General features: G+C 54.3%; 2 protein-coding genes across 3 annotated transcripts; both read right to left on the bottom strand.

The window, feature by feature from the left end:
* Window positions 1–36,006: 36,006 nt before the first annotated feature.
* Window positions 36,007–50,098, bottom strand: RPS6KA4 (ribosomal protein S6 kinase A4). Of its 2 annotated transcripts, none has more exons than XM_043452008.1 (17): window positions 49,949–50,098; window positions 49,773–49,844; window positions 48,865–49,083; window positions 48,672–48,787; window positions 47,780–47,887; window positions 47,481–47,561; window positions 47,304–47,407; window positions 47,060–47,210; window positions 44,126–44,290; window positions 40,991–41,119; window positions 40,713–40,846; window positions 40,524–40,617; window positions 38,282–38,455; window positions 38,007–38,201; window positions 37,550–37,709; window positions 37,202–37,365; window positions 36,007–36,953 (listed from the first exon to the last, which is right to left on the bottom strand). In XM_043452008.1, exons 1-17 carry the CDS (start codon window positions 50,001–50,003, stop codon window positions 36,759–36,761), a joined length of 2,316 nt encoding a protein of 771 aa, XP_043307943.1. In that variant the 5' UTR covers window positions 50,004–50,098; the 3' UTR covers window positions 36,007–36,758. The 2 variants fall into 2 exon arrangements, with proteins under 2 accessions (XP_043307943.1, XP_043307944.1); XM_043452009.1 differs by having other exon boundaries at window positions 49,819–49,844; window positions 49,949–50,081.
* A 1,876-nt stretch (window positions 50,099–51,974) lies between these two features.
* CCDC88B (coiled-coil domain containing 88B) lies at window positions 51,975–67,802 on the bottom strand. The gene is made up of 27 exons (XM_043452007.1): window positions 66,976–67,802; window positions 66,499–66,644; window positions 66,218–66,329; window positions 66,064–66,133; window positions 65,920–65,978; window positions 65,737–65,820; window positions 65,521–65,664; window positions 65,177–65,322; window positions 64,974–65,055; window positions 64,662–64,820; window positions 63,952–64,098; window positions 63,550–63,658; window positions 63,013–63,149; window positions 61,583–62,701; window positions 58,132–58,259; window positions 57,937–58,054; window positions 57,329–57,424; window positions 57,087–57,227; window positions 56,511–56,767; window positions 56,041–56,184; window positions 55,643–55,829; window positions 55,341–55,486; window positions 55,016–55,114; window positions 54,675–54,841; window positions 53,905–54,111; window positions 53,702–53,770; window positions 51,975–52,465 (listed from the first exon to the last, which is right to left on the bottom strand). The coding sequence occupies exons 1-27, from the start codon at window positions 67,033–67,035 to the stop codon at window positions 52,410–52,412; spliced, it is 4,389 nt and encodes a 1,462-aa protein (XP_043307942.1). The 5' UTR covers window positions 67,036–67,802; the 3' UTR covers window positions 51,975–52,409.
* Between the last annotated feature and the right edge of the window lie 1,623 nt (window positions 67,803–69,425).

Here is a 69,425-nt window from a genome sequence, read left to right as displayed (position 1 = left end):
CTTTCTGGCTGATCATTCTTCCTCAAAATGTGGCTCCCAGGGCTCATCCCGATGGTGTCTGAGCAGCTCAGAGTGTCTCAGATCTAAGTGTCACACAATCACTCGAAAGCTTCCTAAAACTTGGGGGACTCTGCTCTCTGGCACCCTCACAGTCTGGAACATGAAAACCTCCTACATCGCTAGAGAAGAATGTCTCTGGGAACCAAAAGACGTCATCACAAGTCCACACTCTAAGGCTTGGGAACCTGACCCTGAGGACAGCCTTCTAGCCTCCTTGGAGCCAAATTAAACATCTTAACCTACAACCTAACGAGCCTGATGATATGGCTGCTGAGTCCACAGCAGACCCAAAGGAGCAAATTCGAACTGAATGGCCAGGCCAGGCAACGAGGCCGAATCAAGGAAAGAAACAGCAGATTCTGAAGGCCAAACAGTGCCAGTGTGTTAGTCGCTCAGTTGTGTCCAACTCTTTGTGACCCTGTGGACTGTAGCCTGCCAGGCTCCTCTGTCCTTGGGATTCCCCAGGCAAGAATACTGAAGTGGGTTGCCACTTCCTACTCCAGGGGATCTTCCCCACCCAGGGATCGAACCTAGGTCTCCTGCATTGCAGGCAGATTCCCAGGCACGACCCAGCTCACAACCGCTCTGCTGGAGTATTTACATGCCCATTTTACAGGAGAGGTAACTGAGGTTAGTAACTTGCTAAATTCGCAGGCTTGTCAGTAAGGCGTGTAGTGTGGACTCTGTGGACAGTAAGTAGTTCCTGATGCTGATGTTGCCCTTGGTGTTGCTTGTAGGTAAAGCAGAAAGAACCAGGGAGAGATTAAAGGGTGACTACAGACTTTCATGGGGTGATGTCCCAGGTGAAGGGGAATCATCTAAAGAGCAGGGCACTGGGAGGAGGGGGCAGCTGAGAGCCCAGAAAACCATCCCCATCTCGGCGAGGCCCTGCCGCGAGCAGGCTGCCCCCTGCTTTTCTCCTCCAGAGACCAGCATGACTGACCCTGCACTGTCTTTCCTGGGTTCATGCAGGGCTCTCCTGGTCTGCCAAGGTCGAGGGTCCTGAACGGACTAGGACATATGTACAGGACCAGGTTGGATGTCAATGCTGGTTTGTTGCTGAGAAAGCCAGACTGGAGAACTCTCTCATCCTCCTGAACCTAGCTTGCCAGGCAAGGTGCAGGCCCCTGGCGAGGGGTCCCTGGGGGGCTGCCCCTGGAGGAGTGGAGACTGGTGTGGCCTATACGTGAAGGGCCGAGTCACAGAAACTAGAGCCTGGGGACACCTGCTCCCCCTCCTTCTGCCAGGCTCTGTGATGCTCTGAGTCCTGTCTCCTCCTCACCCAAGGAGCAGGGCAGAGGTTCCCTGTTCCCTCTGGGGAGGTGGAGGGGACCCACGTCCCCCTAGGTGAGGTTATCCATGGGCACAGGCAAGCTGGGGGGAACAGCTGGGGATGCATGCTCAGTCTGGAGACCCGGTCAAGACCAGACAACCCTGGGATTTTGGAAGCCTTGGTGAACTGCCCCCCGTCTCCCAGGGTGGAGTTAATTTTTTTTTTATGGTAAAATAGACATAACATTAAATTTACCATTTAAAATATTTTGAAGTGTATGGTTCAGTGTGTATTTGGGCCACCTGATGTGAAAAGCTGACTTGCTAGAAAAGACCCTGATGCTGGGAAAGATTGAAGGCAGGAGGAGAAGGGGACAACAGAGGACAAGAAGGTTGAAAGGCATCACTGACTCAATGGACATGAGTTTGTGCAAACTCTGAGAAATGATGAAGGACAGGGAAGCCCGGTGTGCTGCAGTCCATGGGGCCGCAAAGAATCAGACACAAATGAGCAACTGAACAATGGCAACATGGTTCAGTGGCGTTAAGTATGCTCATGTTGGTATATAACAATCACCACCATCCACCTTCAAAGTTTTTCCGTTTTCCCAAGTTGATACTTTGCACGTGTTAGACACGAACTCCCCATTTCCCCCTCCCCCATCCTCTGACACCCACCCTGCTGCTTCCTGTCTCTATGAATCTGACTAATCTAGGGGCCTGATGCAAGTGGACGCATATGGCGTTTGTCTTTCTGTGTGACTGTCTTATGTCACTTGGCATTATTGGTATTTTTTCACTTAGTTCTTCAGGGTTCGGCCTTGTTGTAGTATGTTTCAGAATTTCCTTTCTTTTTAAGGCTGAATAAAATTTCATCACGTGAATAGACCACACTCTTTATCCATTCATCTGTTGATGGACACTGGGTTGCTTTCACCTTTTGGCTTTTGTGAGTAGTCAAACGCCATGCACAAGTATTTCTCTGAGACCCTGTTTTCAAGTCCTTCGGGTATATACCCAGCAGTGGAATTCTTGCATCATATGGTAATTCTGTGTTGAAGTTTTTGAGGAACCACTAAACCGTTTTCCACAGTGGCTGCATCATTTTACATTCACATCAGCAGTGCACAAGATTTCAATTTCTCCACATCCTTGCCAACAGATGTTACCTTCTTTATCTTTTTCTTTTTTTTTTTTAGTAATGAGATGCTAATGGGTGTGAAGTGGTATCTCATTGTGGTTTTGATTCACATTTTCCTAATGATTAGTGATACTGAGCATCTTTTCATTTGCTTATTAACTGTTTGTATATTGTCTTTGGAGAAATGTCTGCTCAAGTCCTTGCCCATTTTTTGATTGGATGGTTTGTTTCTTTGTTGTTCAGTTGTAGGAATTCTTTTTATATACTAGATATTAACCCCTTAGTATCTAGAATTGAGACTTTTGAATTGTGGTGCTGGAGAAGACTCTTGAGAGTCCCTTGGACAGCAAGGAGATCAAACCAGTCAATCCTAAAGAAAATCAACCCTGAATATTCATTGGAAGGACTGACGTTGAAACTGAAGCTCCAATACTTCACCTGATGTGAAGAACCAACTCATTGGAAAAGACCCTGATACTGGGAAAAATTGAGGGCAGGAGGAGAAGGGGCCAACAGAGGATGAGGTGGTTGGATGGCATCACAGACTCAATGGACATGAGTTTGAGCAAATTCTGGGAGAGAGTGAAGGACAGGGAAGCCTGGCGTGCTGCAGTCCGTGGGGTCACAAAGAGTCAGACACGACTTAGTGACTGAACAACAATTAGCCTCTTATCAGATATATGGTTTGCAAATATCTTCTCCCATTCAATGAGCTAACTTTTCACTTTGTTGGTAATGTCCTTTGATGCACAAAAGGTTTTAACTTTGATGTCCAATTTATCTAGTTTTCTTTTGTATTGCCTGTGCTTTTGGTGTCATGTCCATGAATCATTGCCAAATCCAGTGCCCTGAAGCTTTTCCCCTATGCTTCTTTCCAAGAGTTTTATAGTTTTAGCCATTAAGTTTAGGTCTCTGCTCCATTTTGAGTTCATTTTTGCGTATGGTCTGAAGTAAGAGTCCAACTTCAATGTTTTGAATGTGGCTATCCAATTTTCCCAGTGCCATTTGTTGAACAAATTCTTTTTATACAAACAAAAAAAGCTATGTTTACCGTTCTTACAGAACTGTAAGCCACAGTGAAAATACAAATTAAACACAAACAAAACCAATGACCAGTAAAATTCAAACAGCACTAAATTAACACAAGGGATGATGTTATTTTGCTGAAACAAAATCCCTGTCACTCAGCAGAGTATAACAGGTTCAGCGGAACGGCTCACCACGGCTCTCTGCTGGAACCGCTGCCTGAATGCGTCTGCCCCACATTACTCTGACTCTTCTGTTTCCATCAGCTGTGACATTTAACACTGCAATATGGTCACAAGCACACACGGAGATCATGAAACCACATGGCCACCTGCATTCACACGTGGTCATGCAGGTGAACCAGAATCGAGTGTTTTAAGTTACTGTTAACTTGAAACCCTAAATTAAGAATCCTTGTTTAAAAAAAAAAAACCATGAATCTCAGACTTAATGAACAGACTGGTGGTTGTCAAGGGGGAGGGATTTCGGGGGAGGGATGGAGTGGGAGGTGGGGGTTAGCAGGTGTAAGCGTTTACGTATAGAATGGATACATAACAAAGTCTTACTATAGAGCACAGAGGTCAGGTCAGTTCCTCTCTCAGTCGCGTCCAACTCTTTGTAACACCGCGGACTGCAGCACACCAGGCTTCCCTGTCCATCATCAGCTCCAGGAGTCTGCTCAAACTCATGTCCATCGAGTCGGTGATGCCATCCCACCATCTCATTCTCTGTCATTCCCTTCTCCGCCTGCCTTCAATCTTTCCCAGCATCAGGGTCTTCTCCAGTGAGTCAGTTCTTCGTATCACGTGGGCAAAGTATTGGTGTTTCAGCTTCAGCATCAGTCCTTCTGATGAATATTCAGGACTGATTTCCTTTTGGATTGACTGATTTGATCTCCTTGCTGTCCAAAGGACTCTCAAGAGTCTTCTCCAACACCACAGTTCAAAAGCATCAATTCTCCAGTGCTCAGTCCAGAGAACTATATTCAAAATTCTATGATAAATCATAATAGAAAAGAGTATTTAAAAAAGACTGTATATATGTGTTTAAGTGAATCACTTTGCTGTATAACAGAAACTAACACATTGTTAATCAACTATATATCAATAAATTAATAAGTAAGAACTCGTAAATCTTGAATGTTTGTCCGGGACCTCGGTGAGCCCGTGGACTCCAGGTTAGAAACCTTGTATTCAGGGGAGGTAGCTCAAAAGCTTCTAGAATAGAGAGGTGTGCAGTGGCTTTTCTATGGCATATAAAGGGTTCTGTTTGCAAATGTAAACAATTAACTTTCCAGGGAGCAGAGCTGCATCTCTGCAGGTTATGCTCACTGAAGACAAAAGTGTCTTTTGTAAATCTGGATTCCTGGGCTCATCTCAAGTGGGCCGTTGGTGCTGCCCGATGCTACTGCCCTGGAGGAGGCAAACCCCCTTCCCAGCCAGTGGCTACTTCATCCTTCTCTCCCTTGCTCGCAGCCTGCCCCCTTGCTTCCTTTTTCACTGAGAACTTCTTCAGCTCCCCCTGCACGTCCTCGCAGCCTTCTCTCCCGGTCCTCAGAGGATCTGTCTGTCCTCCAGTGCATGCCAGAGCCTGTCCCCTCTCTCGGGCTCAAAGACATCCTTCCTGTAAGTCTCCCCCTCCCTCGGCATCCATGTCTGTCCTCTGTTCAAGCATTCCCATCAGCAGCTCACCCTCCTGCCTTACGTTTTAAAGATTCCTCTTGATCTCGCTCCCTCTTCAAGTGCCATCTTATTTCTCTCCTCCCTTCCCTCAAAGCCCCTCCAAGGCTTGGTCTCTGCCCTCTTCCCACCCTCCCCTAAACCCGCTCCAGGCGGGATCAGAAGCCCAGCCGCTCTTCAAGGTCGCTCGATCGATCCCACGTTAGCAAGTCAATAGTCAGCCCTGTGGTATCACACCTCCAGCTCCTTGCCGCCCCCTCTCCCGTCCTGAAAGGCCCCCTCCGCTGGGCCTCCAGGCTGCTGCTCAGCTGGTTTTCCTCCTTCCTCATGGCCCAGCCTCCGCTGCGGCTTCAGTGCCATGATATGCTGAGCACATCCCAATTGACATCTCAGCCCAGGCCTCCCCCTACACGCCTAACTCACAGCCAGCTGCCAGTCCCACGGCTCCATTGGGGCTCAAGCAGGTACATAAAGTTTAACCTGGCCAACTGGGCTCCCCTCCCACCGCCTTCCCAGTCTCACTTATCGACAGTTCCACCCTCTGGTTACTCAGACCCTCACTTTGGCTCCGCTCATGACCAAAAAGCGCAAGAAAAGATGCTCAAGCATCATTAGTCATCAGGGAAATGCCAGTCAAGTCCACAATGAGATACCCCTTCACGCCCACTAGGGTGGCTATAATGTAAACAAGCAACAGACAATAACAAGTGTTGGCGAGGATGCAGAGAAAGTGGGACCCTCACACACTGCTGATGGGATTGCAAAAGGGTGCAGCCACAGTGGGAAAAAAGTTTGGCAGTTCCTCAAAAAGTTAATCATAGAGTTACCATATGACCCTGGAGAAGGAAATGGCAACCCACTACAGTCCATGGGGTTGCAAAGAGTCAGGCATGACTCAGCAACTATCACATCACCATACGACCCAGCAATTACACATCTAGGAATATACCCAAAAGAATCGAAAACAGTGTTCTAACAAAAATTTGTACATAAGTGTTCATAGAAGCGCCGTGCACAGGAGCCAAAATGTGGAAGCAACTCAAACGCCCATCGACAGATGAATGGATAGACAAAATGCGGTGTAATCCTACAATGGTGTATTACTCAGCTTTAAAAAGGAAGGAAATTGTAGGAGCTTCTCTGGCAGTCCAGTGGTTGAGATTCTGTTCTTCCAGTTCACGGGGGCATCGGTTTGATTCCTGGTCTTGGAACTAAGATCCCACATGCTGGGCAGCGTGGCCAGAAACAAGAAGGGGGGAAGGGAAGGAAATTATGACACAGGCTACAACACAGATGAACCTGGAAGACATTATGCTGAGTGACATAAGCCAGACACAAAGGCCAGCCTATTGATTCCATGAATAAGAAACACCCAGGACAGGTAAATCCATAGAGACAGAAAGCAGATTAGTGGTTGTCAGGAGCTGAGGGGAGGGAACGCGGGGAGTGATTGCTTAATGCATACAGGGTTTTCCTTTTGGGATAAGGAAGATGATTTGGAACGAGATCTGGGTGATGACTGTAGAACACTGTGAATGTACGAAAGGCCACTGAGTCGTACCTTGGAAAATGGTTAATTGTATTGTTGTTGTTTAGTCGCTAAGTCATGTCTTTCTCTTTGCGACCCCATGGACTGTATAGCCCTCCAGGCTCCTCTGTCCATGGGATTCTTTAGGTGAGAATACTGGAGTGGGTTGCCATCTCCTTCTCCAGGGGATCTTCCCAACCCCAGGTTCGAACCCAAGTCTGCTGCATTGGCAGGTGGATTCTTTACCATTGAGCCACCAGGGAAGCCCCATTTAATTTTATACTGTGTGAATTTTGCCTCGGTAAACAAGCTTCCCTTCTTCCCCTTGTCCTGCACCCTTACATCCAAGCGCCATCAAAATCTGTCCTCCCCCACCCCTGTCCTAGCCACTGTCCCCTCTCACCAGAGGACTCTAGGGCCCTCCTAATGCCTAGCTTTGGCCTGCGCTCCTCACAGCATCCAGGGATCCTGTTAAAACACAAGTCAGATCACGTCCCGCCTCTGCTCTAAACTCTCCCCGGGGCCAGCATCACACCCAGAGTCAAAGCCAAAGTCCTCTTTCATGCTGAGCGAGGTAAGTCAGACAGAAAGACAAATATCATGTGATACCGCTTATATGTGGAATATTTTTTAAAAAGGTTACAAATGAACTGATTTACAAAACAGAATAGAGTCGCAGATGTGAAAAGCAAACTTATGGTGAGCAGGAAGCGGGGAACAAGTTGAGGTTGGGACTGACCCGCGCACAGTACTGTATATAGAATAGATGACTGATAAGAACCTCCCATACAGCACAGGGAACTCTACTTAATACTCTGTAATGGTCTCTATGGGAAAAGAATCTAAAAAATAAAGAGTGGATATATGTATGTGTTAACTGATCCACTTTGTTGTACACCTGAAACTAACAGAACCTTGGAAATCCGCTACAGTTCAATCAAAATGCTTAAAAAAGCCAAAATCCTCACAGAAATCCAGGCCCACAGAGCTTTCTGTCCCCGTCGCCCCTCATCTCCGCTATTCCAGCCATGCCAGCCTCCTGCTGCCCCTGCCCTGGGCCCGCCACCTCCCTCCCCAGGCCCGCAGAGACCCTGGCCTCTCCCTGCAGAGTGCCCCCCCACCCCCGCTGTCTGTGTGGCTCAGCCCACGTCCCTCCTCCATCCCTTCCCTTCCTCTCAGCACCACGCAGCCCGGCACCTCCACCCCCTTCTCTAACGGGGCTTTATCTCTATCACTTGCTATTGTTTCACCTATAGTACAGTTTACCTCTTAACCTTGTATTCAGTCTGTCTCCTCCACTGAAATATAAGCTTGGGCGGTAGGGGGAGAGGAGAGGGGAATTCCCTTGAGAACACGCCCAATAGATATTTGTCAAATGAATGAAAGGGTTCAAATTTATCTGACCCATCTATTTGTATTTGTTTTGCAGAGGGTGTGTGTGTGTGTGTGTGAAACTGTTGCTCATAGGAATTTGGTAAGAAACCAACAATGCAAAGCTAGGAAGACTTGCCACCAAAGAGGGAAGGATGTAAAAGGAACGGGATTGGCTTAGACTGTCCCATATGGGATGTGACTCAAAAGCAGATTACTCAGACTCAGGGAATGTTCCACACCAGTGACATGTGCTGACAGCAGCTACCCTGAAAGAAGCAAACATTCTCACCGTCATCCTGAGACAGGCAGAGCCTGGGCAAAAAGCTGAGGGCCTTTGTCTGGGGTGAGGCCACACGAGGGGAAGGGGCCTCTTGTGGGGCGGGGCTCTGAACGTGTTTGTTTATCCCTCATTTAGTCTGACTCTCTGCAGCCCCATGGATGGCAGCACGCCAGGCTTCCTTGTCCGTCACTGTCTCGTGGAGTTTGCTCAAGCTTGTGGCTATTGAGTCGATGATGCCATCCAACCATCTCATCTTCTGTCACCCCCTTCTTTTTCCCAGCATCAGGGCCTTTTCCAAACAGTCAGCTCTTCACATGAGCACCTCCTTGAATTCGCCTGCTCTTGACCCCTCATTTACTTCACCCTAACCTTGCACTACCCACCCTTCCACCACCAGAGCCTCCTTTCTGCCAGTTCCCAGGTGAGCTATACCTGTGAGCCAAGCTAAGGTGTCAACTTCATTTCAGAACCACTGCACGACTCTGCAGAAAGAACGTTTTCCTGGACAGATGTTTCGTGGCAGCAACTTGAGAAAGGCTCACGTTTCTTAGGCAGCTGGGCCTCCTCTCCCCCCAAGCTTGCAGAGGTCGAGGGATGTGGGGTACCTGCAGAGCTAATCATGAGATATGTCAGTCACAGGACACAGGCTATGGATGATTTATATCAAACTCAGTGGTCAGAGAGCAGGCATATCTGGCCTCATCCAGCCTTGTTCCAGATGGGAGTCTAGGTGGCTTAATGAGAATGTATAAACTACAGCTACAGAATATAAATTGGAACAGGTTGTGAAAGAAAATAAAATAACTGAATACATGGAATGAGCCAGGGAAATGGGAAGGGTGAACAAGAATGGAGAGAGGGACACCCAACCATCATGGAAGTGGGGAAGGCTTCCTGGAGGAAGTGGTATCCAGGCAGACTCCAAAAGTGTCGTTGTTGTTACTCAGTCACTAAGTCACATCCAGCTCTTTGCAACCCCATGGACTATAGCCCGCCAGGCCCCTCTGTCCTCCACTATCTCCCAAAGTTTGCTCAAACTCATGTCCATTGAGTCAGTGGTGCCATCCAAACATCTCATCCTCTGTCACCCCCTTCACTTCTGGCCTTCAATCTTTCCCAACATCAGAGTCTTTTCCAAACAAATTGACTCTTCACATCAAGTGGCCAAAGCACTGGAGCTTCAGCTTCAGCAACAGTCCTTCCAACAAATATTCAAGGTTGATTTTCTTTAGGATGGACTGGTTTGATCTCCTTCCAGTCCAAAGGACTCTCAAGAGTATTCTCTAGCACCACAGTTCGAAAGCATCAGTTCTTCGGCGATCAGCTTTCTTTATGGTCCAGCTCTCACATCCATACATAACTACTGGAAAAACCATAGCTTTGACTAGACGGACCTTTGTTGGCAAAGTGATGTCTCTGCTTGAAGGGTCAACAGAAGTTTAATAGGCCAAGACCTGGAGGAAGGGCCCTCTAGGCTGAAGGGCTAGAGTGTACAAAGTTACAGGGTGAGAGAGGGAGAGCCCAGTGGGTAGTGGGACCCCCCACAGGTGAGCCTCCCCTCCCCACTCACAAAGTCTTAGAGAGACGCCTTTGACCTGGCTTCTCAGGGAGTCGTCCTATACAGCCTGGCTCCCCAGGACCAGTATCACACACTGATAGATGGGGGTCTGCTCCCACCCCTCCTTGAACCTGCCTGAGTCCCAGGAGATCAGCCTGCACCATCTGCCTGTGAAGACAAGGCTCAATTCAGAGGGGCTGGCAGAGACCCTTGACTCACAGTCCAGAAGCTACCAAGCTTCCACTAAAAGACTGTGAGACTCACTTGGGTCCCTGGGTCCGTTCTCAGAGCGGGAGTGATCCCGAGTGACTTTCAGCGACCTCTCCCTCTTTGCACAGTGACTCACAGGGACTGGGATTCTGGTGCCCCACGTGATGTCCCACGTGGAAGGGACCCTGTTCTGGTCATCCACAGGCCTTGAGTCTGCACAGAATGTGACTGGCATTTATTACAGTCACTGCTGATATGGAAGGGTGTGCCAGGGCAGATAAAGTCAGGTGGAATAAGGAAGGATTCAGGAGGAAAAAAAAAACCACATATGGGGGAAAGGGTTTCATCTTAGGACAGGTCGAGACTTGTCCAGGAACTCTGTAAGCACAGACAGAACCCTGGGCTAAGATAGAGCTCAGGCTTGAGTGAGCAGCAGCTGACCTCTAGGGACAAAGTTTTATGGGGACACGGGCCCCAGGAGGCAGTTGGAATAAAGTAGATTTTCACTTGCACGTTTGTCTGTTTTCCCTTTTCATTCAATTCCTAAGCCAGCTCACTCAACACAACTGGAATTTCAGTTGTGCAAGCTCTAGGGACTGTGGCCATGGGAAAGAGCAGAATTCACCCTGACGTCAACAGTCCCCTCCCTTGAGCGGCCCCTTCCAAAGGCCAGGGAGGGGCGTGGGGGAGCTAGAGTTTGCGGCCTGAACCTCACTCAATGTGGGGCTGGGGGTATCCTTAGAAAAAGAATGCAAAAGTGTGAGTACAGATTGCTAGGGTTTGGGGGTGGCAGGGGGAAGATGAAAATCAGCAAAGGAAATAGGCACATAGGGCAAGATCAAACAGAAACCAGGTGCAAGCTTCCAGCTGTCCTCTCCCAGTGGAGAATTTAATGGGGCACGAACTGGAGAAAGGCCAGTGTTGAATTCTCCCAGTAACAACCTGGGACAACATCTGAAGTATGGCCAAGCAGGGAGCTCACGGAGCCTTCAGAGCTGTACTGGGGGTCAGTCCTGCAGGCAGGCAGCACCCACATGGCTGAAGTTAACCACTCATGCACAGCCTCCCTAGAACCCAGACTGCTACAGTGTGGCCAGGGCCCCGGGTGAACCAAAACAGCCACCAAAAACGTTGCTGGCAGAAACTAGCTAGCAGGCCTGAGACCCCAGATGAACAAAAATACTCTATCAGGAAGGATATTCCGAGGACCCAAGGATTAGCCCCCAGGAGCTGGTCAAGGCCAGTTCTCTCTCTGGCTCAGGCAGGCTTGGAGCAGCCCTCTCCCCCTCTTCTGCTGAGTTAAACCTTTACTGCACAGACCCCTGCAATGTAGGCGGAGTTCAGTTCAGTTCAGTTCAGTTCAGTGACTCAGTTGTCTCCGACTCTTTGCAACCCCATGAACCACACCACACCAGGCCTCCCTGTCCATCACCATCTCCTGGAGTCCACCCAAACCCATGTCCATTGAGTCAATGATGCCATCCAACCATCTTATCCTCTGTCATCCCCTTCTCCTCCTGCCCTCAATCTTTCCCAGCATCAGGGTCTTTTCCAATGAGTCAGCTCTTCACATCAGGTGGCCAAAGTATTGGAGTTTCAGCTTCAACATCAGTCCTTCCAATGAACACCCAGGACTGATCTCCTTTAGGATGGACTGGTTGGATCTCCTTGCAGTCCAAGGGACTCTCAAGAGTCTTCTCCAATACCACAGTTCAAAAGCATCAATTCTTCGGCGCTCAGCTTTCTTTATAGTCCAACTCTCACATCCATACATGACCGCTGGAAAAACCATAGCCTTGACTAGATGGACCTTTGTTGGCAAAGTAATGTCTCTGCTTTTTAATATGCTGTCTAGGTTGAGTTAACATGCTGGAAAAACCACAACTGGGCCCAGCTCTATTGCTGCTGGAGTGAAAGGTTTGTGGGGGCGATGCTTACAGGGACAGAAGAGAGCAAGACCCTCCCTCCTCCAGCCTCGTAGTCACTCCCTCCAACATCCCTAGTGGGACCAGAGTCCCAGCCCTAGCATCACATCATAGATGAGTACTGAAGGGTAGATATGAAGCTGAAAGGCGCTAACTTGTTGATGAGTGACGTCTACCCTTTGCCTATTCAGCATCCATATACACTCTCTGTTCACATTTGAACTTCCGTACAACAACAAAAAATAACTCTCTGGTAACATAACAAGGTGAAACGATCCTTCATGCAAGCTCATCCTCTCCCCTAAATGTTTAGTGAGGACCAAAGTCCTAACAAATACTGTGTTCATCACCAAAGGCAAGCACACTCTCAGTCTCCAGGACTTGCTAATTTCTTGCTAATTTGGTTGCAACCCCATCTGAAAATTCTGCTACATAAATTAGAAAATTAACCTTGCTGTTATTGCTGCTCAGTCACTAAGTTGTGTCCTACTCTTTGCAGCCCCATGGTCTGCAGCACACCAGGCTTCCCCGTCCTTCACTACCTCCTGGAGTTTGCTCCAGCTCATGTCCTTTGAGTCGATAATGCCATCCAATCAACTCATCCTCTGTTGCTCCCTTCTCCTCCTACCTTCAATCATTCCCAGCTTCAGGGTCTTTTTCAATGAGTTGGCTCTTTGCGTAGGTGGCCAAAGTATTGGAGCTTCAGCTTCAGCATCAGTCCTTTCAGTGAATATTCAGGACTGATTTCCTTTAGGATTGACTGGTTTGATCTCCTTGCTGTCCAAGGGATTCTCAAGAGTCTTCTCCAGCACCACAATTCGAAAGCATCAAAATTAACCTCCAGCTTGTCAAATAATGATAAAATCAGGAAAAGGAGGAGAAAGAACAAAGAAGAAATGTGCATTACAGAGCAGGAACCCAGTTTCCCCTTGGTGATCAGACTCAGTAACCCCAGGAGCAGAGTAACTAATCCCCTTTGCCTGTTGGTTAGTAGGGGAGGAGCCCAGGGGGGCCAACTCAGTTCACTAACTAATCACATCCGCTGAAAGAAGCAGTCCGTCCTTGAGAACTAAAGACTCCAAACCAGCAGAATTCAGAGTTGTTGGGAGGAGAGCAAAAAAAGAAAAAAGCCCTGAGTGGGATATTAGGGGTGATGAGGAAAACTATTCTCACTCCATCTCTTGATTCCTGAACCCGTGTATTCCAGCCATGGGAAAACAACCCGCGAAGTGGATCCCGGGGTCAATCAGATACAGCATCCTGTAAGGAAGAGCTCTATCCTCTCAGGGTGACATCTAAATGAGTCTTCAGAGACCATCCCATGGTCCCACAAGGCAGCGGCTTCTGGGTGGTCATGTATTTGGTAAGAACAGAGAGCCCCCATGAGCATAAGACCATTGCCGCCCTTCTTTTGCCATGAAACAATCTCCTTGATCAGGAGTAATCCTGTACAAGGCAGTAAATGAAGCCCCTGCAGAGTCCACAGTGCTGGCGCTGGCAGAAGCAGGATGGCCAAGGAAGGAAAATCCATCTCCAGAACATGTGTCTCTTCCAGAGGAAACACCATAGCCACGTGAACGTGCTCTGTGTGAGCAGGCCCTGACTAGGGGGAAAAGACCCCTGGACATCCACAAGAAACCCTTTCCTTCCCTCCCACGTCATTCCATCCACCTGACTCCTGAGAGCCGCGTCTGCAGCTGGGGGCACCCCTTGGGAGCTGTCAGGGTAGTTTGCCCGTCCTGAGAAGTCCCACCACTGATTTCTTACCCAGACCTCCTTGTTTTTTGGCTGCATTGGGTCTCCCTTGGGTGCGTGGGCACTCTAGTTGTGGCACACGGGCTCAGTTGCCCATGGCATGTGGGATCTTCGTTCCCTGACTAGGGATAGAACCTGTGTCTCCTGCATTGGAAGGTGGATTCTTAACCACTGGACCACCAGGAAGTCCTTCTCTGTCACTTCTTCATCACCCATCTTCCAGTTCTTTCCAAAGCCCGGGTCATTCTGCTGGGCCAGGGGTTGGCAGACTTTTTCTACCAAGTTATAAATATTTCAGGCTTTGTGGGCCAGAAGTTCTCTGTCATCACTACTCAGCTATGTCGTAATGACATGAAAAAAGCAGAGACAGAAAGCAGACAAACCGATGTGGCTGTGCTCCAATAAAACTTGATTACAAAATCAGACACTGGCTGGATTTGGCCTCCTGGAACTAAACCATTTTCAGCGGCCCATGAAGTACTCTAGGTCCAGAGTTCTGGCTTCCCATCAGTCCAAAAAAAAACCTCAAAACTCAGTGTTTTGCTTGAATGTCTGCCACCCAGAAGGATTTCCTTTCACCATGTTCTTCGGAGCAACCCTGGATGGGGCCACAATGCTGCAGGCATCCACTTCCAGTCAATATCAGAACATGAGGCAGAATCATCCACCTTCCCCGATGGCTCAGTGGTAAAGAATCTGCCTGCAATGCAGGAGACATGGGAGACGTGGGTTTGATCCCTGAGTCGAGAAGCTCCCCTGGAGGAGGAAATGGCAACCCACTCCAGTATCCTCGCCAGGAAAATTCCATGGACAGAAAAGCCCGGTGGGCTACAGTCAGACATTACTGACCACACAGCACACAGATCTGTAAACCAGGTTCACAAATATCTTCTCCTCGATCAAATGTTCATAAGGCCACAGGTGCAGATCGGGGGAGACTGAATCCGGCGTCAACATGGAAGCAGACAGATCACGTGTTCATGCAGTATCCTTATGCTGAGCACATCCCCACTTGGGAGCTGGTCCTGCCGCAAGGGCTACCTCCTGATTCAGTGGGTCCGAGGACACCCAATTTCCACTTGGATGCTCTAGAAGATGCTGAGCTATTCAGCAAGGACCCTACCTCCAGGACTGATTCCTCTGTTCCCCAGCCACAGGGACAGTGCTTACTAATTAATAGCTCACAGCTAAGTCAGTCCAGGACTGGCCTCCACCCAAGGACATGACTCCACCCTAGAGGGAGTCTGAAGCTGATGGCCCGGCCAGTGGAGGGGACAATGGCCCAGCTCCCCTGCCTCAAAGTGGGACCTCGCTGAAAGGCCAACCCAATTCCAGAGCTGCCGTGGGACTGGCTGAGCCTTCTGTTGCTGCTTCATTGTAGTTCAACCTCTTGTTTCTGTTCAGTCACCCAGTCGTGTCCAACTCTTTGTGACCCCATGGACCGCAGCACACCAGGCTTCTCTGTCCCTCACCATCTCCTGGAGTTTCCTCAAACTCATGTCCATTGAGTCAGTGGCATCATCCAACCATCTCATCCTTTGCCACTGTCTTCTCCTGCCCTCAATCTTTCCCAGCATCAGGGTCTTCTCCAGTGAGTCAGACCTTCACATCAAGTGGCCAAAGTACTGGAACTTCAGCATCAGCATCAGTCTTTCCAGTGAATATTCAGGGTTGATTTCCTTTAGGATTGACTAGAGAAGGGAATGGCCCCATGAACCCCACGAACAGTAGGAAAAGTTCAGCGTTTCCCTCTGCCCAATTTCACATTCCTCACTGCCATACAGGGCTTTTTTTTTTTTAATACTTATTTATTTAACTTGTCTGCACCAGGTCTTGGTTGTAACACAAACGATCTTTTTTAGTTGTAGCATGATAACTCTTAGCTGTGGTATGTGGGAGCTTAGTTTCCCAACCAGGGATCGAACCCCGGCCCCTCTGCATTGACAGCACAGAGTCTTAGACCCTGGACCACCAGGGAAGTCCCCAGGGGTTATTCCTAAGAGTACTCCCCAAGAAACCTCCTGCCCACAAATCTCTGCCCCAAAGTCTGTTTCAGGGGCACTTGGCCTGAGACAGAAGCCCAGCCACGTGGCCAACTGACGCCCGGTGTTCAGCCTCTGCCCAGCCCTCGGCCAGCAGGGGATGCTTAAAGGAGATCAGGGCGTGCTAGAAGAGGGCGTGGTTTGCTCCCAAGTCCTGGGGGTCTGGGCCATGGCTCTCCTGTCGAGGTTTGCCGGCAGCTCCGGCAGCATTCCGCTCCTCACACACACTCGGAGCGCCGTGGGTGGGCTGGGACTTAAGGCCCCACGGAGAGCGGCTTACGGGGCAGTCTGGACTTGCCGCAGAGTCTTCTCCTGACCTGGTCCCCACACAAAACGGACACCTTCCGGCCCACTCAGTGAACAATTGGCATATCTCAAATGTGGTAATGTCGCCTCTGGGTTCAACAAAGAAAATCTCCATCCCGGAGGGGTGGGACGGGCTGGGAGGTGGGAGGGAGGTTCAAGCCCGAGAGGACATAGGTATACCTATGTGAAAATCACGCAGATGTATGACGGAAACCAACAGAATTTTGTAAACCAATTATCCTTCAATTAAAAATAAATAACACACTAAAAAAGAAAAAGAAAGAAAGCCAATCTCCATCATTTTGCAGTGAGTGGTGCTAGGTGCAGCAACTTGTCTTTCACCTTGGAAGGATATCCTGACCCCTGGATCCCCAGAAACCTCACTGAGGCATCTGGCCCCTGAATTTTTATGGGGTTGGTCTCTTCCATCTCACCTGCATATGGCTTACTCATGCATCTAAGAAGCCCTCGCTCCCCGGGCCCAGGCAGCACACCAGCCGGCCTTCAGGTAGCAGAGGAGCGTCATGTTCTTCGGGCCGTCAGAGATGGAGGTCTCTGCCGACCATACTGCAGCAGACAGCAGGAGGGTTGGGGGCTTCCCTGGTGGCTCAGTGGGAAAGAATCCACCTGCCAATGCAGGAGACACGGGTTCGATCCCTGGTCCAGGAAGATCCCACATGCCACGGGGCAACTAAATTCGTGCGCCCCAACTATTGAGCCTGTGCCCTAGAGCCCAGAGCCAAAACTACCGAACCCTCATGCTACAACTACTGAAGCCCATGTGGTTAAGAGCCTGTGCTCTGCAACCAGAAAAGCCACCACAATGAGAAGCCGGCTCGCCACAACTAGAGAAAAGCCCGTGCAACAGGAAAGACCTAGCACAGCCAATAGATAAATAAAATTATCCTTAAAAAAAAGAAGAAGAAAGAAAGCAGGAGAGTTGACCTGACCCTGAGGCAAGCCTGGGAAGGGGACAGGTAAGAACAAACTGCCACGGGCGGGCCTTGGAAATCCGTAGAAAGAAACAAAACATCTGGCAGATGGAGCGCTGCTTCCAGGGACCAGGGGCAAGCTGCGTTGCTCCGTGAAAAACTCTACCTCGAAAAGCACCTGTATTTGGAGTCAACACCTGATGAAGTTCACCTAGAGAGTCCCCAAGATCCACCTACCTTCTGTGCAGAGCGACAGACAAGGTAAATGGGGCGCACAAGGAATCATTTACTCTGTAACCCTCAAGCCTTTGATCTTGAAAGCTGCCCAGGGAGCCACACCGATCTGGTTTACTATTCATTTCAGGGGGTGGAGAGGAAGCTCCAGAGACACCTACTTCGCCCTCCATCCTCACAGCTCTTTCTTCAGAGGCTGGAGGGACAAGATGGGGAGTCGTCCTGTCCCCAAGAACGTCTCCCCCAACTGTACATTCAGGAGCCGGGGAAGTAACCTCGGGAGGGGTCCATGGGTCCACCGTGACTGGAACTCAGACCCAAACTCCATCTATCACTTGTTCTATTTTAACCAGGGGTCTGCAATAAGGAAAATAATTTTTAAAAGAGGAAGGCTCTATAACACAGCAAAGAGTGTAAGACTATGCAAACAAGGAAAAGAAAGGACCGAGGTGGTTTTGATGTTTAAAATCCTCCCTGAGCCCACAGAAAAGCCCCAGTTCTCAATTCCAACTGCTCCATGCATCTGAGAACTTTACTAAGACACTGATGTGCTCCCTGCATCCCATTCCAGATGGATTCATCAGAGTCACCCAAAGTGGGACCTGAGCATAGGTATAATTGTGATTCCAATTGCTGCCAGAGTTGGGAATGTCAGTGGGAAGGAACCCTGGGTGGAAATAGACTCTGGAAGGCTGACCCTCTGCCGCAGACACAGGAGGGGCAGAAAGGAAGGTTTCTGCAGTCTCTGTAGAAATAACTCACATCGCTCAAATCCTAGAAAATTCAGTGCAGGAGTACTAAGTCACTTCAGTCACGTCCGACTCTTTGCCACCCAATCTACTGTAGCCCGCCAGGCTCCTCTGTCCATGGGATTCTCCAGGCAAGAATACTGGAGTGGGTTGCCATGCCCTTCCCTGGGGGAGCTTCCCGAACCAGGGATCAAACCCTCATCTCTCTTGTCTCCTGCATTGGCAGGAGGGTTCTTTACCACTAGCTCCACCTGGGAAGCCCCAGAAAATTCAGAAGCACATGAAAAAGGTACATTCCCACCCCAGGGCCTCTAGGAACACCAGGATTCGAAAGCTGCTTTGGATCAGGAATATCCCATGGTGATCCTTCAGCTGAGACATCTGTGGGACAGTGTTCCCACAGCATCCCAGGTCTGGGGGATTCCTGGGTGAGCGCAGCTGCTTTGGGGCCTTGCGGTGGGATCTCCAAATGAGACAGGAGGCCGTGTTCTCCGGGAATGATTTAATGAAACTTCAATCCCCATTTGGTGTCTCCTGTGTGATCTCCATTGGTCAGAAGGTGGAAGGGAACAAGAGAAGAGTAAGGAATGAACTGCTCGGGACTTCTCTGGTGATCCAGTGACTAAGGCTCCACTCCCAATGCAGGGGGCTGGGTTCCATCCCTGTTCAGGGAACTAGATCCCACATGCTGCATTTAGGGATGAATAGCTGGGAGGAGGGGGGGGCGGTGCGGCATGGGTTGAATGGATAATAAGAGATCAGTCTGTCAAGGAAAGAAGGCAGATAGTGCCAGCTCACTCAAACCTCCTTTTCCCTAACTTCCTCTATTAGAGAGCCTGCAAACTGAAGGCGAGCCTTCCCAGACTCCCTTGCAGCTTGAATGGCCATAGGGGCCAAACCGACCCATGAGACTAAGAGGTCTGTAGGAGATTCTGAGAAATTAATCTTTCCTTTCTTCATCCAAGAGCCACCCAGTGGTAATATACAGGATTCAGCCACCAACTGATCAGAATGCCACTTGGGAGCAGAGTCTTTGAGCCCCAGCCATGCCTGGAATTAACCCTATCATTACCAAGTAGTAAGGAAATGGTTGAGTGTCCTCGAGGGCAGGAGAGGAGCCCTGGGGTCAGCAGCTGTTTACCAGCTGGTCAGAGGTGTTTCAAAATCGTAACGACCAGGGGATGGGTCCTACCAGAAGGTACTTGCTGAATCTCAGCCTTGGCACTGCTTCCGCCATCACTGGCCCTTCTCCCTTCTTCTGGCTTTAAACACACACACGGTGTGACCCTTTTAAAGGTAGGAGGAGGGACTTCCCTGGGGGTCCAATGGTTAAGAATCCACCTTGTGATTCAGGGGACACAGCTTCCATCCCTCCCTGGTCTGGAAAGATTCCATATGCCTCAGAGCAACGAAGCCCATGGGCCACAGCTCCTGAAACCTGTACCCTAGAGCACAAAATGAGAAGCCACTGCAGTGAGAAGCCCGAGCACCACAACTAGAGAACAGACCACGCTCACTGCAGCTAGAAAAAGCCTGAACACAGCAGTGAAGACCCAGGGCAGTCAAAACTGAATTAATTAATTTTTTTTTTTAAGTTAAGGGATAGGGAGAGATGAGTCTCACCATCCTGCCTGGACCACTCGGGCAGGGAGGGGGACACGGCCATTCCTGAAGGCAGGGATGAAGGGCTGGTGGCCTTGCTGATTGTATTCCAGGCGGGATGAGGTGGAGATGGCCGTAGGGCATCCTGAGGTGGGGAGTTTGTCCACAGTAGGAGGGTGGACTCCCAGGTTGGAGTCCATTCATGGAGATGGGGCTGAAGATGCAGACTGAGGTGGCATCAGTGTCAAGAGGACATTGAAATCATAAGAATGCGTGAGGCTCTATGCTAAAGCTGCAAGAGAATGCAGTTTGTCAGATTTCTTCTTGCTGTGCTGGGGGGGGTCCAGAGCCCACACAGGGGTGCAGTTAAGCTGAGTCACTCTGGGTGCCATGGAACAACATTGGTCACTTTGGCCACCCCCTACCCATCTCTGGGGCATGCCTCACCATAAAGGTTGGATAAGAGTCAGAGACCACCATCCTCTCTAGAAGCAGAGAAGCAGCCCCTCACTCTCCCGACCTGCTTCCCTCCCTGGCCCAGCTTCAAGCAGGGCACACACCCACCCTAAATTGAATCAAGACAGTGGCGATCAGGGACGGTGTCCAACGTCAGGGACAGTAGGAGCTGCAGGGTCAGGGTGGTACCTGGGCACAGAGCCAGAGGCAGCAGCAGGACCAGATGTGGTGCCCTATGTTCAGCAGTGGCCTCAGCAGACAGGTCCTGTGCATGATTTTTCCTGGGTCCTGGAGCCCCAATTTCTGGTGCCTGGTTCTCCAGCCTCCTTACTTACACCTGGAAGAATCCCTTCAAGCCCGTCAGTGAGGTCAGGCGCCCCCCTCTTGGTGCTCCCTAGGACCACTTCCCTCTCTGTCCTCTCTTGTTCCCCCCACCAGACTAACAGCCCCCAAAACAGGGACCATGTCTTTGTTCACTTCTCTACCCCAGCCCCCAGCCGCCAACCCAAGAAAATGCTTCTATTTTTGAATGAATGTCTGACTCTTTGGGAACAAAAACAACCTGGGAGGGTGTTGACCCGAAGGCCCCATCCTGCAGGGAGACTCAAGGGCTGAAGGGTGCAGGATTTGAGAATCCCCCAGATCCAACACTGCAGAGGCAGGACTCGGGAAACGGTCCCCAAGAGGAAATCAGGAACCAGCTCAGTGATGGCCTTTCTAAGACCTACCTGAGGCTCGGGGGCCTCTGTCCCCTCTGCATCACCCAGTGAGGCTCGGGGGCCTCTGTCCCCTCTGCATCACCCAGTGAGCTGCGGGAACCATGCAGAAGCAAGAGTTTGGGGATAACAGTCTCTCTCCTGTAAAGAAATCGTAAGAAACAGAGTAGTGAATAGTGAAAGTTGCTCAGTGGTGTCCGACTCCTTGTGACCCCATAGACTGTAGCCTGCCAGGCTCCTTTGTCCATGGAATTCTCCAGGAAGAATACTGGAGTGGGTTGCCATTCCCTTCTCCAGGGAATCTTCCCAACCCAGGGATCGAACCCGGGTTTCCTGCATTGCAGGCAGATTCTTTACTGTCTGAGCCACCAGCAAAGCCCCCATGAAGCAGAGTAATGACAACTGTTTCCAAAGGGAAGGCCGGTCTCCCAAACTTGTGGGGGAGGGCAGGACTGGCCAGGACTTAAGCAGCATGGGATGGTGATGCACCTGGGTCCTGGGGTCCAACAGGGTTTTTACAAAGCCTCAGCCCTGACCCAGGCCACAAGAGATGAAACCTCCCTGTCCTCAGCTTTCCCATCTGTAAATGGGGCTCTCATGAGACCCACCACAGGCTGAAAGCAGGTAACACCTGTGAGGTGTGTGGCATATCGCAGGGGCTCATACCGCTTCTTGCCTGCTGGTCACCACGAGGTTCCCAGACGGTGACACCTGAGGATGGTTATGTAGGGAAATCCCACCGTGAGGAGTCTGTCTAGGCGCTGCCTGCCTAGGGAGAAACAGACTTGATGGAGAACGCTGACCCACTTTCTCCTCCTCAAGTTCCCCCAAGCAACTTCTGAGCCCTCCCTGGCCTCTGCATTCAATTCACTGCCAGGAGGGACCGCCTCAGGCAAATTGCTGCCATCGATCGATTAGGTGGACAGAGATAGCTGCCCTGCAGATTAATGAATTGGCTCACAAGCCCATAAATCACCTCCAGTGACAAGCCTGGCCTCTTCCCAAGAAAATGTAGCGACTCAGAGTGAACCACCTCCAGTGCAGTTTCCCAAACCTCATTCCAGGGAACCCTGGTACCTCACGGGCGCTCCTGGGCGTGGGGGGTGTGGGGGGGTGGGAAACTCTGAGTCAAATGGGCGTTGTGGTGCAGGACTTGTCAGACCCTTGAATGTACTAATAAACTTCATGACTTTCAAAAGAGGGGGCAAAGTAGACCAGATGACAAAAGCTCTGTACAGAGTATCTATTATTTCTTACAAATACCTTGAGCTTCACGGAACACAGTTTGCAAAGTGTTCATTGAGGGAAATTTCCCCTCTTTCTTGTTGAGGAGACTGAGGGCCCACCTCCTGCTGGGAGCAGTGGGGGTGGTCAGCCTGCTCTCCCCACTCTGGGGCTCTCCCGATGACATGAAATCTCAGAGCCCACTGAGCCAAAATGCAGGCTTGGGGTGTGAAGGGGCCTCTGCCTCCTCCTCTGGGCACTCCCCTGCACCCCCTTAGCTCCAGCCAGGCCACCGAGGCACAGAAGCCCCCAGGCTCCATGGCCACACACTGACATTCTGCCCCCTTCCAGCCAAGACTCTCTCCATCCTTGCCTTGCCCCCTGCAGGCCGCAGGAAGGCCCCTCCGCAGCACTCACTGCGGGTAAATGGAGAAGCTCAGCCCCCTCAGGGAAGTCCCGACACCTTCCAGTGTCCTGCTCATCACACCTGAGGCTGGCAGTGGGGCGCAGGGGAAGGCACCCAGCCCCACCCCTGGCCATCAGCTGTCTCCTGGAGCTCCAGGCCTCTAGGCTGGCCAGTGCCCACACTGGGCCAGCTGCCTTGGCACCTTTGCCATCGCGAAGCCTACTCCCTCTGCCAGCCACACACACACCTGCCCAGGTGGGACTTTTTGTTTATAGTCGTGATGTGTCTGGGGGCCATAGACCGCGCCGGGGTTGTGTGCTTCCTTGGCTATGACTGGTGGAAACCCGGGAGTGTGTATTCCACGCATTGTGACTTTGGCCAAGAAGTGACCGAGAATGGGCTTAGGCCGCAGAGGGATGGAGTGGACGCCTGCAAGAAAATCAGGCTTTTTTAAGCAGGTGTTAAGTCGGAGACAAGGACGCTGAGTAAGCTGTACGTGTTAAATGAGATCACATCTCAAAGGCACTTGGTGCTGTGCCAGACTCACAGTTGATGCTCACAGATAAGTAACACTTTTATTCTATTTAAACACATATTTTGGCTATTGGTGAGTCCATCTTCCTTTGCTGCTGATAGTTTGGAGGGTGGTAGAACATGGTAAAGATTAAAAGCCCTGATACCTTTTCTTTAAATCAGTGATCATGGAGAAGGAAATGGCAACCCACTCCAGTACTCTTGCCTAGAAAATTCCATGGATGGAGGAGCCTGGTGGGCTACAGTCCATGGGGTCGCAAAGAGTCAGACATAACTGAGCGACTTTTCACTTTCACTCTCACTTCCTAAATACAATGGTGGTTCTGATTATTGCACTTAAAACTGGGATGCTGGACTATATTTTCAGTATTCTGTTAAACAGTAAAGTACTGTGTAGATAAAATGATATTAAAAATTTTTTAAAAAATCAGTGATCAATCACTGTCCTCATCACAAAGAAGACCCCACCATGAGGATTTCCCTAATGGTCCAGTGGCTAAGACTCCATGCTCCCAGTGCTGGAGGCCTGAGTTCAATCCCTGGTTAAGGAACTAGATCCCACAGGCTTCAACTAAGAGTTTGCATGCCAAAACTAAGACCCAGTAACAAAAAATAAATCAACATTTCTTTTAAAAAAGACCCCACCTTTGATTCTTCATCTGTGAAAATGAGCATTAAAGTAACTCAGAGAAGAAACCAGGCTTTATAAACTGCAAAGAGGTTGGCTATTATGTTTCTGACCCTCGCTGTGTATTTCAGATCCTCATTATGAGCATCAGTTGGCAAAGGGATGTTTCTGAGGACTGAGTCCTTTGGCAAACGCTAGGCTAGACGGAGCTACTTGGACTGAGGTAGAGGTTTTTGCTTTAAAAATAAAAGTTGTATATACCTTTAAATCCATTCAGTTGAATTGCCGATTCAATAAGCAAATATAGAACAGACGGAGAAAATTTACGAGCTCCAAGGCAGCAAAGAAGGCTGTGAACTTCAAGGATGTTAATGGAGCAGTTGCTGAAACCAGCTTTGCCGAGGGGGTAAGTCTCTACTAGGTCATAAGAAGGCTACCACATTGGGAGCCTGGCAGGATTTATGATGTTAATTAAGTTCATCTGATTCCAACTCCCAGTATAACCCACTCAGCTGTCTGAGGCTATAAATGAAGTCTCATCCATACCCATGTCTAAACTGCCAAGCATCTTAGCGCCCAGCTGTACACTCCCAGGGACATGGCCCATCTTCGCGCCTTCTCATGTGTTTTGCGAGTGCTCAGGTATAAGCCCCAAACTGTCCACCTCCTTGGCCTCATCCTGTGTCTCCTGCTCCTGCTGACCCATCCTCCAGGAAAGCAGCCTCCCACTACCGGCCACCAGGGCCCCTCTCCACCACTTCTGTGATGCAAGGCTGCTGGCAGATCAGGCGGGGGCCTGGGCAGACGTGCAAAGCTCTGTGGCCTTCCCAGAGCTGTGCTGTCCTTTGTCACCCAGACCTGGAGGGGACACTTCCCAGGCCCAGAGGCTCACCACCTCTCCCAGAAACAGTTCCACGGATCTCTGGCCCCAAGCCCTCCCCTCCCCACCCATCATGCTCCATCATTCTTGCCTCCTCCTTCTCTCTCTGGGCACTTCTACACCAAACGTCTTCATTCTCCCTTCCAGTTCTAAGAGATGAAACCACATGTGTGTCCGTTCCTACAAAGAGGACCAGGCTGACACAAGCCCCCAGGCCTGCAAACTACAGGCTCTGCCTCCCAGTATACACAACTCTTGGATACCCTCCTACATCCATATCAAACTCCTCTTTATTCATGAAGAGAGGTGGGAAATTGGTATCAGTTAAGAATTGCACTTGGCGATAAGTTATAGTAGCTAGAATAAGAAAGAGATTAAACTTTTCTTACATGTAAAAAGAAATCTAGAAGCAGCCAGTCCAGGGTTAATATAACAGCTCCATAGCCCATCCCTGACAGTCTCCTCTATCCTGCTCTCTGCCATCATTAACACGAGGACTGTGTCCTTGAGGTCACCTCATGATCCCAGTATAGTTACTGTAGCTCCAGACATCACATCCAAATTCCAGGCAGCGAGAGTAGAAATGGGGCAAAAGGGCATGCCTCCCAAATAAGTCAGCCTGCTTCAAAGAGCATTGCCAGAAACCTCACCCAATAACTTTTGCTTATATCTTCTTGGCTTCTTTCTGAGCAGCAAGGAAATGTGGTATTGTGAAAGTCCAGTGACACACCTAACACTTTAAGTTTTCTATTGCTAAGGAAGACGGGGGTGTGAATTTTGGATAAGCAAGTAGCAGCACTGAACACACTTTCTTGAGAGTTAAGTGAAAATCAAACTAAGTTCTTCCCTAGTTTCTTGTGTAGGGCCACAGATGAGTGTAAGTCCATAAGCAGTGATTATGGCATCAAAAAAAGAAGCTGTGCAGGATATTCTCAGCCCATTCTACACTTGAGGTGGGATGCTGTTTTGTGGTGCTCACCCTAACAATTCTACTACCATATTCCCCTGCTAAATAGATGTTTAAAACAGGAGCTAACCTGCTAACGCTCAGCTGGTGGTCTACTAGGACCTCAGGGTCTTTGTTTCCTAAACATTTTCAGAATTCACTCCTCTTCATCCATCTTTTGTTCATGTGGTCTGCTCTTCTCCTTGAAACAACCTACTCAAGAATCCTGTTTCTAGCCTTTCCGGACCACAGTCTTCTCATTGTGGTACCAAGTTGTTGATCAGGATGGAAAACTGAGCTCAGATGAGGGATGCAGCAAAATTGTGTGATGACCAGCATGATTTATTTTTAAAAGGGCCACTGCCGTGTCTGTCTTTTTGAGCTGTCACATCTGCCTCCAATAAAGAAAGTCCAGGCTCTTCAGGCTCTATGAGCTGAGACAAGAACCAGACTCTGGGTGCAAAGAAAGCTAAAACTTCTAGACAAGGGAGCAAATAACCTCATATCTTTTAGGGGGAGATGTTTTAAAGGCCAGGGATAACTTTGGGAGACAGGTTGACATTATGATTAAGACCTCAGTAGAGAAAGCTGAATTCCAGGGCCAGCACCGCTGGATGTGATTGTGTGACTTTAGACAGTCTGTCTCGCTGAGCCTCATTTTCCTCATCCATAAAATGGAACAATAACAGATAATTACAATAATGTAAAATCTATTCGTGAGATGAAATCACCCATGCACAGTACTTGGGCCAGTGCTTGGCTCCTAATACAGGGCAAGTGCCCAAAACATCAGCAATTACTATCACTTGTTTAACAACATTATTAGTGATAATAAGGGTGTTGACTTGTCCTGTATGGCATGAATGATTTTAGCACAGGCTCTCGCTTGTAAATCTCAATAAATGGGTTCAACATCAGTATCATCCTTGTTGGTGATGGAGGAAATATCCAGAAAGTGTTTCCTCTTTCCACAGGCAACAAACGACAATGCCTCCCAGACTTCCATGGTGGTCCAGTGGTTAGGACTCCACACTTCCACTGCAAGGGATGCAGGTTCAATCGCTGGTCAGGGAACTAAGATCCCACACATTGTGTGACACAGCCCCAAAAAACAAAAGATATCACCTCTGGACCTGGTTCCCTCCAACAAGAAGAACCTTCCGGCGTGAGCCTCCAAGCCTCAGGCAGGGGAGAAGCAGGACGTGGCAGCCCCTGTGGGGAAGCTTAAGGAGCGCTGAGATGCAAAGTCCCCTTGGTGTCTGCGACTCCCACCCTCCGTCCCTCTGTTGACCCAGCAGTGCCCATCTGAGTTCATGGGCTCAAAGGCAGCTTCTCCCCACTCCCTTCTGTGTCCAGCATCCTCCCAGAAGCCTGCTTTGTGACAGGTTTTTGGGACACAGTCAGCGAGCAGGCCCTATTGACATCTGATGGGCAGAAAAGTAACATACACTTAGGATCTGGGGGTGTGGGGCAGGGGGCATGGCAGACATCCCTATACCCCAAAGGATACCCTCCTTCCAGTAGAGCTGTGATGGCCTGAATCTCTTGCAGAGGATACTGGTTTCTGAGAGCTCCTGCCATAAAATTGATTGTGTCCCTACGGAAAATTCCACGTTACAGAAAGCATGCCCGATGAGGCAGGAAACTTGAGCTGGGAGCATCAGGAGACCTGGCTTTGCCCCTCTGTAGCCCCGTGACTGTGGCCGAGTCTCTTTCCCTCCAGATGCCTTGGTCTCCCCATCAGGAAAGTTTAGGGGGTGGTCAGATCCACACTCTAGATTTAGATACAGCTCTAAAAACTGAACATGCATCAGGGAAGCTTGTTACAAAGGTGGATTCCAAGATGCTATCCTATAAATTCAGATTCAGCTGGACACCCGGGGCCCAGGAAAGCACCCGAGCCCCTCCCAAAGGACAGGGCATCTCTGGCTGCCACTCAGCGGGTGATTTCAGGCATCCTAGAGGCTCACTCTGAGCACGACTGTCTCTCAGGCCCCAGGGAGAATCAGAGGGAGTAGAGGGTCTAAGAGGGGAGCAGAGAGGGGGCAGAGGGTCCCAGAGGCCCTGGCCTGGTGACTATCGTCTGCACGTCACACCACACCCATCACCCACCCTGGCCAGGTAGCCCCAGCCCACCTTCCCTGGCACCATCAGGGCAGCTGCAGGCACCCCATAAGATGCACCTTATGGAAATTGGTCTCCTTCCCTTTCCTGCAGAAAAGTCCTTACTTTGAGGTTTTCAGAAATCTGAAAAGAACAGCTATCTGGACTCCATCTGCCCTTCAAGCAAGAAGCAAGGGTTTTCTTTCAAGGGAGATATGGTGCAAGCCCACACTCACAGGCAGGTGTGCACTGTTCTGTGGGAGCCAGCCTGGGTCGCTGGCTTGGACAGCAGCAACCTCCCGGCCTGGCCCCCAGGGACCGTTCTGCCCTCTGCCACCTCTCCAACCCCCACTCTGCTCCATCACCAGCATTGGGTGCTACCTGCGAGGTGTTCTATGGGCTTTGCGTGTTTCACCCCATCTAATCTCCACAACAAGCCCATGAGATAGCTGGTATCATTGTCCCCATTTCACAGATAAGGCAACTGAGGCACAGAGAGATTCAGTAATTCGCCCTAGGTGACCCAGCTAAGAATTGGTGGAGCTGGGCTCTGCAGTCCACCGGTGAGGCTCCTGGAGGCTGAGCTCTGAGGCCGCGTGTCCTCAGGCTCTCACGTCCGCAGCCCCACCCAGGACCTGGACCATTCATCCTGGTCCAGGTTGAAATCCCACACGCCCCTGTTATTAATAAAGCACATCCAGGAACCTGGTGTGGGCGGGGGAGGTGGTGACCAACAGGAAGAATAAGGTATTTGCTGCAAAGCTTCTTCCCCGAGGCTCTGTGCCTCCCTCAGAGAGCCCAGTGTGTACACACTCACACACACTCACACATATATGTGCATGCTCTCAGTCACATATACTCAAATAAACTCACCCAACACACGTTTTGCTCATGCATGCATACACATTTTCACCCTCACACTCACACTGACACAGCACATTCATGGTGCACAAGACACACACACCCATGTGCAGACACGCTTGCACACGTTCATATGCTCTCAGAACACACACCTCCTCTCACAGTCACATACACACACTCACACTCAGACACTCACACATCCTCATGCTCACACACATATGTCCTCACACACACACACATTCGTGTACTCACACGCACGCGGGTGTGTTCCCAACCGTCACCCACGCCCAGCTGGTTAGTCTGTTCCAAGCTGCTGACAGCACGGGCTTGCACTGGAGGGTGAGCGGCAGAGGAGGGGCGCCCATCTGGTCCCCACACCTCGGGGAGGCGGGGACGCCATCAGCGCAGGCGGAAGCTGGAAGGAGGGTGGGAAGAGCGTGCCCACTGTCTTGCCAGGACATGGGTCCCTGTCCCAGGCATGCCTGAGCCGGTCCTCATCTTCCCCGGGTTCTCTTCATTTCTTTCCAGCCAAGCCGCTGTTTGTGAAGGGCTCAGAGTGTGCCCAGCGTCTCCCCGGAGGCCCGGCCAGCTGCCTTGCGGCTCTCCGCCATGGGCGCAGCTCTGGCCCCGCTTCACCCAGTCAGCAGTGGAGACCCAGCCAGTGAATGGCTCCCTGGTGTCCCAGCCGCATCCCACCAGCCCTCACCGCTCGCCAGCTCCCCCGGACTCCCTGGGGTTCAGTGCCAACCTCTCCACCCGGACACCCCAGCCCATCCCTGCCTGGAGAGGAGAAGGAGGGGCTTCCCACCATCCCCCCCCCGCGGCCTTGTGCCCCCCACCACCACAGCCCAGCCAGCCTGCAAGCAGAGGAGAGAAGGGCCCCCTGGTGACCTCCAGGAGCTCTGCCAAGAAAAACGCGGGCGGGCGGCGGGCAAGGACACAGTTGCTGAGACGCGTCGTTTCATTTTCAAGGAGACAGCGGGTACTGGATCTTACCCATGCTGCTACAAGTCATAAAATGATAGGATCTCCCTGAAGGGTAGTTGGATCATGTATATAGAAGGCCTTTAAAGCGTGCAAGCAAGGGTGCATCTTTTAGCCTATTAATTCCACTTCGAGGAAACATATCCTGAGGAAATATCTGGATAGTTGAGCAGAGATGTAGTACAAGGATGTTCATTGCAGCATGGCTTAAAACAGCCGAGGAATTGAAAACAGCCCAAGCAGCCAAAAATAGAGAACAGTTTAAGTAAATCTTAATATAATCACACAACAGAATATTATATGACTGCAAAAATTTTTTTCGTGTATTTGTTGATGCAGATATTCACAATCTATTTCTGAGTTAAAGACAGGCTATAACAACTTATTTAGATTTATACCATTTCCTTTAAAAATTTCTATCCAGAGACTTTCCTGGCGGTCCAGTGGTTAAGAATCTGCCTTTCAATGCAGGGGACTCAGTGAACTAAGATCCCATAGGCCATAGGGCTACCAAGCCCACAGGCCACAACAAGGATTCCACATGCTGCAGCTAAGACCTGACACAGCTAAATAAATACACTTTTTAAAAATCATTATCAATAAAGAAAAATCAGGAAGTGAATACATCAAAATGTTAGCTAACACAGGTTCTCCATGAAGAGTCATGCCACCAATAATGAGTTTCATTTTTTCCTTTTTGTGTTTTTTAATTTTTTTCCTAAAACTGACATTCAATGAAGGTGAATTTTTTCAGTCAGATGTACATATTACTACATTGGTTTGACTATACATGAACTATTACTGAAAGACTGCGTAAGAACTGGCAACACTGGGGCCTCTGGTAACAAAAGGTTGATGGCAAAGGGTCAGGACATATGAAAGGAAATTTTTTTCACTATGTACCTTTGTAGCCTTTGAATTTTGAATCATATGAGTTGGTATCTTTTTACAAATATAAACTAAATTTAACTTTTGAAGCCAACAAATGAAAGATTTAAGGGGCATCTTCGACATTTCACAAAGCCCCTTTTTGCTGCACAAAAAAATGTGGAAGGAGACTATTCATTTTGGAATTGCGAACTCAGATACCTAGAGGGCTCAGAAAGATAAAGGAGGGACACAGCTGGTGTGAGCAATAGAGAGTGGTAGGGACTGGGGCAAACCAGAAAGTGGGGGCCCTCTCTACGAGGCAACACGATTCTGCTCCAGCTGACCAGGCCATCAGTAAAAGTCAAATATCCAGGCTTTCACATGCATTTTCTAATTTTAAAACAAGTGCTGTCCCCTCCCCTGAAAAACTAAGTCTCTATAGGCCAGGTACTGGCGTTCGCAATCCCTGCTACATTTTGTGGGGGTGGGCGGCTATGCTGGGTCTTCATTGCTGCGTGTGGGCTTTCTCCGGCGAGTTGAGCAGGGGGCTATTCCCTAGCTGCAGTGTGTGGGCTTCTCATTGTGGCAGTTTCTCTTGTTGCAGAGCAGAGGCTCGGGAGTGCAGGCTTCAGTAGTTGTAGTATATGGGCTTAGTAGCCCTGCGGCATGTGGAATCTTCCCGAACCGGGGACTGAACCCGTGTCCCTTGCATTGGCAGGCAGATTCTTTAACACTAGCCATCTGGGAAGCCCTGGTAGGCAGATTCTTAACCCCTGGACCACCAGGGAAGTCCCCTAATACATTATTGTGGAATATTCTTATTGAGACATGCAAGGAACGTAAGGAGGGGTCAAATGGTGCGTGTGGGGCACAGACTAAAAGCCAGCATCCCAACTTCAGTTCTACCAGCTGTTGATTAACAGTAACTTGGAAGGAGGTGAACGCTTATGGGCTCCCAGGCCTTCTCAGAGGCATCTGGATTTTAACAGAACTGGGAGCTCAAGCTTGCCCTCTGAGGCCATATAAGAGTGAAACGTGAAACTAGGGGACTTCCCAGGTGGTCCAGTCGTTAAGAATCCTCCTTCCAGTGCAGGGGATGAGGGTTCAATCCCTGGTCAGGTAACTCAGATACCACATGTCATGAGACAACTAAGTCTGGGGCAGCTAAGCCCATGTACCACAACTAGAGAGAAGCCCATACCCACGACAGAAGAGCCAAGTGCCGCAATCAAGACCTGGAGCAGCCAAATAAATTGTTCAGTCGCTAAAGTCATGTCCGACTCTTTGTGACCCCATGAACTGCAGCACACTGGGCTTCCCTGTAAATATAGGAAAAGAATGGGATTAGAGGTCCAGTGTAGAAAGGCGAGCCCTTCTAGCTGTCTAGAAAGAGACAACCTCCACATAAGGCTGACCTGGTCAGAAGCCAAAGTCAAGGCCAAAGTCAAGGTGCAGAAGCAGGCTGCCAGACCGCAGGCCTTGATCACTTGCCTTTGGGCTCCCCACCTCTCTGCCTGGGCCGCCCTCTCCCCGCCCACTCTGCTGGCTCACACCCTGTCCTGACAACAGCCCGAGTCTCCTGTCTGCCCTGCTGACTCCCTGACTACATGGGGCGGAGGCAGAACTCAAACCAAAGCTGTTCATGCCTCTGAGCCCCAGCACTTTCCATCCAACAGGCTCCCTCCTTGGGCTTACTCCCATCCTGAGTCCCAAGAAATGAGACTAGAAAGACCTCTTTCTTAGGGTGGCTGTGAGTTGTGTGAAATAAATGAAGGGTAAGGAAACTGAAGGTAACCGACTATTTTTTTATGCATCAAAGCAGCAACGGTTTTATCACTGAGTGATAACACTCCAGGCTCATGAGATTATAATGGGACATTTTCATACCCTGCTTCTGAGCCTGTATGCCAGTACATTTGTGAATGGCTATTTGAAAGTATATTTCAAAGCATATATCAAAGTATGTAGGCAAATCTACAAAACAAGTTTAGATGGATGTCTGCCTAGGGCTGGAAGATGGAGGGAAAAGGGAGAATGACTGCCAGTGGGTACAGAGTTTATTTTGAAGGTGAAAGAAGTGTCCTAAAACTAGGTTGCAATGATAGATATACAACTCTGATTATTCTAAAAATCACTGGGGAATACCTTGGCAGTCCAGTGATTAGGACTTGGCACTTTCACTGCCAGGGCCTGGGTTCAATCCCTGGTCAAGGGACTAAGATCCCACAAGCCATGAGCCAGTGTCAAAAAAAAAAAAAATAAATAACTGAAATGTGCTCTCAAATGGGTGAATAATATGATATATGAATTCTCTCTCAATTAAAAATTATATCTCAATCAAGTTTTTTTTTGTCAAACCTTATAGCTTGCAGGATCTTATTAATAGTTCCCTGACCGCAGATTGAATCCAGACCCCAGTAGTGTAAGCACCAAGTCCTAACCCCTGGACCACCAGGAAATTCCCTCAATAAAGCTATTTTTTTTAATGCACAGATTTATGTACAAACTTGTCTCCACACCATTTATGAGAGAAACAAAGCTTTAAACAATCCAAACATCCATCCTTGGGGTAAAATTAAAGCCCATCCTCACTGCAGAACTCCTATGGTTGAGGGGAGTCTGGAATTGGACCACTGGGATGGAAGGCACAACTAGGTCAGTGACCTTGAGGAAGCTGTTGACCTTCACTGAGGTCCACTTTTCTCACCTCTTGAATGGAAACGGTGCTTTCTTCATCAGCGAGCTGTGTGGAGACAAGGAGATCACCCATGCAGAGTGTTCAGTGTGGTCCCTGAGCATTGGAAGACCTCAGTCAGTCTCAGTAAATGCTGATGATCAAATGACCCCACTTGCACACATTCTCTAGTTCAGGGGTCCTCAACCTCTGGGCCAGGGACCAGTACCGGTCCATGGCCTGATTAGGAACAGGGCCACACAGCAGGAGGTGAGCAGCAGGCAAAATTGAAACCTTCCCCTACTTGGTCCATGGAAAAATTGTCTTTCACGAAATCGGTCCCCTTTCCTGCCAAAAAGGTTGGGGACCACTGCTCTGGTTCATCCTAACAGTCACAAATGGGGAAACTTGGGGGGTGTTAGGTGGCTTACTCAAGTCACACAGCCCATAAAACAAGAGTCAGAATTAGGAATGCCTTCCCCTCCCCTCCCCAAGCCCTTCTCCTGGGCCCCTCCCTCCTCCTTCAGACCCATAGGATGGGGTACAGTTGGGTGTCCTCACACCCCAATGGCCCTTGATTACACCCGTGGGGTCCCACCTGCCCATCAAGCTCACTCAGCTTTACCCAGCTCCCATCCCCATGCCTCCAGTTACTTCCTTCTCTAAGGGGCAAACTTCAGAACAGGAGGGATAAGGTCCACCCTGAGATGACCCTGCAGGGTGACTATGGGGAGCGAAGGCCTGAAGCAGCCCAAGCGGGGCGGGCGGTGGGGGCTCTCAGGACAACTGCACCTTGTGGACAAGGAGCCCTGCATTGGGGGGCACAGAGGTGCTCGGGCCAAACTGCCCACAGCCACAACCTCCCAGCAGGGATCACACAGGGGCAGTCTCGGGCCCCCTGAGAGGACCACACTGTTCACTGCCAGGGCCAGGGGTATGAGCTGCTTTTCTGCTCCTCTCCCTCCCTGACAGGCACCAAGCCCTGTCCGACTGACCTCTCTCTAAGGATCACCAAAGGATGGTCCTCCCCATGAGCTTGCAGAGGGGAATCCATGACCCAGATCTAAGCCAACCAGTACTGCAGCCCAGGCCACAGTGATTGGTTCAGAGTAGGCCTCTGACCTCCCAGAGTACATGGATCCAATCAGAGTACACCTCAGGATTCCTGCTGGGAATAAAGATTCTCTTTATTACTAGATTTCAGTTTGTAGCAACTTGGAGCACCTGCCCCCCATCTTGGGGCCAAAGGGGAAGCCATCCAGTCTGTAGCAACACCAAAACACACACACACACAATAAAAAGCTGAGACTGGGAAGCTGAGTCTTGATCATATGTTTGCATCCTGATCAGTTCAATCCCTGGGTGGGGAAGATCCCCTGGAGGAAGGCACAGCAACCCACTCCAGTGTTCTTGCCTGAGAATCCCATGGACAGAGGAGGCTGGCAGGTTACAGTGTGTGAGGTTCAGAGTCAGAGAGGACCAAGCAACTAACACGTTCACTTTCACTTTTTCACTTTCAGGCCTTGCCTGAAGCAACCCCTGGATTGTGTAGTTCAAAAAGCCTAAAACTCCTGTTCTGCTGAAGCAAGTTTAGGTTGGGTTTTCCTCTACTTAAAACCAGGAGAATCCTAAATGATACACAGCAGAGCTGTCAGATAAACACCTAAAATGACTGTTTGACCCTCATGTCAAAAGCCAAGAACAGACATACAGATGGCAACAAACACATGAAAAGATCCTCAACATTGCTTATTATTGTTGTTCAGTCTCTAAGTCATGTCCAACCCATTGCAACTCCACGGACTGCAGCACGCCAGACTTCCCTGTCCTCCACTTTCTCTTGGAGTTTGCTCAAACTCATGTCCATTGAGTCAGTGATACCATCCAAACATCTCATCCTCTGTCCCCCCTCTTCTCCTCTTGCCCTCAATCTTTCCCAACATCGGAATCTTTTCCAGTGAGTCGGCTCTTCATATCAGGCGGCCAAAGTATTGGAGCTTTAGCTTCAGCATCAGTTGTTCCAATGAATATTCAGGGTTGATTTCCTTTAGGACTGACTGGTTTGATCTCCTTGCTGTCCAAGGGAGAACTGCAAGTCAAAACTATAATAAGCTATCAATCACTTCACATCAGTTAGAATGGCCATCATAAAAAAATCTGCAAAAAATAAATGCTGGAGAGGATGTGGAGAAAAGGGAAACCTCTTGCACTGTTGGTGGGAAAACCACTATGGAGAACAGTATGGAGATTCCTTAAAAAAAAAAATTAGGAATAAAACTACCATGTGACCCAGCAATCCCACTCTGGGCATATGCCCTGAGAGAACCATAACTCAAAAAGTCACATGTACGCCAGTGCCCACTGTAGCACTAGTCAGGATATGGAAGCAACCCAGAAGTGCATCAACAGATGAATGTACAAAGAAGTTGTGGTACATGTATACAGTGGAATAGTACTCAGTCATAAAAAGGAACAAAACTGAGTCAGTTGTAGAGAGGTGAATGGACCTAGGGTCTGTCATAGAGTGAAGTCAGAAAAATATCATATAGTAATGCATATATATGGAGTCTAGAAAATCGGTACTGATGAACCTATTTGCAGGGCAGGAATAGAGATGCAGATGTAAAGAACAGGTTTGTGGACACAGTGGGGGAGGGAGAGGGTGGGAAAAATTGAGAAAGTAGCATCGACATCTATACATCACCACGTGTAAAACAGCTAGTGGAAAGCTGCTCTATAACACAAGGAGCTCAGCTCAGTGGTCTGGGATGACCTAGTGGGGTGGGATGGAAAGGGTAGGAGAGAGGCTCCAGAGGGAGGGGATATATGTATACATATGGCTGGTTCACATTGTTGTACAGAGAAACCAGCACAAATTGTAAAGCAATTATCCTCCAATTAAAAATAAATTTAAAAAACACCAAGGACAAAGGGTATCATCTTATCCAGAAGGGTCTGCCCTGTCCCTCCTCTTTGAGGCCCAAGGGCCCAACGCCTGGAATTGAGTCCCCAGACCTCTGCCTCCACACCCCCCACACATACAAACACAGGTGCCACACAGCACTGAGTAGACTTTTATTTTAAAGTCAAAGGCACAGCCTGTATGGGCGGAGGCAGTGACTGTGGAAGCCCAGCCCAGACCCCCAAGGCCCCACCCCCCAGCTAGGGGCAGCTGTGCCAAAGGGGAGGGGACGGATGAGAAGGGGGCCGCCCCTTTTAGGGAGGGTCGCCTACCTCCTAACTTAGCCCCAATAGGGGGAAGCAGGTGACATAAAGTGAGGCAGAAATACTTCAGGGGGTCCCCCAGGGCCTCTCGCTGAGCGCCCCCCCCCCAACACAGGTCTTTGGTGGACGTAATTGCACAGACAGTCCATAAAGTGACAGCTTGAGAGGTGCCCCCTCCCAAGAGCAGGTCCTCAGGGGAGGGCAGGGGAGAGGTCCCAGTTTCTCCCTGTGGCAACTCAGTGCTTAGAAATGCAGGAGCCCTTCCCAACCGGAGCAGCCCCTTGGGGTAGAAGGGCCTTCCACCAGATGACGCAGTATCTTGGCAGAGGGCCCCACACCCCACTCCCCAGCAGGCCCCCTCCTTCCCTGCATCTCTAACTGTAATCTGGTAAGACATTTTTTAAAAAAGAATTCTCTGCTTATAAAAATACTTCTGCTCTGTCTGGGGGTAGGGAGGGGGAATGGGGGGGAGAAGGGTAACAATCCTGGGGAGGGGGGCGGCGCCGATGCAGGAGGCAGTGAGCCGGCCTCCTAGATCACAGACACGACGGGGGAGGCGGGGATCACAAGGGCAGGGGCTAGGAGGGGGGTAGGGGGCCATTGGCTCGTCGGGGGCCTCCCTTGGCAGCCGGGGCCCGGCCCGGGGCGGCGGGCGCGGGGGAGACGCGGCGGGACGTGGCGGCGCTCCGTAGCTTCTGTTTCCGCCGCTTGGCCAGCGGCGCGTTTTCCACGCTCTTCAGGAAGAAACCCTCGCGTTTGCCCCTGTTGAACGCCTGGCGGAAAGGAAAGGGTGAGTCCCACCGGCCTGGCCTCGACTTCCAGATCCCGGCTTTGGCCCCGTCCCAGGCCCTCCTTCCCATCCCACTAGGTCAGGTCCAACAGGTCTTTGGCCTCCACAGCCTCTCAGAAGCTCAAGGCCTCCGCAGGTCACGGGTCTGGACTCCGCGGACCTCAATCTGGCAGGACTCCGCGGAGTCGCCTTCCGGAGGCCCCGCCCCCAGGATCAGGCCCCGCCCCTCACCATGAAGGTGGCGTTGAGCCCGGAGCGCACAGCGGACCCCGAGGACTCCAGCACGTCCGGCGTCCGCAGCGGAGGCGAGGAGCGCGCGCTGCCGTCCTGCAGCCATGAGCTGCCCCGCAGCCCCTCGAGCTTCAGCCGCTTGGCGGGATCCACAGTCAGGAGCCCTGGAGGCGGGGCGGGGCAGCGTTAGCGGGCCGCGTGTAGAGGCTGCACCCCAGAGAGGGCAGCCCCACTCTCCTCCCCGACAAGCCCCCCACCGGGACACCTGACCCGGTGGCACTCCTTGCCCCATCACGACCCCATGGCCTCCCCCTCCCCAACCATAACCTGTAACCTCCAGCTCCACACCTCGGACCAGCTCCTTGGCTTCCTCAGACACGCCTTCCCAGGCCTCCCCGTCAAGAGAGAAGCGCCCCTCGCGGATCTTGCACATGATCTCCGCCGCCTGACTCTGCCCGCCTTGGCCTGAGGCCCCCTGGAAGGGGACCTGGCCCGACAGCATCATGTACTAGGGGTGGGGGCGGGGGGACAAGTGAAAAGTGAGACCAGCCCAGACTAGGAGGCCAATGGAGGCCAGGAGACTGATTCAGCCCACCACAGGACCATGCACTCTCTCCAAGAGGCTAACAACTGAGGCCCGTGGGTGATGAACTCTACCCATCAAAGTAGGATGACTAGACCCCAGCACCAGAGCGACCCCGCCTATGTATCAGGGCATCTTCTGATCCCAGCCTCAGACCAAATCCTGCCACCCCCACCAAGAGGACTGCTGTCCCCAGGCTCGGAGGACCCTGACATCGCATACCAGAATGACGCCGAGGCTCCAGAGGTCGCAGGACTCGTCGTAGCCCTGCTGGGCCAGCAGTTCGGGGGCCGCGTACTGCAGCGTGAAGCAAGGCGTCTGCATGGGCCCTGCGGGGCTTTGCGGGCGCAGGCGCGCGAACCCGAAGTCGATGATCTTCACCGGGGCCCCGGGCGTGTCATCGGCGTACAGGATGTTCTACGAGGGTGGCGAGGCGGCCGTCAGAACCAGGCCCTCCGCCCCGAGGCCCTCCCGGTGCGCTGAGGCCCCGCGCTCACCTCGGGCTTCAGGTCGCGGTGCACTACGCCCGCCTCCTCGTGCATGAAGCTCACGGCCGACACGAGGCTGCGCAGGATCTGGCTCGCCTCGGACTCGCTGAAGTGCCGCTTCTTGCGGATGTGCTCCAGCAGCTCCCCGCCCTGCAGCAGCTCCAGGACCAGGTACGTGTGCAGCTGCGGGCAGGGCAACGGGCCGGGGTCACCGCCTACCGAGACCCCACCCGCCCGCCAGATCCCGCCCCGAGGTCACCATCGAGCCCCGCCCCCAGTTTCAGGGGCCTTCCAGGTTCAACAACGATCTCAAGACTACCACCCTCCCACCAGCCCGCCCCCCACCCCGCAAGAACCACCTTAGGACTCGCTTGTGGCTCTACCCCGTACTGTTTTCCTTCCCAGGTGGCGCTAGTGGTAAAGAACCCGCCTGCCAATGCAAGGGAGGTAACAGATTCGAGTTGGATCCCTGGATGGGGAAGATCCCCTGGAGGAGGGCATGGCAATCCACTCCAGTATTCTTGGGCCTGGAGAATCCTACGGACAGAGGAGGTGGCGGGCTTCGGTCCACAGGATCGCGAAGAGTTGGACACGACTGAAGCTACTTAGCAGCAGCAGCAGTCCCTTTGGCCACCTTAAAGTTCAGTTCAGTCGCTCAGTCGTGTCCGACTCTTTGCAACCCCATGAACTCCAGCACTCCAGGCTTCCCTGTCCATCACCAACTCCTGCAGTCTGCTCAAACTCATGTCCATCAAGTCAGGGATGCCATCCAACCATCTCATCCTCTGTCGTCCCCTTCTCCCCTTGCCTTCAATCTTTACCAGCATCAGGGTTTTTTCCAATGAGTCAGTTCTTCGAATCAGGTAGCCAAAGGATTAGAACTTCAGCTTCAGCATCGGTCTTTACAATGAATATTCAGGATTGATTTCCTTTAGGATGGACTGGTTTGATCTCCTTGCAGTCCAAGGGGCTCTCAAGAGTCTTCTCCAACACCACAGTTCAAAAGCATCAACTCTTCAGCACTCAGCTTTCTCTCACATCCATACATGACTACTGGAAAAACCATAGCTTTGACTAGATGGACCTTTGTCGGCAAAGTAATGTCTGCTTTTTAATATGCTGTCTAGGTTTGTCATAGCTTTTCTTCCAAGGAGCAAGCATCTGTTAATTTCATGGCTGCAGACACCATCTGCAGTGATTTTGGAGCCCAAGAAAATAAAGTCTGTCACTGTATCCATTGTTCCCCCATCTATGTGCCATGAAGTGATGGGACCTGATGCCATGATCTTCATTTTTTGAATGTTGAGTTTTTTGTTTTTTGAATGTTGAGTTTTAAGCCTGCTTTTTTCACTCTCCTCTCTCACTTTCATCAAGAGGCTCCTCAGTTCTTTGCTTTCTACCATAAAGGTGGTGTCATCTGCATATCTGAGGTTATTATTGATATTTCTCCCGGCAATCTTGATTCCAGCTTGTGCTTCATCCAGCCCACATTTTGCATGATGTACTCTGCATATAAGTTAAATAAACACGGTGACAATATATAGCTTTGATGTACTCCTTTCACAATTTGGAACCAGTCCGTTGTTCCATGTCTGATTTTAACTGTTGTTTCTTGACCTGCATACAGATTTCTCAGGAGGCAGGTAAGGTGCTTTGCTACTCCCAACTCTTTAAGAATTTTCCAATTTGTTGTGATCCACACAACAAACTGTTGTGGCCACCTTAAAACCCACATGCAAAAATTGTCCCCCTGCCCTGTTCCCTTGTCCATTCCCATATCCGCCTTCGAGTCCTCAGGCCCTCCTAGGTGCTTAGTCCCTCAGTGGTGTCTGACTCTTTATACATATGTAGCCTGTAGCCTGCCAGGCTCCTCTGTCCATGGGGATTCTCCAGGCAGGAATATTGGAGTGGGATGCCCTCTTCCAGGGGATCTTCCCAACCCAGGAATCAAACCCAGCTCTCCCACATTGCAGGCGGATTCTTTACCGTCTGAGCCACCAGGGAAGCCCAAGAACGCTGGAGTAGCCTATCCTTTCTCCAAGGAAACTTCCCGACCCAGGAATCGAACAGGAATCTCTTGAATTGAAGCGACTTCTTTACCTGCTGAGCTACCATAATCCCGCCTCCCTCACCTCCACGTCCTCAGGCCCCTCCCACGGCGCGCTCAGGCCCCGCCTCCTGCCCGCCTCCCCGCCCTCCTCGGGCAGCCTCCAGCACCCCTGCGCTCCGTCGCAGCCCAGGAAGGCGTCACCTGGTCGTGATGCACTTCGTGCAGCTTCACCACGTTGGGATGCGACTGGCACAGCCGCAGGGCAGCCACTTCGCGCTGCGTGTTCTCCTCCAGCCTGGGGGCAGGGCAGGCGGGGTCAGATGAGCCACCTCCGGCCCCACCCTCCCCGAGTCCGCTCTGCCGGACTCCGCCCGCCCCGGGCCCGCCCACCTGCGACTGAGGATCTTGACCGCGAACTCTTGGCCGCTCTGTAGCTGGCGGCAGCGGCGGCACACGGAGAAACTACCCTGGCCCAACGCGGGTTCCCGCAGGTCCAGTTCGTACTGCTGGAAGAAGGGCGAATCCTGGGGGCGAAGGATAAGCGTCAGAGGTCGTAGCCGGAGCCTTGCGGCTATGCCACGCCCCACCTCGGAGAGGCTCCGTGTGCGCCTGGTGAAGACAGGTCTGGAGTCCCCACGCCCACTTCTCCCCACCCTGGCCCGATCCACCTGCATCATGACGCTCCTGGCCAACGCCGCCGGGCCGGGCCGGTCTCCAGCGCCAGACGCTTCCAGCACATCGGTCATCACCGCGTTGTTGCGGTCAAACAAGATGGATGGCGCCACGAAGGAGTATCCCTGGTGGAGGAGGAGGGTTGTCAGGGCTGGATGGGCATCCGGGGGCTGGAGGTGCAGAAGGAGCCCCTGAAGGCCCAGACCCAGCCGGAAGGAGGGCAGGGGGCAGAGGAAAGACCCTGCAGTAGGGAGTTGGGGGTGTTGCTTTTGCATCTCGGTGTACACAGGCTGTTGTGGACATTTTTACTCCACCTTGGTCTGTGATCCCTTGGAACCATGTCTATCCCCTCAGCAGTCTGGGACTCCACCTTTCTCGTCACAGTGGTCCCCCAAGTGCCAAGGCCATCATCTGGCACAACGTAATGGCCCAGAATATGATGGGCTGAATGAATGAAAGAACTGTGGCCTGGTATTACACATGCTTAGCTTAGAAGAATTCAGCTCTACCCACTCAGGACAAAGAGTCTTTATTACTTTCAAATCAAACTTTGGCCTCCTCTGCAAGGGGGGCTACTGAGGAAATGTTTTTGCCTTTCCTAAGGATCCATGTCCTGGCAATTCAAGGAATTCTCAAGGGTAATTTTAAGGATGTGTTATTTTCTCCTAAAAACACAGTGCCACTGTATGCAGTCCTAACTAGGATGCACACAGTGGGATTTTTGTCTATTAAGTTTGTTGATATGTCCCCAGTACCCAAGTCAGTGCCTGACACTTTGAAGGCACTCATTACATATTTTTGAATCATTAAATGAATGAATGAAAGTAACCATCAAAAAAAAAAAAAAGTAACCATCGATTAGCAAGAAAACTTGCTTATTAGGACTGTGAGATCAAAGATAGATCCCAATACATCGAGGGATATTCAAGCACAGAGCTGTCACTTGTGAGAGCTTCACAGAGGGGACTGATCCATCCATAGTTGATACTGGCCTATTATTTACTATTTATGGACCGCGTCCTACCCAGCCATGACCCCAAGCTGGACCTAGGGACACAGAAATTAAACACATAGTCCCTAAAAAAAAAATAAAAAAAAAAAACAACACATAGTCCCTGCCCTCTGAGAGTTTCAGACCAGGCGAGGTGGTCTCCGTCAGTGTCAGTATACAACCTGACAAACTGCTCAGAAGGAGGTTTTGTCTTCAGAGGGCTGGTGCCCAAGAAAAGGGCAACCTAGGGCCAGAGGAGCAGGGAAGTCTTCTCACAGGGCAGCGCTGGACAGCAAGGCTTGAATTTTGCCAGGTGGGCACTGTAGGGAAAGAACTCCAGGTGGGAGAAACTGCATGTGCAAAGGTACAGAAGTATCTTCTGGAACCTCTGAGAAGTTCCAAGGTGCTGGAGCACCAGGTGAAATAACAGAGAGTACTGAGCAAAGACCAACATCATATACAAATGAACTGATTTACACAACAGAAACAGACTTACAGACTTAGTGAACGAACTTCTGATTACCAGGGGGGGAAGGTGGGAAAAAGGGATAGTTAGGGAAAACCAGACACAGAACAACAGGCTGGATCAAAATTGGGAAAGGAGTACGTCAAGGCTGTATATTGTCACCCTGTTTATTTAACTTATATGCAGAGCACATCATGCAAAATGCCGGGCTGGATGAATCAAAAGCTGGAATCAAGATTGCATGGTGAAATATCAACAACGTCAGATATGAGGATGATACCACCCTAATGGCAGAAAGAAAAGAGGAACTAAAGAGCTGCTTGATAAAGGTAAAAGAGGAGAATAAAAAAACTGGCTTAAAACTCAACATTCAGAAAACTAAGATCATGGCATCTGGTCCCATCACTTCATGGAAAATAAATGGGGAAAATATGGAAACAGTGGCAGATTTCATTTTCTTGGACTCCAAAATCACTGCAGATGGTGACTGCAGCCATGAAATTAACAGACGCTTGCTCCTTGGAAGAAAACCTATGACAAACCTAGACAGTGTATTAAAAGCAGAGACATCACTTTGCTGACAAAGGTCCATATAGTCAGAGCTATGGTTTTTCCAGTAGTCATGTACGGATGTGAGAATTGGACCATAAGGAAGGCTGAGGACCAAAGAATTGGTACTTTCAAACTGTGGTGCTGGAGAAGACTCTTGAGAGTCCCCTGGACAGCAGAGAGATCAAACCAGTCAATCCTAAAGAAAATTGATTGGAAGGACTGATGCTGAAGCTGAAGCTCCAATACTTTGGGCACCTGATGCGAAGAGGAGCCGACTTGTTAGAAAAGATCCTGATGCTGAGAAAGATTGAAGGCAGGAGGAGAAGGGGGCAACAGAGGATGAATGGTATCACCAACTCAATGGACATGAGCTTGAGCAAACTCCAGGAGATAGTGGAGGATAGGGAAGCCTGGTGTGCCGCAGTCCATGGAGTTGCAAAGAGTCAGACACGATTTAACAACTGAGCAACAACAAGGGAGTTTGAAATTGACATGTATATACTTCTATATTTAAAATGGATAACTAACAAGGACCTATGTATAGCACAGGGAACTCTGCTCAATGTTAGGTGGCAGCCTGGATGGGAGGGGAGTTTGGGGGAGAATGGATACATGCATATGTATGGTTGAGTCCCTTTGCTGTCCACCTGAAACTATCACAACATTGTTATTCGGCTATATTCCAATATAAAAGAAAATGTTAAAAAAAAAGACCACATCATGCAAGGCCTTGTATACCAAGCAAAGAAGCTTGGACTTGTCCAACAGGCCTAAGCTTCTAAAACTGGGTAGAGGGGGCCTGTGTCCCCAGGAATGTGATAAACAAAGCATCTCTTCCTAGGTGTCCCCTTAAAACAATAGTTTTACCTAACAATAAAGAGAGATGATGGAGAAGGGAAATCGACATGAAATTTCAAGATAAACCAGGAAATTCAAAGATGTGTCCTGCCAAGGCAGTCTCGATGACTGACAATTTGAAGTTCGTCATGAATGGAGAGCAAGGGAGATGCCGAGTCCCCCTCAGGACACAGGGCTATGTAGTGTCCACAGGTCAGCCGGGGCTGAGGCTGGCAGCAGCACCCCACTTCCCCTGCATCTGTGGTCCCATGAGCTCTCACTCACCTGGAAGATGCGAGGGTCCCCAGGTGGGGGGCTGCCAGGGGGTGAGTAGACAGGCTCCAGTCGGGTAAATTCCTCTGCAAAGTTGCCCACATCCAGCTCTGAGCGGATCTGGGGTCGGAATGGGGCTGGAATCTTCCTAGCAGCCAGAGCAGCCCAGTCCAGACCCTGGAGAAAAGGAATGAAAGATAAGGGATCAAAGGGCAGGAAATGGAAACACTGTCCAGTCGGGCCACCCTCACGGGGCAGCTCCTCAGTGAGGCAAAGGTCTCCCTGGCACTTGTGTGCAGAGCTGTTCTTCCTGTCTCCCAGCTTCTGTTTCCCTTCCTCTGATAACAGGATCCCTGTTTCCCTTGGAGAACCACCCCTCCACCACACTCAGCCAATTCTCGGACTTTTAATAGAACTGGTATGCAAAAAAAAAAAAAAAATCTCTTTCTTCTACTGGACTTAAATCTGGGAGGATATGAGTCTGGAACTGCTGTGGTCCCCTCAGCGTCTCGTGATGAAAGGCCCAGGCAGAAAAGCAGAAGCAAGAGACAAACTAAGAAATTCCTAATAATATAGACTCAGTACCTGGATCCATCCTTGCCTGAAATCAGACCGTTTTTCCTGACTTTTCATTTATGGTAGCTAAAACACTCCTTTTTATGTTTAAACTAGTTATGGCATAGCTTGTTCTTGTTGCCTGTCCAACACCCATTCTCTCTGTCATTCTTGGGACTATAGCCCCTATTTTATTTCAGGAACCAATGTACAAACTAAAAAATAGTATTTTACAAACTTCCTTACAGTTAGCAGTGACCAATTACTTGTAAGCAAAAATTATGAGGGAGGGATCCAGAGAAAGAGCCTGAAGAGGAGGGTGACCAGTTGTTAAGTACCCTTTTTGCCCTTCCCTCCTTCGTCCTCATGCTTCCCACCTACAGAGCAAGAGGTCTAGCAGTCATTTTGATACCAGGAGGCAACCGTGGGAATGCAGGCTGTAGTGTAGTATTAGTTGCTCAGGCATGTCAAACTCTTGTGACCCCACGGACTATACCTCACTAGGCTCCCCTATCCATGGGCTTCTCCAGGCAAAAATACTGGAGTGGACTGCCATGCCCTCCTCCAGGGGATCTTCCTGACCTAGGGATTGAACCCGCATCTCTTATGTCTCCTGCATTGACAGATGGGCTCCTTACCACTAGCGCCACCTGGAAAGCCCTGGGAATGGAGGCTACGTGCTAAAAATGAAGGAGCATTTAAAAAGAAAAAGTCAAGCTTGGCTCCTTGACGACACCATAGCAGCCCTAGACTGCTGACCTCTGGATTTCTTTTATGTAGATAGATAAACAGGCAGACAGACAGACAGATAGATCTCTATCTTTTTTAGACTACCATTCATTCCAATCTCTGTTCTTAGAAGCCAGACTCTATTCCACAGATATCACCATCTTCAGTGCACATATTGTCACATGCAGCCTAGAGGCATGGCTTGGGCTTAAAGGACCCAGTTCTGGCACCAGGGACCTCAGCATTGCTATCAGCAAAGAGGTTGTCTCAAGAGAAGGGAAAATAGCATCAGGCCTCAAAGACCTGGGGAGGGGAGGGCGCTCTCTAGTCTGACAGCTGGTTCACCTGCTCCCAAGCACCCAGGGCCCAGGATGCACTCAGGGTGGGCTGAGGAATTCACTTAAGGAAACTGACACTGCTCAGTCACTCTGCCCATAATGGAACACCTTCACCGTGGACACTTAAGACTCCTGTTTGAGAAAGCTTCTCTGAGGGCCCTTCCAGGCAGTACTTGCTGGGAAGATCCAAGGAGGTGGTATTCATAGCAAGGGTAACTGGGTGCCCGGCCCACAGTAAGTGCCCAAAATGGATGCTTTTGTTACTACATCAGACAAGGCAAATGTAATACCCACGTGTAAACAGAACATGACATTTCAGAGCATGGGCCTTCAGGCCACCTAGACCTGAGCTCTGTCACTTCGCTCAGTGATCTTGGGCAAATTACCTAACCTCTCTGACCATGGACTGTATAGTCCATGAAGTCGCAAAGAGTCAGACAGGACTGAGCAACTTTCACTTTCACTTTTTCTGAACCTGTTTCCTTGTCTGTGAAGATAAGGCTAATCAGGTTGGTTCTGAGGCTTACATGAAATTATGCAAGCAAGGGGCCAAGACACAGTCACTGTTACAGGGTCCTGCTAGGCAACGGGGGCTTCCCGGGTGGCTCAGTGGTAAAGAATCTGCCTGTTAATGCAGGAGACGTGGGTTCAATCCTTGGGTCGGGAAGATACCCTGGAGTAGGAAATGGCAGCCCACTCCCATGGACAGAGAAGCCTGGTGGGCTCCAGTCCAGGGGGTCACAAAGAGTGGGACATGACTGAGCAACTGAGCATGCACACATGCTATGCAATGACTCTGGCCACACACAGTGCCCAAACCAGCGAGGGCTCACAAGGACAGAATTCACTTTGCACTGCACCCTAACCCGAGTGCAAGTTGCTTAGGACAAATCCCACGTGGCTGATTCAGACACATCCATCTGAAGTATAGGCACACACACCATACAGGTACAAAGACCAAAACCCTGAGTGGATGCTAACAGTCATGAGACGGGCCGACAGTAGACCTGGGGTCTGTTCCCAGCTCTACATTTGTACTGTGTGATCTCTGGCAGATCACCTTGCTTCTCTGAATTGTCCAATGAAAAGTCCATTCTCCAGTCCCTGCCAGTCCTGCCAGGCAATGAACCTAGAATTCTTTCCCATGAGGGCAAATTTTAATAGAGATGAATGAGAAGACAAGCCTGCTTTTTTTACTTGCAAAGTTTTCTAAATCAAGTGAAACTGTCCAGTCTCAGACCACCCCTCCAGTGTCCCCCAGCCCAGAGCAGTAGCCCAGCCCCGGTGTGTGTAGAGAGCTATGGGGGTGAGCCAGGAGCCTCACCTGGAAGAAGGGGTGGTCCTTAACTTCCTGTGCCCCCTGGGGTCCTGCACCCAGTCGCTTCCTGGGGTCCTTGCAGAGTAGCCGCTGCAGTAGGTCCTGTGCCACTGGCCCGATCCGGGGGGGGAAGGGAGGGGAGCACTTCAGGATCCGTCTGGGAGGATTGGGGGGGGCGTCAGGGGCAGCGAGCCCCCCCTCCAGCCCTGCCCAGGCTCCTCGGCCGCCCTCTGCTTCCAGTTCTGCTCACCGAGACACCTCTGCCTGCGTGTTCCTCTCGCCCTCCAGGGTGAAGGGTGAGGCCCCTGTCAGCAGCTCGAAGAGCAGGATGCCAAGGCTCCACCAGTCTACAGCCTGCTGGGCAGAGCCAGGGTGAGGGCCTGCAGCCACCCCCGCCTCACCCCACCCCACCCCCGGGCCAACCCACCTTGCCGTGGCCCGACTTGCTGCGGATGATTTCAGGGGCCATGTACTCGATGGTGCCGCAGAAGGAGAAGGTCCGCTCTTTCTGGGAGGACAAGAGGACCCATTTGGGCACCCAGCAGCCCCCCACCATGGCCCAGAGTAAGACTCGCTGGACTTGTGAGAGTTGGAGCAGTGGGAACTTCCCAAAGGCAGAGCTACTGCACCCCCACCCCCAGAAATGCAGAGCCAGGCGTGAAGCTGGAGCCAGGATGGGAAGGCCTGCGTGGAGGGTTCAGGAGGCTGAGACCTCCCTTCACTCACCTCCTCTGTCAGGAACTCCTTGCTAAGCCCAAAGTCGGTGAGGACAATATGGCCCTCGGAGTCCAGAAGCACATTCTCCAGCTTCAGATCTCGGTAGATGATGCCCAGCTGGCAGGAGGGAAGAGGGCGCTGAGGGTCCCTCCCCCGACGCCCCCCCACCCACCGCTCCTACAGCTCCTGTTCTGCACCAGAGCCCTGGGGCAGGGGCTCTCCAGTGGGGTGGGGGGCAGGATGAGCCTGGGCCATTGGACAGGAGAAGCCATTTAAGATGCAGCAGCATAGGGGCTTCCCTGATGGTCCAGTGGTTAAGAATCCGCCTGCCAATACAGGGGACACGGCTTCCAGCCCTGGTCCTGGAAGGTGCCACATGCCGTGGAGCAACTAAGCCTGTGGGCAGCAACTGCTGAGTCCGCAGCAAGAGAAGCCACCGCATCGAGAACCCTGAGCCCCGCAACCAAGAGCAGCCCCCGAGTGCAGCAATGAAGACCCAGCACCGCCATCAGTCAATCAATTTCCAAAAAGCATGGAAGGGGTGGAGAAACACCACAGAGAGGCCCCAGGGAGGAAAGCCGTGTGAGGAGCCCCGAATCACGACAGCTCTAGGAACCAAGGCATAAGGTCTCCATTTGAGGAAGTTCTGTGAACGTGGCCCCAGGAAGCAGCCTGTGAGAGTTCCCCGTGAGAGGAAAGCCCCCAGCGGAGGAGACCCCAGCAGGCAGCACCCAGGCCTTCCTCCCAGGAGGCTAGGGGAAGTGGATCCAGTCCCCCCCCCCCACCTCACCCTACAGCCACCCCCTCCCAGGAAGCCCGAGGCGGCCAGGTTCACAGGCCCCTCCAGAGGCCAGGACCCCAGTCCCCAGGGCCATGGCCTGGTGGCCGGGTCCTCACCCACCTTATGCAGGTGCTCCAGAGCCAGCACGATCTCGCCCCCATACACGCGCACCTCGGCCTCCTTGAAGTACTGGCGCTGGTAGAGGTGGGTGAACATCTCGCCGCCGTTCACATAGTCTGGAGGGGGTGGGAGTGGACATTGGGAAGCGGCCCCCACGGGTGGCCCCACCTGCCCCCACAGGGCCTGCCCTTACCCAGGATGAGGTGCAGCTTGGCATCAGTCTGGAAGGCGTAGTGCAGCGTGACCAGGAAGGGTGCCTGGCGCACCAGCTCCAGCACGGAGCGCTCGGTGCGTGTGTGCTCCTGTGTCTTGGCACGCTGCACCAAGGCTGCCTTGCGCAGCACCTTCATGGCATACAGCTTGCCCGCGTCGTGCCCGCCCGCCTTCCGCACCAGGAACACCTTCCCGTAGGCTGTGGGGGCAGCGAGTGGGCGGAAGGTAGGCCATGAGCAGAAGGGTGGGTGCGAAGGTGGGGGGGTAGTGACGCCCCCACCCAGGAGGGTGTGCAAGGTGGGGGAAGGAGCCGGGGCGAGAGGCAGGTGTGCACAAAGCTGGCAGCGCTTTCTAAGGCAAAGACGTGCACACCCCCGGGAGGGTGCTCAGCAAACCTAGGGAGGGGATGTGCAAACCAGGCTGGGTGGGGTGGGGGCACGCAACTCCCCGGAGGCCTGCAGCACAGGGTGGGGGCGGAGCGTCTGCAGACCTGGGGAAGGTCTAGAGGATGCAAAGCCAGGGAGGGGACGCAGAGGGGCGGGCAGGCAGAGGAAGGACAGTCAGCCCCGAGGTGGGGAGTTTGCAAAGTGGAGGAAGGTGGCTCTCATATCTCGCAAGGTGGGGGGAGCTGTGAAATCGCACGGGGGTGGGCTGCAAGCCCCCAAGAGTGTTGGCACACCCGGGGAGGACCTTGCTCAATGTGGAGCAGCCCTGGGAGTGGGCATGCCAACCCCGGCAGGGCAGGGCCAAGCAGGCAAGGCGGGCTATGCCGGGAGAGGGTGGGGGGCATTGCTGGTGGCCTGGCCCAACCCAGGCGGGTGTGCCCGCGCGGCAGGCCCAGAGCACCCTGAGGGGGGAGGGCACTTGCCGGTGGATAGGGGTCCTCACCTCCCGTGCCCAGCACCTTGAGCAGCTGGAAGTTCTCCACGCCTACCTTCTCCTCGTGCCCCGTCAGGTTGGCTGTGGGCACAGGGGGCAAATGAACCCAGCCTGTGCATGAACCTTCCCCGGCCGGCCGGGCCAGCCATCACCCGGCCGGCACCCCGGGCCACCCCCTGCCCCACCTTCGGTGATCTGCAGCTCCACGGCACAGCCCTCGTCCTCGTCCTCGTCCCCCATGGCCGGCGGGTCGCTGGGGCCCGCGCGGCTCGGCTCCGGGGCGGGCGGCGCCGGTTACATGGCGGCTCCGGCCGGGGCGGGAGCTTCCTGGTGCCGCCTCCGGGGCCGAGGCGGGCGCCGGCGCCGCCTCCCGGCTCCCCGCCCCGCGCGGCCTGAGTCAGGCGCTGGAACGTGACAGCGCCCGGGCTGCGGGTGGGCGCGCGGGGGGGCGGTCTGGTCTCCCGCGGGCGCAGGGGGCTGCCGCCAGGAGTGTGCACTCTGGGACCCCGGGCGACCCTCCTGGGGACCCGGGAGTCCCCCTTGGGAGCCATGCCTGGGGTCTATGGATAAGCCGGAGCCTCTGTGGGGCGGACACTCCCCAGCCAGGTATCGGCCCCAGGGCGGTAAGTCCACCACAGGCTGTGCCCCGAGGGGGTGGGAGTCCCACTCCAGTGCTTTAGAGCCAACTTCCTCGCCAAGGCAGCCAGGCAGCTCTGTCCAATTCTTAGCCACCAGTGAAAGTGAGGAACTTCATACAGATCACAACCCTCTTGCCTGGTTCTTCTTGATCACTTCTTGACTGCAGCAAATAGGGGAGGGGATCTGTCAGTCCCCTTGACAGATGAGCAGCGTGAGGCCACAGGCCACCTCATCCTGCACAGCCCCAGCCCCGCATGCCTCACTCAGTGTGGCTCTTTGCTCTTGGTGCTGGGTGGGCTAGGAGGGTCCCAGAAGCCACGTGGCCCAGCCCAGCTTCCTGTCTGTATCCTCGGCTGCCAGCGAAGCCCTCTTCCCTGCGGACTTGCCTTTGCAGGGGAGGCCTGGGCAGGGGCAGGCACCCTGAGGGCCGGGCCTTGTCTCTGGGCTCCCCCTACCCATGAGGGTGCTTACAGGGGCCACTGAGAGGGCACCCAGCCGGAACTCCAGCAGGGATGGGCAGCCCGTTTTCTGACTGAATCTCTCTAGAGCGATCAGGCCTTTAAAAGCACCTCTGGGAACTCCCTGGTGGTCCAGCGGTTAGGGTGTGGTTCTGCCCCCTGTCGTCCCCAAGCCTGGTACAGAATGGACCCCAAAAAGGGGTGTCAGAGCCACATAGGGGTGGCCTCCCCCCCATCAGACTCAGCACCCCTGCCTGGCTGGTCCTCCAGAGCTTCATCTCCCTCCCTGACAGCTGACAGGGGCCACCGACCGTGGGGTGGCCATCAGAGTCCCCACCCAGAGGCCGTATGGGAGGGGGCTTCCAGCTGCTCAGCCTCTCTAGAGGCCAGGGCGGGGGTCCACTCCCATGCCACCGACCTCAGAAACTCAGTCTGAGAGGAGGGCAGAGCGGTGGGTGATCCCCAAGGGGAGCGTTGTGGAAGCCCAGTGAGTCAGGCTACAGCAGGTCACCCTGGGGAGGCAGGCCTGGCCAGCCCTCCCAGCTCTTGCCACCCCCAGATTCAGGCTGCCTCACCTCAGCCGTGCAGCCCCACCCTACTCTGGGTGGCCCCAGGTGCCCTGACTCACGTCCTGTCATCCTGTCGCCCAGCCTAATTGCTCCCCTCCCTGGCGTCAGTCATCCGAGAGGCCCTGGTCAGAGACCCCGACATCCTTCCCAGCTCCACGATAGCACCCCCCCCACCCCCCGCAGGCTGTAAACTCCCTGGGGAGGGGCTCAGCCCCAAAGAGGTGGAGATGAGAGATGAGGAGGCAGGAAGCAGTAAAAGGAGAGAAGGGGGTGCAGGGGGCGGGGTGGGGGGGCCCTCTGGGTATTTCACTGCCCCACACTCAGGACCCCAGACCCAGACCCCCACCCACTGCTGGCTACTCAGAACCTCCCCACGCTGGGATATCCCCGCTGGCCCAACCGGCCCCTCCCGTGAGGAAAGCCCTTTGCTGCCCCACGCAGGGCAAGGAAGCCAATGGCCACCAGGCCCCTGTCAGCAGAGAACTCCAGGCCCCATGTCCCTGGCACCGAGTGGCTCCTGGACGTGGCCGGTAGACACAACGCAGTCAGTGGTCACGTCCTGGCTTTATTCTCCTGTCTCTCACATCGGAGCCAAGGTTCAGAAATGGACCCAGGTCACAGTCCCCAGGGAATGGTCCTTGGCCCCCCTCCTAGGCCGGGCAGGGGGCGCTCTTGCCCACTCCTGCCTGCCTCCCTCAGCTGGGAGTTTCCCCGGGGACTTTCTCCTCAGTGAGGGCCGCAGGGCGGAGCCCCAGCAGGGAGCTGTTTGTTGGGGCCAGCCGTCCCCGCTGTCCGCAGACTCGTCCCAGCTCCAGCTCGGGCCCCCCGTGCAGGCCGTGGAGGATCTGGGGGCCCAGGGCTCCTTGTCCAAGGACTCGCCATGAGTGCCCTGCCTCCCCACATTCTTGGGCTGCCTGGAGTCCCCACTGAGACTCCAGTTCTGAGAACACTCCGCTCCCATGCTCTCCATCCACGCGGTGTCACTGGCTGAGTGAAGGGGCGAGAGTTCGCTTCTCCGGTTCCTGCACCTCGAGGCCTGGAGGGAGAAGCTCAGTTCAGGCTTACCCTCTCCAAGGGGTTCCCAGCCGCCTGGCTGGGCCTCCAACACACCAGGCTTTCGCTTCGGCTCTTCCCTCTGCCAGGAACGCCATTCCCCAGATACATGGACAGGACACACTCTCCCCTCCAAGCCTTTGCTTCAGCTTCACCTCCTCTTGGAGGCCTGCCCTGAGCACCCTACCTGACCTCGCCACCTGCCCACCCGGGGCTCCTGATCTCACCCACCCTGCTCTCCTTTTTTTCCCAGGACACTGTCACCTCCTAATACTGTAGAGCTGAGTTCCCCAGGACAGGAATGGGCACCTGAGATGTGGCCAGTCTGAACTGCAATGTGCTTGAGTGTAAAATACCACTGGACTTCAGACTTAGGGTGAAAAAAATGAAATATCTCATTAAGGATTTTTTACACTGACTACATGTCTAAAATGGTAATAGTTTAGGCATACTGAGTTAAACAAAATATATTAATATTCTAATATCAATATATGTTAATAGTGTGTTGTTAACATATATTAATAATTAATGTAAATATATGTTAATAATGTTATTAGCATATTAATATATGTTGTGGTATTGAAATATATTAATATATAATATATATATTAATATGTATTAATAGAGTATGTTGGTGTGTTGATGTATAATTTATTAAATGTATTAAATATATGATATATAGTATATTAAATATATATCATATATTTATATAATATATTAATATGCTAATATTAATTAATTTTACATGTCTCATTACTTCCTCTGATGGGGGTTTCCCTGGTGGCCCAGGTGGTAAAGAGTCTGCCTGCAATGCAGGAGACCCAGGTTTGATCCCTGGGCCAGGAAGATCCCTTGGAAAAGGAAATGGCACCCTACACCAGTATCCTTGCCTGGGAAATCCCATGGACAGAGGAGGCTGGCAGACTACAATCCATGGGGATCGCAAAGATCCCCTGATGAGGCTACCTAAACATTTTAAATTACACGTGGAGCTCACGTCATAGTTCTATTGGACAAGCTATTATAGATAACTATTATTTTTATGCATATCATGGGCTGTCTCCCAGCTCCCCATACCGGAATGTTCTGTTATATTCCCAAGTAACACATCACCTGGCATTCCAGAAAGGCTCATGGTCAGATGAGTGAATGGGTGAACGAGGCCTGCAAGGGGCACAGGAAGGGCAAATACCCGCCTTCCTCCCAGACCCCCACTCACTCTCTCTGTTGGCATCTGCTTCGTGTTCCGCCAGGGTCTCGATGGAGCCGCCCCATCCCACGCCAGGTCCTGGGGGCACAAGGCGGTCACTGGGCCATGAGGCCCAGACTGAGGCAGCAGGGTGGGTGGGCAGACACAGGAGCCAGGAGGGAAGCCCCCTCCCCCAAGGAGCCGGTAGGCCCCCAGGGACCCTTCTCCCTCACCTTTGCCATGGGAGCTGGGTGCCCCCAGGGGCCCTGGGCGCCGCTGTCGGAATCGCTGCCGGGGGGTGTCCCCAGGACTGAATGACTCAGAGCTTCGCCCCACGGGGAATCTTGAGCTGAGTTTCCGCCGCTGCCCACCCGCCAGTGTCTCATCCCGCAGACACAGGGAGCTCTGTGCCCGGCGCATGGGTGCCGGTGAGGGGGACCCTGCAAGAGGCACAGGCGGGGGTTGGGGGGGGGGTGTCGGAGCAGTGCCGGGAGGGCTGGGGGGAGCGGAGGCGAGGGGGGCGGGACTGCAGGAGGAAGCTGCATGGGCACCACAGGGGACAGGAGGCTGCAGAGATGGGGGCTGGGAGCCGGGGGGTGGGGCAAGGTTGAATGAATGGAGGTGGCGACTGGAGGCGGGACCCTGTGCTGGCTCTGACGCTAACTCACTGTGTGACCTTGGGCAAGCTGCTTCCCCTCCCTGAGCCTTGGCTTCCTCGTCTGCTGTCTGGGATAAGTGACCTCTGACTAAAGTCCCCGCTGCTCCGAGGTCCTAGGCACCGCTCTGGATGGGTAGGACCGGGTGGGTGGCAGTGCGGGCGGGAGGGAGGTGCCAGCCAAGAGGGACGCAGCAGGGACCCAGGGCAGAGAGTCACTGGAACCATCTGATGGGGCGGGGTGGGGAGCTGCAGCAGGAAAGGCCAGTGGGGGACACTCGCACAAACCACACAGGAAGACCGGGGGCACTGGCAAGCCCCTGGGGGCGGCGGGCCCCCCAGACCCACCTGTCCCATCCGCCTCCCTGCCCTCAGGGAGCTCCGTCTCTGGGGGGCCCCTCAGGTTCTCGGTGCTGCCAGCCCCATCAGCCCCCAGGCGCGGCCCCCCATGGGGGCCCCCCTCCCGCCGGGGCCGCATCAGCCTCTTCACCTTGTCTGCCAGCCAGCTGCCCTTCCTGGGGGCAAGAGGGCACAAGAGGGGGGTCAGGCCAGGGGAGAAGGAGGACAAGAAGGCCATGTCGGGGGTGGCAGAGGCCAGGCCAACCCTCACTTGGGCCTGGACCCAGAGGGCAGGACAGGGGCGAGGTAGGGAAGACCTCCGGCCCGCCAGGGTGGAGGGGCCCGCTCACTTGGTCCGGGGCAGGGGCCCAGGCTCCAGCACGCGGTATTGGTCCATGATTTTCTCCACCAGCTTCTGCTTCTCCCGGCGCAAGGCATTCAGCTGGTCCCTAGGAGGATGGGGAGGGAGGAGGTGGGCTTGAGGCCTGGGCAGGAACACGGGGTACACACGGGTACACCCCTGCTGGTTAAACAGCCACATGCCCCAGGATGGGTTGATGCACTGTGCTGCCCGAGCCCCCGGGAGCGTCGGCCTCCCCTTTCCCCAGGCCTTCCCAGGGAATTGCCCCATAAACGTCCCAAGGGGCAGCCACGCCAGCCCCCGTGGCCCCTCACAGGTACTCGCGCTGCTCGCGGTGCAGGTGGTCCCGGCTCTCCAGGCTGCGCTCCAGGAGCTCCCGGTTCTCCCGGCTCAGCGCCTGCACCTCGGCCAGCAGCTGCCGGTTCTCCTCTTCCTGGGTGCTCCGGAGCTCCATCAACAGCTGTCACAGGCAAGATGGCAGAACAAGCAAGCGGGGGCGGCTGGGGGACACTTAACCAGGCTCAGGGCAGCGGCCTTCCACCCGATCCTGGCTCTTTCCAACCCCACCCTCCTCTACAGCCGCCCCCCCTCCCCAGCCACCCACCCCTCACCGCACCTCGCACTGCGTGGTCAGCCGGCAGGCACTCAAGTCCAGCTGCTGGTTGGACTCCCGCAGTCGCTGGCTCTGGGCTTCCAGCTGTGCCCGCTCCAGCTCCAGCCTCGCCAGCCGACCCCGCAGCTCCCCGCGTTCCCCCTGTAACTCCCCGCGCTCCCGGGACACCTCCGCCAGCAGCATCTGAGCCCTGCAGAGGCAAGGAGATCTGCTCTCCAGGAGGAACCTCCCCCCCCACCCTGCCTCAACTGGGCCCTTCCTGATGGCAGAGAAACCACGAAGAGGAGAGGCGGCAAAGCGGGACCCCGTGGGGAAAGGGACTAACTCACCACCAACCCACTTCGCAGATGGGAACACTGAGGACTGGCCCAGGAGAGGAGGGGCTGTGCCCGGGCTGGTACCTGTCATGCTCACTCTGCAGCCTCCGGAGCTCCTCCTCCAGGCCCCGCTGCCGATGCCCATCCTGCACCAAGCGTTCACGCTCTGCCAGCAGGGCTACCTCCTGCGCCTCCACGTTGGCCCTCTGGGCCTGCAGCTGTTCGTGCCTGCGATGAACCAGGGGCTCAGGGGGCTGCAAGGACCGGGGCCAAGGCAAGCAGGCAGCTGGACCGTCTGGAAGTCCTCCGTCTCCTAAGCATAGGCCCCAGGGGGGCAAAGCCACAGGGCAGAATGCTATGCCAGGCACCCTCCACTCCGGACCACCGATGAAGCCCCAGGGTGAGCCCACCCCAGAAGTGCAGAGAGCCCTGCCGCACAAGAGGGCACAGCCAGGGAGAGGGGCCTGCTGGTGGTTCCCAGGGAACAGGGGGCCCGCTCTGGGCGGACAGGGGGCGCCCGGGAGAGGGGCTGTGAGCTTGGAGGGGGTGCTCACCGGCCCTGCAGCTCCCGATGGGCCAGCTCCAGCGCCCGCATGTTGGCCTTGAGGTCGCGGTGCCGGGCCAGCAGCCCCTCCAGCTCAGCCTCCTGCCGCCGCTGCAGCTGCGCCAGGGCCTCGTGGTCCCGCAGCAGGGCCTGCTGCTGTCCGCGGGTCTCCTCCTGGGAGCGCCGCGCCGCCTGCACCTCCTCCTCCAGCAGCCCCAGCTTCCGGTGCAGCTCCTGGCCCTGCGTCTCCAGTACAGACTTCTCGGCCTAGGCCAGAGCGGGGAGCGGAGTAGGGGGCTGCTGCGGGGGGCATCCCAGGCCGGAAAGGGGGGCAAGGGATGGGGGGGCAGAAGGCAGAGGGTGGAGGAAAGGAGAGAGAGTGTCGGGGAGCCGAGGGCCAGGGGCACAAGGCGGGGAGGGGACAGGTGGGGCTGGGAAGGCCAGAGGGACGGATGGCCGGCCGTGGAGGGGAGGGCTGGAGACGGGGTGAAAGGGGCACCGACGGGGGTGCTGGAGGCCAGCAGGCGGGTAGGAGCGGGGGCCGAGGGAGGGCCGTGGGCAGGAGGGGATGGGGGGCCGGGCCCACCTGCAGGCGGCTGCTGTTCTCCTGGGCCCGCTGACTCTGCAGCAGCAGCTCCTGGGCGCGCCCCTGCAGGCTCCCCAGCTGCCCCTCCAGGTGCTGCAGCTGGCCCTGCAGAGCCGCCTTCTCTGCTGCCAGCGTGGCATTCTGTCGGGTGGGTGGGGAGGGAGGGTGGTTAGCAGGGGGCCAGGTCTCCGGGACACTGCCCCCTGCCCCCCCAGCCCTGCACCCACCAGTCTGACACTCACAGTGCGCTCCACCTCGATAAGCCGCACGCTCTGGGCCTCCGTGCCCTTGGGCTCCGTCTTCTCCTGGGACCCCAGCCCCGCAGCGCCCTGGCGCAGCTGCAAGGAGAAGCCCTGGGAGGTCACACAAGGGCGTGGCAGGGGTCTCGGGGCGGCCCAGCAAACCTCCCCTGGCAATCCCACAGTTGCCGGCCGGGTGGTCTGCTGGGGACCCGCTGGCTATGTTCTGTCCTAGGTGGACAGCGAGCCCCCTCAAGGGCAGCGGCGGCCTGGTATGGGGCCCGCACCACACTGGTGCCGAGTCCGTGTGCAAGGAGGGCATCAGAAATGATTCCTGACTTATGACCGTTGGCGCTGAGCTCAGGAAGTGGTGGGGCCCCTGCAGGAGAGACACAGCAGGTGCCTCAGAGTCAAGCCACCAGGCTCAGTCGGGTTGAAGAATGGGGGCAACAAGGCCCGGGCAGAGCTACCTGGCTCCCAGCACAGCGCTTCCTCCTACAGGCCCTGGAAGGGGGTGCAAGGGGCGAGACGAGAGGGGAGCCCTGAAGTACCTACCCGAGGATGGAGACAGGGGTGGGGTCAGGCCCCAGCAACCTGGGCGGTGGCCTCACCTTGAACAGCTCGTCCTCCAACTGCAGTGCCCTCTTTCTGAGCTCCATCAGCGCCTCCTCCTTGCTGGTGGCTGCTGCCTGCAGCTCAGCTTCCAGCCGCTGCTCCAGGCCCTGGTACCTGCCAGGAGAAGTCTTAGCACCCAGCCCTCCCCAAATCTTTACCTGCCCCTCTCTGCCCCCCGGGCAGTGCCCCACCTCTGGTGCTGGAACTCCTGTTCCCGCAGAAATTCCTGGCGTTCCAGGGCTGCCCGTTCCAGCTCATTCTGCAGACGCTCCAGCCGGGCCCCCAGCTCCCGGCCCCGCACCACGGCCTTCTCCAGCTCCTGAGGGCAGGCAGAGTGGGCTCAGGGCCAGAAAGGTAGACCGCCACCCTCACCAGGCCTGAGCGTCAGGAGACCTGGCCTTCTGTCCTTGCTCTGTCGCCCCAAGCAAATATCATTAACTCTCTGGGCCTCTACTCCCCCATCTGTAAAATGGGAGCAAAGCCTGATGACCTTGCAGAGGGGGTATGAAAGAGCAGGGGATTATAAGCCTGCCAAGGAGTGAGGGAAGCCCCTAGACCAGGGCTCAGAGACACTCGCTGGGCACATGTCTTCACCTCTTTGAATCCATGGTTCCTCATGTGCCCAGTGACAGCTGGATGTTCCCTGCGTGCTGAGGTCACACAGGGCAGTTGAGGGGAAGAGGGGCTCAGAGGCAGCGGGTCTGGAGAGTACTCTCAGCCACAGGGGGATGGCCACAGAGGGCAGGAACTTGGTGAAGGCCAGGCCTAACCACAGTGGGAGCTGGGAGGGGGAGGGCCAGGATGCTTGCTGCTGACCAGGCCTGTGGCGGTTGGGCCATACCATTGAGGAAGTGGGTAGGAGACCCGCTCTGGCCTGTGGCCCCTGCCCCCAGAGAGGTAGGTCGAACCATTCTGAGGTACAGGGTGGGGGTGGGGGGGCTCCGGCAGGATGAAACCACGCGGAAGGGCCAACCATGACAGCCGCCCACCAAGTCCTGCTCTTGGAAATGGAGCCTGCCCATCTGTGCTCTGGTCATCCTGGCTTAGCAACTCCACCCGGGCCAGCCCCCGGGGTCACTGCACTTCCAGACACCCTTGGCCACTGCCTCTTGCTGAAAAACTAAAAGTCCCACGAGGCCATGCTGCCCACAGCCCCCAGCCACAAGAGCCCCAGGACGGAGAGCAGGCAGAACAGGGATGCCCACAAAGACCTGCATCTCAGGTCGGACCCCTGTCCTGCCCCCTCCAGACCCTGGCCACAGCCCCCAGGGCCCCACTGCACCTCCTCCCCCCACTGGCCCCTGCAGGGGGAGGCCCTCTTGGACAACCCCCTTGGCCACTGGTTCCCTAACCTCCCTCCCCTGGCCAGCCACCTCCTCCCGCACCACGCCCTGTTATCACCAGGAACTGCTCCACCAGGAAATCTCACAAAATTCCCCTTTGTCCTTAATGTCTTCCACCCTCTTGGTCCTCAAAGCCGGCTCTTTTGGCTGGCCAGCTCTACCAGTTCTTCCCTACCCACCGGCTGGCATTCCCTGTCCGCTGATTAAGCCCATACTGAGTGCCAGGCGCTGCCCCAAGCGCTTTACATTCATTATCTTCCAGGATCTTGTGACATAGGTATCATTTTTATTCTGGTTTTACAGGTAAGGAAACGGAGACTCAGAGAGGTTAAGTAACTGGCCCCAAGCCACATAGCTGACTAGGGGAGCTGAGCTATCACCCAGATCTTTCTGCCAGCATCTCTCAGCTCCTCCAGAGTGGACCCCAGAGACAAGCTCTTGGCCTTACCCTCTCACCCACACTCTCAATTCTCACACGCCCCAGACCAAGCCAACAGCATGTTCCTGACTCCTCACCATCAGGAGGTGTCTCGGAGCAAATAACTTCTCTCTGAACCTCAGTCCCTGCTCTGTGTAACAGGGAAACTGCTCAGCTTCCAGATTTGATACTTCCCAAGTGGTACCAGTGGTAAAGAATCTGCCTGCCAATGCAGGAGATGCAAGAGACGCAGTTTCAATCCCTGAGTTCAGACGACCCCCTGGAGTAGGAAATGGCAACCCACTCCAGTATTCTTGCCTGGAAACTTCCGTGGACAGAGGAGCCTGGCGAGCTACAGCCCATGGGGTCACAAAGAGTCAGACATGATTGAGCACATGTGTGCTGCAGCATACCCTCGCCCCAGCCCTGGGCCACACGGGCCCAAACACCCATCCCCTTGCCTCATGGTCTGTTCTGCTTCCTCTGAGGAGCCTCCAGACCTGCAAATCTGACCACTCTGCTCACATTATACCCTCCACTGACTCCTTGCCACCCTAGTGAAAACAGCTGCAACTCCTTCCTTTGCTTGGAAGGAAGATGAAGCCTTGCCCAATAGGAAACCTGCTTAAGGAAGTCTTCATGTCACCTCGCTCCGCCCCCTGCCTCTCGCTCCACCCCTGCAAACGGGCCTGCTCCTCCTCCTGGCTCATTGCCATTCTCTCTCCTCCTCCAGGAAGCTTTCCCTGATGAGCCCCAGCCCGAGTCCAGTGTGCTTCCTGGACCCCTACGGCTCCCCGCACAGTCCCGTCTCCACCCCAGATTGTGAGTGAGTGTCTCCCAGAGGCTGCGAGTGCTGGCTGCCTAGTACAGGGCCTGGTGCCAAGAAGATGCCCGCAAACATGCTTGAATGAATGAATACAGGGGTTTCCAGGTTTTCTCTCTTCTCCAACCCCCATCCCAGCTCTGGCCTACCTCACCTGCCACTTTTTTTTCTTTTTTTGGCCACGCCATGCAACTTGCGGGATCTTAGTTCCCTGACCAGGGATCGAACCTCTGCTTCCCGTCCTGGATGCAGAGCCCACTGGACCACCAGGGAATTCTCTCACCTGCCAACTTGACCACAGGCACTGCCTTCCTACGGCCCCAGGTCCCCTTGTACACCAAGGTGACTCTCCCCAAACCCAGCATCACACAGGTTGGCCCACACCCTTGGGTGAATTTCCCTGCCTGGGGATGAAGTACCAATACCCACAAAGCTGGCCTGACATACCTCTCCACCTAACCCCACGTCTCCCGGGCCCCTCAGCATTTCTAACACCTTCAAGTCTTTGCACTTGCTGTTCCCCCTGGATGAAATATCCCTCCCCACCTAGTGAGATCTCGATCTTTCCTTAGAACCCTTCCTGAAGCCTTCTTGCCCCGACCCTGGCATCAGTTCCTGTTCCCATGGATTGCCAAAGCACTTTGCCCAGGACAACCAACGTATCTTGAGCCTTTGCCCACCATGAACTAGGCTCTTCACACCATTATTTCCGTCCACCTTCCAAAGCCCCACTGAGGCAGCTATGAAGAGCACCCCCATTTTACAGAGGGAGGCACTGGGGTGCAACTGAGTAAACCGCCACAGTCAAAGAGTCAGGATTTGCACCCAGGCCATCTAGCTCCACGCCCACCACCTCCTACAGCCATCCCATCAAAGGCAGGGGCCATCTGCCCTGGTCCCAGGCCAGGTGCGCCTTTTGAGGCAGGAGTGGACTTTGCCCTTCCCTCTCCAGCCCCAGCTCAGTGCTGGGTACTCGGTGGTTGCTGACGGAATTAATAACCCCCAAGCCCCAGCAACTGGCCTGGAACCCTGTCTCCTGGCCATGAGCCCCACCGTACCTCCTGGAGGGCCTGCTTCTCCCGGCGCTGCCTCTCAGCCTCCTCCAGGTGCCTGCGGCCCTCGCCCTCCAGCATGTGCAGCTGCTCCTCGGCCTCTTCGGCCCGGGCCCGCAGCCTGGGCACCTCTCGCTCCCACTGCCTCCGCTCACGGCCAGCTGCTGCCAGCGCCTCCGCCAGCGCCTCCCGCTCCCGCGACGCAGCCTCCAGCTCCTGGGCAGAAGACTCCACCGCCTCCCGCAACCGGGCCAGCTCCCGGGCCTGGGCCTCCGCCTCCCGGTGGGCCTCAGCCTCTGCTCTCCGGGCCTGAGCCAGCTCCTCCGAGAGGCGGGCAGCCTCCGTGCCTCGGGCCTCCAGCCTCCGGGCCTGGGCCTCCAGATCTGCTCGGAGGGCCTCAGCCTCTCGCTTCAGCCGCGCCGCCTCCTCCTGGAGGGCCTCCCGCTCAGGGACGCCACTGACCAGGATCTCCTCGGGGGCCCGCGCCTCCCGGGTCTGGACCTCAGGAGCCTCTTCCAGTTTCTTCTGCGGCGTTCGTTGGGTTGCATCCCTGACCAACCCCCCCACCCTCTGTTCATGCTCTCTGGCCTCTGTTTGCCCCTTGGGTAGGTCCGGCCTCTGGTCTAGGGTCCCCTGCTCCTCCAACCGCACACACAGGCTGGTCTCCGAGGGTCCCGGCTTGCTCTCAGGGTCCTCCTGTTTCACCCTCGGGGCCTCCGGCACCGACTCCCCAGTCTCTCCTCCCAGAGACAGCTGGGCCTGAATGTTAACCTCGGGACCCTGAGGTGGGGTCACAGAGGCAGGGGTCCGGAGAGGGGGTCCCAGGCCAGCCTTCTTCGGGAACTCCTGTGCCCCTGTGTCGGGGTCTGACTCCTGAGGCATGGAGCCTGCAGGGACCACGACATCCGTCTGGAGAGGCCTCTCCACCACCTTCGGGTTCAGATCAGATGCCGCCCCCTCGAGGGCTGACTCAAACACCAGGGGAGCTGGGTCTGAGGCCTGGGGGCCTTCCGCTGCCTGAGCAGCCAAGGCCTGGGGGTCAGGGTCTGAGGCCAGGCAAGTCTGTGGAGCTGAGTCCGGCTCTTGAATCACCGAGTCTTCGTTCTGCTCCTCCAGTAGGGGGGGCTGAGGGCACATGAGTTCAGTTTAGTCACTCAGTAATGTCTGATTCTTTGTGACCCCATGGACTGCGGCACACCGGGCCTCCCTGTCCATCACCAACACCCGGAGTTTACTCAAACTCATGTCCATTGAGTCAGTGATGCCATCCAACCATCTCATCCTCTGTCATCCCCTTCTCCTGCCTTCAATCTTTCCCAGCATCAGGGTCTTTTCAAATGAGGGCACACGGTCTTTTCATGAGGGCACATGAGAGGGATGGTCAAACCCAGAGGAGGTGGCCAGGAAGGGCCTGCAGATGGTTGAAGGGGACTCACCTGGCCACCTGGCTGCCTCTGCAGCACCCGGAGCAGGCCTCGAAGCTCCTGATTCTCCCGCTCCAGGGTCCGCAGCCGCCCAGCCTCTGCCTCCCTCACTTCATCATGCAGCGAAGGAGCTGCTCCGGGCAGGGGTTCTGGGGTGTAGAAGATGAAGTCAGGACCCCTCTGCTCCCTTATGATTCCTCACATACACCCCCACCTCTGACACCAGACCTGGGGGAAGGGGATGAAACCAGAAGCCAACCCCACTATGAAAAAAAAAGAGGGAAAGTGTTAGTTGCTCAGTCGTGTCTGATTCTGCGACCCCTTGGTCTGTTGCCCGCCAGGCTCCTCTGTCCATGGGATGCTCCAGGCAAGGACACTGGAGTGGCTAGCCATTCCCTTCTCCAGGGGATCTTCCCAACCCCAGGACTGAACCCGGGTTTCTTGCACTGCAGACATTCTTTTCTGTCTGAGCCACTAGGGAAGCCCCAGTAGCTACAGGGAAACAGAGGCAGCTCCCACCCGCAGCCCTGCCACTGGGGCCCCGCTCACCCTCCCCAGGGGAGCCTGGGAGTGGTTCCAGGCTCCGCTGAAGCTCCAGTTCCAGTTCCACATTCTCTTCTGCAAGCTGGTCCACCTGATGCCGCAGGGAGTCCAGCTCCTGGAGGGGAGAGCAGGGTTAGGCAAGCCCTCCCTGCTATGGCCAGGCCCAGTGTGGGGGCTAGAGGGTCACTGGAAGGAAAGGGCAACCCACTGCAGTATTCTTGCCTGGAGAATCCCATGAACAGAGGAGCCTGGTGGGCTAGGGTCTGTGGGGTCGCAAAGAGTCTGGACATGACTGAGTGTACACACACACACACACACACACAGGAATCAGGGAGTAGGAGTCAGTGGTCACCAAGGTACCCTAGGGACCTCTGAGGTCACGGATCACTGAGTGACCGGCGGTCTCACCGCGTGGGCCTCGCCCAGCCGAGTCCGCAGCAGCAGGTTCTCGCGCTGGGTCTCGTGCAGCCGAGCACAGCGCTCCTGAGCGGCCTCCAGCTGCTCCTCCAGGAGCGCCTTGGAGGCCTCCAGAGTCCCCGAGAGCACCCGCTCCTCCTGGTGGGGAGCAGAGAGTCGGTGGCGGGATGTCCACCCCCCACACCGGGCGCGCGCGCGCGCGCATTCCAGGCTCCCCTCCCCATCTGACCCTGCACCCTAGTGGCTCTCCAGGCCCCGCCTCTCCCCTCCATCTCCCCCTCCCTCTCCAAGTTCTCTCCAGGGACCAATTCCCCAGCACCGGGCCCCGCCCTTCTCCTGTGTAGGCCCTGCCCCTTCTCAAGAACGGCCTTCCAAGGTGGCACCCTTCTAGCCCCACTTCAGCCCCATTGCTGGTACTATAGACGCTGCCTCCCCTACCGCTCCCACCCTCCTCTCCAGGACCTAGCCTTGCCTACAGCCTCCACGGCTCCCCTCCACCTGCCCCATCCTCCAAAGGGCCTATCCCCAGACACCCCCTCACCCCGTTCTCCTAGCAATGCTTGGGGCCTCCACTAAGGCCTGACTCTCGGCCAAACTCTCTCCTCTCTTGGCCCACCCTGTCCCCAGCGCCCACGCCCACCCTGTCCCCAGCGGCCACGCCCACCCTACGCCCAGCCCCGCAGCCCCGCCTCCCGCCTCACCTCTAGCCGGCCCTTGCAGGCCTCGGCCGCCTGGAGGCGCTCTCGGCAGCGTCGCAGTTCCTCCTGCAGGCGGGGCAGGCGGCCCGCCCGCTCCCGCAGCGCGTCTGCCTCCTCGCGGTACAGCTCGGCCCGCTTGGCCTGTCCCGTCAGCGCCTGGGCCTGAGCCAGACGGGTGCGGAGCTAGGACCGGCCACCCGCCAGCCACAGGGATTGGGACGGGAAGGAACCGGGTTGGAGGAGGCAGAAGGACGGGGAAGGTGCGGGGAAGGGGTTAAGGAATGCGCGACCATGCCTGGGGACATCTGAGCGCACCTCCTGGCGGAGCCTTCGGATTTCGGCCTCCAAGCCCTGCACCTCTGCTTGGGAATCCAGCAGCAGCTCGGCTTTCTCCTCTCTGGAGGGAAGGCACGCAGGAAGGGTCTGGGGACCTGCCCCTTCCAGCCCTTTTCCTCCAACCCTGATCCCAACCGGGACCCCATCCTGCCGCCTGCCCCCAGGTCCCTCCCAGCACTCACAGCTCCTGCCGGAGGCGCCGCAACTGGGCCTTGGCATTGGCCAGCTGCAGGGCCAAGGTGTGCGAGGCCCCCTCCGAGGGAATCCTGGCGGGAGTCTCAGGCAACATGGGGGCAGGCTCCCGGTCCAGCAGCAGTTCGGCCAGCCGCTGTGGGAGGTCAAGGGTCAGAAGCAACCCCTCGCAGGACACCCACATCAGCCCCCAATTACCCAAGCTGAATCTGGCTGTTGCAGCCCTGCGGACCCAAGACCCACAACCCCAGCCCCACACCTGGACCCCAGTGCCGCCTCCCCCACATGTCTGGATCCCCAGGGTCGTCCTGTTCCTTGGCCTGCTGCCCCCTACCTGGGCCCCCAGGTCGCGCTCCCGTGCCAGCTTCAGCAGTGTCCCCATTAGGCTCCGGGAGAGCATCTCCAGCTCCGGAGTTGCCAGCTCCCCAGTCTCCGGCCCAGTCAGCGCCAGCACCAAGCCCGCCCCGGGCTGGGTCACCTGGAGCCCAGGGAGAGCAATTCAGCTAAAGAAGGGGGCCGGGTGTCCCGGAGGGCAGCCCAGTCATCGTACCTCCTGGATGGCAGCAGCCAGCTCGCTCTGAACCTCCAGGCTGAGGCCCTGGATGTGGCGGATGAACAGTTCGCGGTGCTCACACTGCAGGGGGGCAAGGCGGGGGCAGTGAGCCTGGCGCCAGAGGGCATCCCGCCACCTCTGTGCCCAGAGCTGGGCCCTGCCCTTCCCTGCCCCGCTCACCTGCACTGACGCCCCCAGCAGTAGCCTAAGGATGCCTTCCAGCTCCTCCACTGCCTCCTCTGCAGGGCACAAGCCACAAGGGGTTAACCGGGAGGGACAGCGGGTAGAAGCAGGAAGGGGTGGAGGGGTGGTAGGAGAGAGCACCTGAGAAGGGGTCAAAGCCCAGCGTCTGCAGGTCTGGGGGCGGCGACAGGATCAGCAGCTGCAGCTCCTCCTGGGGTGGAGGGGGCGGGTGATAAGAGATGGGCTTCTCCCCAGGGGGGCTCCCGGGCTCAGCCTCCCCCTCACGACCCCTCACCTGGTAGAAGTCCCTCAGTCGGCCCCACAGGTGGTTCAGGTTCCACACCCGCCAGGCTGCGGGGCCGTCACGGCCCCTGATCATTCGAGGGCCCCCTCGGGAACTGGGAGCACTGTGGGCACGGGGCGGGGCGGGGGGCAGTCGGTGGAAGGGAAGATTGAGGACCCACCTCCTCTGAAGCAGGCTCTGCCAGCCACCCCTCAGGCTCCTCCCCCCAGGCCACCTGGCCCCCTCCCCTCACGCCCCACCCCCCCTCCAGGTCATCCTCTGATGCCCCTTACATGATGCCCAGCACCCGCAGGAGCAGGGCCCCATCGCTGAGACGCAAGAACCTCTTCTCCGGACACAGGGGCCCCTCTCCTTCCTCCTCCTCCTCCTCCCCCTCCGGCTCCTCCGCCTCCCCCACCAGCCCGGCTAGTCCCAGCGCCTGTGGGAACACAAAGGAGTCATCTGGCCTGCCCGGGTGCGGGGCGGGGGAGACCCCCACTATAGAGTGAATCCTGAGCCCCTCTGACCTGCCGCCCTGCACCCACATAGTCCCCTCCTCACCGGTTCCCTGAATGCCAGTGGCCCTGGGTCCAGACACCTTTTCCTTCCCACAGCTGCCTGGACTTCTCCATCCCCACTTGAGCCCACCCCTCCCCTCAGCCCCTTCCCGCCCACCACGCCCCACTCTGACCCTCTCCCCTTACGCCCACACCAGCCCCTCCCTGCTGCTCGTTTCCTCCCCCCAGACCCCCCTCCCACTGCACCCTCACCCAGGTGGCCAGGCTGCCACTCAGGAAGTCTCTGATCCTGGGCCCCTTGCCCCCATCCATGACGGGGTCAGGGTGTTGGTCCCACTGCGGCAGCTACACCTGCCCTGAGAGGAAGAGGAAGTCCCCGAGTGGGAGATCCCAGGCCCAGCCACAGACACCCTGTGCCGCTTCCTCCTTCCGGGTGCTGACGGGCCTATGCACCCCCAGAGTCCTGCCTCAGCCCCCCTTTCGCCACGCCACATCCTCCCAGCATCTCGGGCAGGGCCGCCCTGAGGTCAGCCGGGGAAGGTGGAGTCAGGGCCACCCAGGAGCAAGGCCCACAGCTCTCCTGGCTCCGTGGACAATGGTGGGTGAGTCCTCCCCTTCTCTGGGCCTTGGTTGCCCAACTTGAAACCGAAGAGAGTGACCTCAGCCCTGCATCTTCCAGGGCCCCAGAAAGGGTTCCAGGCCTTATATGGTGACACTAGGCACCCACGGTGCATCTTCCAACTTGCCTGGCTTTCCTTTCTCAAACTCACCCAAACCACCCTCCCAACCTGTGACTCTAGGGAGGGGCTGCCTCCCACATCAAGCCTCCTCTGAATCCCCACCAGAAGTGAGTACCCCTCCTCAGACCCCACCCTCCCCCAGCCTCTTTATACACCGGACTGAAACAGGATGTCTACTCCATGTGCTAGTGGCCTCACGAGCCTTGATTTCCCGTCTGTAAAAGAAGTGGGTTAGAATCCAGCATCTGAGGGATGCAGTTCAATGCAGAGACCAGAGGCATGTCTTGGGGATAAACCAGGAGGATACCCTAGTTCCCCCACTGCTCACTAGGGGGCGCCACGTGGGACACTGCTGGGTACCGAGATGTAGTAAAAAGTCACGTTGTCCCCGCCCCTGGGGGATGCACAGCACGCTGGGGAGATAGCTATGCAGAAAGTCGCACACACACCCAAAAGGTAATGTTGCAGCTGTGCTATGTGCATTGACAAGGGAGGGATTTGACTTCAGTGGGATGATCAGGAGACGCATGGTGAGGGAGGAGGGCAGTGACCCCGCAGCTGTGATCAGGGATGACTGGGGTAAGCAGGTGATGTGGGATGAAGGGCATTCCCAGAGGCCCAAGCAGAATGTGCAAGGGTTCTGTGGCAGCTGGAAGTGTGAAGTCCAAAAATTATTCATATTTCATAGATTTCCAGACACTTTATTTCCTCACATTTCAATCTCTAAAGTCAGGTTACATGGTAGAGTCGCTGGCTAGCTGGCGGCACTCCTGACATCGTTGTCATTGCCTGCACGTGCCCACACTTCAAAAGCGTCCAACCCTGCAGAAAGGGCGTCAGCAGCCTGGAAGAAAACCCCAGAGACAAGAGCAGAGCACGCTTAACCCCAGGCTCCAAATGGTGGAGGCTCCCAGTGGAGGGGAACCAGATTTGTCAGCAACACTCCCAAAGCAGGAATCCAGAGTCAGCTTGCTCTGCAGACCTGCACGGCTGGCTTAGGACTCCAATGGCTACTGGTGGGTTTCTGCCTGCAATGCAGAAGACGGGGGTTCAGTCCCTGGGTCAGGAAGATCCCCTGGGGAAGGGAATGGCAACCCACTCCAGTATTCTTGCCTAGAGAATCCCATGGACAGAGGAGCCTGGTGGGCTACAGTCCATGGGGTCACAGAGAGTCAGACAGGACTGAGAGGCTAACACTTTCACACTTACACTTATGAACTGGGGGGTGCGGTGGTGGGGAAGAGTGCTCTCCCGATTCTCACCTCACAGGAGTGGGTGACGGGGAAACACACCAGCATCCCGCCTCTGTCAGATTCCAAATGTAAAGGAGTTTTCTGAACACCATAAACTATTTTGCTTCTATTTTCCTTTTTATGTGTGCATTCGAATTATGTGTGATGAGAATCTATGTCTAAGGCAAAAAGAGCTCCTTCGGGAGGTATAAAATAGTCTAGTGATGAAAGAGCCTTGGGACATAGTTAACTGGCAGCATTCCTCTTTTCTTTAGTGGCAGCTTTTACAATTGTTGACATTCTGGATTTGCTTAAAACACAGGGCCATAGTGAAAACACAGGCTTATCACGAGACAGCCCTGGTTACAAGTATTTTACGATTACTGACTTATTTGCATAGGACTAGGTTATGAAACACGGAGAAGGAAATGGCAACCCACTCCAGTACTCTTGCCTGGAAAATCCCATGGACGGAGGAGCCTGGTAGGCTGCAGTCCATGGGGTCGCTAAGAGTCGGACACGACTGAGCGACTTCACTTTCACTTTTCACTTTAAAGCATTGGAGAAGGAAATGGCAACGCACTCCAGTGTTCTTGCCTGGAGAATCCCAGGGACGGGGGAGCCTGGTGGGCTGCCATCAATGGGGTCTCACAGAGTCGGACACGGCTGAAGTGACTTAGCAGCAGCAGCAGCAGCAGGTTATAAAACAAGGATTGTGGATTATCTCCAA

This window comes from Cervus canadensis, chromosome 29 (genome assembly GCF_019320065.1).
Source record: "Cervus canadensis isolate Bull #8, Minnesota chromosome 29, ASM1932006v1, whole genome shotgun sequence".
In the NCBI taxonomy this organism is placed as follows: domain Eukaryota; kingdom Metazoa; phylum Chordata; class Mammalia; order Artiodactyla; family Cervidae; genus Cervus; species Cervus canadensis.
Note: the sequence above shows the minus strand (reverse complement) of the source record. Positions and strands in the feature narration are given on the sequence as shown.

Bases quoted from the DNA above. Each gene is read 5' to 3' on its own strand.
- RPS6KA4 (XM_043452008.1), bottom strand. From the start codon at position 50,003: ATGGGGGACGAGGACGAGGACGAGGGCTGTGCCGTGGAGCTGCAGATC. The intron at 44,291-47,059 runs GTGAGGCTCCTG...CCTTTTCTCCAG, and splicing joins AGGACCACCCCTTCTTCCAG to GGTCTGGACTGGGCTGCTCT. The intron at 40,847-40,990 runs GTGGATCGGGCC...CTTCGCCCCCAG, and splicing joins CCAGGAGCGTCATGATGCAG to GATTCGCCCTTCTTCCAGCA.
- CCDC88B (XM_043452007.1), bottom strand. From the start codon at position 67,035: ATGGATGGGGGCAAGGGGCCCAGGATCAGAGACTTCCTGAGTGGCAGC. The intron at 62,702-63,012 runs GTGAGTCCCCTT...ATGTGCCCTCAG, and splicing joins AGAGGCAGCCAGGTGGCCAG to CCCCCCCTACTGGAGGAGCA. The intron at 55,830-56,040 runs GTACCAGCCCGG...TTGCCTCTGCAG, and splicing joins CTGCAGAGTGAGCATGACAG to GGCTCAGATGCTGCTGGCGG.